Source organism: Tachypleus tridentatus, chromosome 8 (genome assembly GCF_004210375.1).
Source record: "Tachypleus tridentatus isolate NWPU-2018 chromosome 8, ASM421037v1, whole genome shotgun sequence".
Classification (NCBI taxonomy): Eukaryota; Metazoa; Arthropoda; class Merostomata; order Xiphosura; family Limulidae; genus Tachypleus; species Tachypleus tridentatus.
In genome coordinates this window covers 138,450,885-138,522,973 of record NC_134832.1, presented here as the reverse complement: position 1 = coordinate 138,522,973, position 72,089 = coordinate 138,450,885, and the positions used below count along the sequence as shown (strand labels likewise).

The window sequence follows — 72,089 nt, the reverse complement described above, 5'->3', positions numbered from 1 at the left end:
CTACATACATGAATAAATGTGTGTTACAATAAAAACGTGTGTGTAATATTTGTTCATGTCTTTCGGCTCTCAAACATCTGCAATTTATCGTATGTGGTTCTTACGTTAAGCAAGTTTGGCCACTCCTGTTATATATGTATCATTTGTCATCTGCATTTCTTTTCAGTCAGAGAATTTTACCACTCTGAGCTGTGATAGTGTGAAATATTGTTGAACTAAAGCGATTTATGATATAAATACTTGATGAAGGAAGTTTGGTGTTTTAAGATCTTTTTCTCTGCATAATGATTCTGGATTTAAGTAAATATTTCAAGGTCATACAACATTGATTTTGTTAATTTATTTAATGATTGGTTTCTTGTATATTTAATACGTTAAGTGTTTGAGTTTTTGTTGTCTTGGTTTCCACCAGGTTATTCTTGGGCTTCCTTATGGAACTGCTATTGACATGTGGAGCCTGGGTTCTATTCTGGCAGAACTTTACACCGGATTTCCATTATTCCCAGGTGAAAATGAAGCAGATCAGTTGGCCTGTATCATGGAGATAATTGGACCACCTCCAACTGAATTGCTTGAAATGGCATCTCGTCGGAGGCTATTTTTTGGTAAGGATAAAAAACAAAACAGATAAAACCTTTAAGATATTTATCGTTAAAATATGCCAGAAAATATTATGTTTTACGTATTTTAGACTCTGTGACATGTTAGAATTTATTGGTAATTGTTCTTTCACACGCGTTGTTATATTTACGAACTGAATATACTTCCTGGTAGCTCACTGGAAACTCGAGAGCTTGTGATACTAAAACTTAGAATTCGATTCCTCTGATGGACACATCACAGATAGCCTGTTGCACAGATTTTAGATCACTAACAAATGTTTGTTTGATTTGAAGCTACTCGAGAGCTATCCATGCTAGCCGTCCCTAATTTAGTAGTGTAAGAATAGAGGGAAGGCAGCTAGTCATCACCACCCACCGCCAACTGTTAGGCTACTCTTTAACGAACGAATAGTGGGATTCACCGTCTCATTATAACACCCCCACGATTGAGAGAGCGATTGTGTTTGGTGTGATGGGGATCAGTTAGTAGCAAACCAACCGTAAAATAGTATTTGAATATAATGAACATTATGTGTGCATCAGGCATTCATGCACTCTAAAAAAAAATAAATCTTTATATTGTCTTTGTATCAGTAACTCAAAATAGTTTTAATGATTTCTTCAATATCTTAAAGAATACAAGCTGTTGATTTATTCAGTGTTTAACTTTCCTGCTTTCAGACTCCAAAGGTCATCCCAGGAATCTTGTGAATAGTAAAGGCTTGAAAAGAAAACCATCTTCAAAAACCTTGGAGTCTGTTTTAATATGTGCCCAAGATCCATTTGTGGATTTTCTTAGCAAATGTCTTGAGTACGATGTTCTATTTTTGATTTTTTAAAAATACTGTGCTTATATACCTAATGTTTAGCAAATATCGTAAATACGACTTGCTATTATTGAATTTTTTTAAAGTTTGTACTAATATACCTAAGGCTTAGCAAATGTGTTGTATACAATCTGCTATGTTTAAAGATTGTGCTTATATACCCAGTGTTCAACAAATGTGTTATGTGATCTGCTTTTTTTTTTTTTAAACCGAACTTACACAACTAACGTGCAGCAAGTAATGTCGTATAATTTCTTCCTTTTGTTGTTAATGAGTCAAATACAAAGTTTTAAGATCATTTATTATTATTCTAGTGTAAAATTGTCTGACGACAAAACTCTTATCACACGAAATGCTAATTACTTGTTATGTAACTATTGTGAAGACTTTTGATGTTTGTTGACTGTAGATGGGATCCTGACCTTCGAATGACTCCAGATGAAGCCCTTAGACACCCTTGGTTATCAGGAACTAAAGATGGCCGATGTGTTACTTCTAAAGCAGTTCATTCACTGGCAGTTAGTGAAACAGAAACAGGTACGTTTTTGTTATTTCAGTTCATACTCTGATACTCTCCAAACTAAATACCAGTCATGTTCAAACTCGCCTCAGTCCTCAGTTAATAAGTACAGAAATGTTGTGTATTTTATGTTCCAACTTACAATAAAGTGAAATAATGATCGCTACCTTAACGTCTTTTGGTGCTTCGCCACAAAATGTTAGATCTTCTGTCATAGTAGAGTATAAAAATAGATATTTTAGTATATCTATTTGCGATGTCTTCATTCATCAAACTTTCTAAAACTAGCAACAAGAATGAGATTAACATTGAGATTTGATCCCTCTAAAGATTTTAACTCCTATGTCACTGAATATGTCGAAGAGATTGTCTTTATCTGATACTCAAACCTTTTCCGCTTCGGATTTAAGTAGAAATAAATTATTCACAAACTTTTTCGACCTGCTACAACAACATTTCTCTCCAATGTTATTCAGAGATTGCTTAGAGATTTCATCTTTACAGAAGGAGCCAGTATATAGTAAGAAAGACGAACTCCATCACCGCAATTTCGGAGGCATTTTTCAACTGGCCTTATATTAAATTTGTTGAATAAAACGTCTGTTGCCTGAAGCTGCTTTAAATAAAAACAGGAATAATGAAAACAGTAGCTGAGAACACCACCTGGACGTTAGTTCTTCTGTGGTCATTATATGTTCTAAAATGTTGTCAATAAATGTTGTACCGTCTGGTACCTTAATACTATCTGTTCATACTAACGTTTCAACTGTGCCAGTGATGATGAATCTGGAAAAATAAAAGGTCAAACCAAACTTATGCGGAGAATGTACTGATACTTTCTTCCAAACGAAACGTACTATTCAACTAACAGGAAGACTGTGTAAGATAAACAGTGGTCCATCAAATCCATGTGCTGTACTTTGCTGAGGCTGTTGGTCCAGTGCAGCACATGTGCAGTTTCAATAGTCTAACATGAACGTAAAATATGTGCAAATGAACTATATACTGGATTTGTGGCTTCAATGAGTCCCCTTGTGGGACAGTGGTAAGTCTTTAGATTTACAGCGCTAAAAATAGAGGTTCGATTCTCCTCTGTAGATACAGCAGATAGCCCGATATGGACTTTCTCTAAGAAAATACCCAAGGCTTTAATAAGAGGTACTCTTGAAGCTTTGCAATGATAAATTCGATCATCTGAAAATGGGATTATTGAGTTTTCTAAGAAGAAATAATTAACCAGACATGTTTATGAGCCGAGTGACCAGGTTGGAAGTTCTAACTCTGTTAAAACAGTCTGATTGAAGAAATTCCAAACCAACTGAATCTCCATGGTGAACATCTCCTGAGATAGCATAACTTTCCAAAATTCTGGGAATTGTTTAAACCTGACTTGGGCACTTTAAACGAAGTAGAAGAGAAATTATTTACCCAGAATAACACTCTATTAGTACGTAGCAAACTTGGTCTGTTTCTTTTGCAATCCATCCAGAGATGAAACTGGAGTTAAATAGATTCGTGTTTTCTAGGGTGAATAAATACAAAACTTAACTGTCACACAGCAATATATACCAGCAAAGAAAGTCAAAATATATAATACTTACAACAGTCAGCAAGTTGATTCTAAGTTGTCGCCTTTGAACTCTAAGTCACAAAAAACACGGACTGTATTGTGCCAAAAGACAGGAAACATTATATGAAGTCTGTATCATTCTGCATACCTTGTGAGATTTGTTATTACTTCATTACTTTACCACTCAGTTCCACAGGGATTACATGAAGCACATGATGCATGGTTACATAATACGCTTTCAGACTTACAGCTGTGACATGAAGTGGACAGGGGGTAAGAGTAAATTGTTATGGTCCGTGCAAGTAAAGTAATTTTTGACCTTAGACTAATACTTCAATAATAATGGACAAGAAACATATTGTTTAAATCCAGCTTGAACCAGGAATAAGTAATTTTCAAACTTATCCCTTCTGTTAATTTGTGAAATTAAAAACAACTATTAATTAAATTTAGTCCAGATTATCAGAAAATAATATAGGTTTCGTTCTGCCGTTCTATGAAAAAAAGAGAGCGTTTATACTGAACTATTAGCCACCTGATCCTTATAACCTGTAAAATGGAAACAAATATTAACCTGTTGACTGCCAAGTATTTCAGCTGCTACGGCAACTCCAAACCAAGTTCAAAATACAACTCTAATGCTTCTTCATTTTGTAATCTTTTTCGTCACGCCATTTTAGATCGAAAGTGAAACAATGTGAAAGTAGGTCAAATGCTTGTATGGTGCTGACATCTAGCGTTAAAGTTAGTTATTATTGAGAACGAATTAACTAGTCCGTGGCACTGTGTTACCGATCGGCTTGGACGAGTTATCCCGTCTACGGCACTGAACAGGTTAAAGAGAAACCAGCTGATATCAAACAGTTTTATACCAAAGTAAATAATCAGTCAAACCATTGTGTGTGCATAAAGGATGCAATATCTTGTATTTCACTGGACTGTGTCACTGGTGTTAACTTATTTGTTTGTTGCCTAACACACAGCTACACAATGGGCCATGTGTGCTCTGCTTTTTGTAGGATCCGAAACCTCATTTTTTTTGGCGTTACAAGCCCTTAGACTTTCCACTAATGCCATTTTTCAGATAAAAAAGTGTTTATCAAACATCTCTCTTCTTCAGCTCCGTCTGGGTGCTAATATTTCATGAGCAAACTAAAGTTATGTTAGTTATCGGTTATTAAGTGCAAAGCTGCACAGTGGGTATGAAAACTCGCTTTTAGGTTAATAAACCCCCAGACTTACTACTGAGTTCATTTGTTCCTGTGACTTCGTGCGGACGGAAATTTTGGGGATCCAGAAGATCTTTTGGAAGGTTTTGGAATGTTTTGCCACCCATGTTATAAAAGAAACCCTGAAAATTGACATAATTCTGTAAAAATATTACAAATTGTATAGCTAAGTTTAGTTAGGTGTATTTGAGGTTTATGGCTTGATTTGAATTTTGCTATCTGCGTTAGCTATCCCTAATTTGGCAGTGAAAGACAATATGAAAACAGCTGGTCCTCACCATTCACTGCCAACTCTTGATACCATTTTGCTAACAAATAGTGAAATTGACTATAACATTACAACGTCCCCACGGATGAAATGCGAACATGTTTGGTGGGAAGGGAATTCGAACCCTCGGCTCTCAGATTGTGAGTCAAACGCTCTGGGTTTGTTTGAATCTTTAAGTATTCAAAATAACAATAACAAACAAACAAATTCCATAGACTTTCGTATTAATAACAATTTATCTTGCTTACGTAAACCCTTTTCAATGAATAAGGATGATGAATGTTTCACAAAATCATTTTAATTGTTTAAATATGCTATGCCTCTTAGAGAGAACATTTTCGTCGTTGCTTTAGAACATCTGCCATCGATCCACAATGTCTACAAGGGAGTCAAAGGTCATCATAAGAGGAAGGATTCTCGTTCCTTCAGCAAAGCTGTCTCAGAAGAATCGTGTAAGTTAAATAAGATTTTACCCTTACATACAGTGTAACTTACATTGCGTTTCGTAAACATACACATTGTTCGTTTTGTTGTTGTTGTTTTTCTACCCATATCCAACGAGTAGGTTAAACGGAATTTTTCTGTGACGCATTATTAATTTAATTATAATTCTATAGTTTCCTGTGGTATAATTTCGTAAGATTCTACGGTTGTACTATAGAAAATGTACCTAATACTGTGAAATCATACACAAGGATATAAAGTGTTATGCTCAACATGGCGCTGCCAGTATTTTACAAGTTCACGTAGTCTTGCTTACACAGTATATTATTATTACACATAAAGTTAATAACACATGATTTCACAGTTTTCGGAGCATAAAAATTTACATGGACACATGCTGTTAATCACGTAGTATTTACAGTCCACACAGTAATTAATAAAATCTATAGATTTGAATGGTGGAAACATTTTTAATGAAGCCTGATATATTTGTAACAGTGCTGTTAACCGTAGTTGTTTTTCACATGTCTCTATGTCTATAGCAAGGTTAACTTTGACCTGAAAGTGTTTTTAAACATTTTAATGAAGCCTGATATATTTGTAACAGTGCTGTTAACCGTAGTTGTTTTCACGTGTCTCTATGTCTATAGCAAGGTTAACTTTGACCTGAAAGTGTTTATAACATTTTTAATGAAGCCTGATATATTTGTAACAGTGCTGTTAACCGTAGTTGTTTTTCACATGTCTCTATGTCTATAGCAAGGTTAACTTTGACCTGAAAGTGTTTTTAAACATTTTTAATGAAGCCTGATATATTTGTAACAGTGCTGTTAACCGTAGTTGTTTTTCACATGTCTCTATGTCTATAGCAAGGTTAACTTTGACCTGAAAGTGTTTTTAAACATTTTTAATGAAGCCTGATATATTTGTAACAGTGCTGTTAACCGTAATTGTTTTTCACATGTCTCTATGTCTATAGCAAGGTTAACTTTGACCTGAAAGTGTTTTTAAACATTTTTAATGAAGCCTGATATATTTTTAACAGTGCTGTTAACCGTAGTTGTTTTTCACATGTCTCTATGTCTATAGCAAGGTTAACTTTGACCTGAAAGTGTTTTAAACATTTTAATGAAGCCTGATATATTTGTAACAGTGCTGTTAACTGTAGTTGTTTTTCACATGTCTCTATGTCTATAGCAAGGTTAACTTTGACCTGAAAGTGTTTTTAAACATTTTTAATGAAGCCTGATATATTTGTAACAGTGCTGTTAACCGTAGTTGTTTTTCACATGTCTCTATGTCTATAGCAAGGTTAACTTTGACCTGAAAGTGTTTTTAAACATTTTTAATGAAGCCTGATATATTTGTAACAGTGCTGTTAACCGTAGTTGTTTTTCACATGTCTCTATGTCTATAGCAAGGTTAACTTTGACCTGAAAGTGTTTTTAAACATTTTTAATGAAGCCTGATATATTTGTAACAGTGCTGTTAACCGTAGTTGTTTTTCACATGTCTCTATGTCTATAGCAAGGTTAACTTTGACCTGAAAGTGTTTTTAAACATTTTTAATGAAGCCTGATATATTTGTAACAGTGCTGTTAACCGTAGTTGTTTTTCACATGTCTCTATGTCTATAGCAAGGTTAACTTTGACCTGAAAGTGTTTTAGGCATGTGATTGTGTCAATGTAATTATGGTTAATTTCGGGTTTGAAGCATGTATATATTAAATATGTTCTGTGTTTCCACGAGTGTATTTTACACGTCACTTATTAACCGCAGTTGCTTATGATTCCGTATTACGAACATTAAAATCACAATGAGTTCTTCAGGAGGTTATTGTATCATGATTGTTTTATCTGACACAATCGCTTTTCTATAAAACTAGAGCTATCCAGTTCACACGACTCAGTGTCGATAAACTAATTCATATTGAAAACACTGTAATATTCGTCCATTTATATATCGATAGTAATACGTTTGACTATAGCTGTATTGTAAACTTTTTAATTTTGTTTTATTAAGTAATGGTTTCATTTCCTTTTGTTCCAGTGATCCTTGGTTCATTTGACAGTGCAGACACAGCTTTTGGGGATTTAGAAGGTCCCCTGGAAGATTCTGGAATGTTTTTGCCGCCAATATTGTGAAAGAGACCCTGAAATGTGTCACATTCCTTTAAACGTGTTGCCAAATAATTTTAAAACAATATATCAACATATCGTGGAGCAGCTGATACATTTGTGTTTGGTGTATTTGACTGCGTCATCCTTCATAGTATAGCTTGTATGTAGAAATTAAAAGCGAGCTAGCTGCAGTGAAAAGTTATGTCACTATTGGTTAGATTCGTTCCTCACATGTGGCTTGCTGTAACATCACCAATGAGCCATGTTCTCGTGTGAGGCTTGTTGTGGCATTACCAATGAAACATGTTCTCACATGAATGGCTTGTTATAACATCACCAAGTGATTACCTGTTGTAATATGTCCAATGAACCATTTTCTCATGTGGATGGCTTGATATAATATCATCAATGAGCGATGTTCTCAGGTGTGGCTTGTTTTAATGTCATTAGTAAGTCATATTTTCACGTGGATGGCTTGTTGTAACATCACCAATGTACTATTTTCTCATATTTGGCTTCTTGTAACATCACCAGTGAGCCATGTTCTCAGGTGTGGCTTGCCTTAATATAATCAGTAAGGCATGTCTTCGCGTGGATAGCTTGTAGTTGCATCACATGTGAGCTATGTTCTCAAGCGTGATTTGTAACATTAAATGAGATATGCTTTCTTATTTGTCAGTTGTTCTAATATCAAATGGGAAATATCTTTCTAAAGGATCATACTCACAAATATAAACGTTAATTTTCATTACCATGTTTTTCTGTGCTGTCAGAAGGTAATCACGTCTTATCGTGTGACTTGTTCTAATGTTACATGTAAAACATGCTTTCGTTTGTAACTTGTTGTAACGCTCTCATATATATCTTATGATTTCAGTAATTGATTTCATCCTAATGTGCGGCTTATAGCACTATCAAGAACAAGAAATTGTCACTCACACAATGACGCTGTTGTGTAAGCTGCTGTTAGAATTACTAATCAGTTTATTGTGCTGAATCCCAGAAATTGTTTTAAGCCATATGGTGTACGAATGAAATTGACTTAGCTACAAAGAATAAATCGAAAACTTTTGATGGCAGTGGAAAGATAAACGAACTTGTTTGGAGGTAACTCTTAAAATGTTGGTGTAGATTAATATAGCTTGACAAAGATTGACAGAATTTCAGCAGTACTTTCAATATCACGTGTTATTATCTTATCAGGCTGTTGCATATGAAACGGTGGATTTTTAAAGGAAAATGTGAAACCAGTATATCTTTTTCTTGTTTAATTTATTAAACCAAAATAAGCTCCTTTAAATTCAATACACTTTTGTCCACAAGTTGTAAGTTTATAAGTGCCATCTTTAAAGCATTAGACATTCTTTGATGGAATGAAGTCTTCGAAGGAACTTTTAATTGACCTTTTGTTTGCAAAAGTATTTTTTCCCTTTAAATAATGTAAAAATATTTGAAATAGTGCCAATCTGTAGGGGGAAGATCTGATTAATATGGTGGATGAAGTGAAGTTTCATAATGAAATTCTTTTAGTTTTTGGACATTAATGCTTGAGACATGAGGTCGAACATTGTCATGAAGGAGTACGTGTTCATTGTGACAGACTAATGTTGGATGTTTTCGTGACAATTTTAATGCATAATTTCAGGTTCATGACAATATTTCTTTGCTGTGATTGTTTCTCCGGGACTTAAGAATGACGACCATCACACACTGACCATAAGGTTCTTATGGTGAAGATCTGGTTTTGGTACTTCATCATGGTCAAGCCACTATCCGGATCGTCGTGAAGATCTAGTTTTGGTATTTCATCATGGTCAAGCCACTGTTCGGATCGTCGTGAAGATCTGGTTTTGGTACTTCATCATGGTCAAGCCACTGTCCGGATCGTCGTGAAGATCTGGTTTTGGTACTTCACCATGGTCAAGCCACTGTCCGGATAGTCGTCAAATGTCGAAAATAATCCACTTTCCATCACAGGTGACAATTCTATGGAGAAACGTGTCGTTTTTGTTGCAAGTAAGAAGCAAGGAACAAATTTCAACTCATCTTATTTGGTGGTGTTCAGTAAATTCGTGAGGTTCTAATTCGTCGAGCGTTTTCAACTGTTAAATAATGTTGAATAATGAATATTAAATTTGTCATCATGTTCTTCCTCGGTTTTGCGATTGCCTGATTCAACTAAGGTCTTCAATCCTTCTTCATTAATTGTTGTCTGAGGGCGGCCTCAAGGCTCATTTTGAAGGCTTGTGTCACCAGTGCAAATTCTCCTAAACCAACACTGTGTTTTGCACTCATCAGCTGTGCCATTATCGACTGCATGATTGATATCACGAGCTGTTGTCGCCATACTGTGACAAAATTTGAACTCGTGCAATAAAATTGCACAAATATCAAATTTATCCATGGTGACAAAAATCAGTATAAATATGATTTAGTTTTTTGAATAAGAAATATACAGTGAGTTTACAATGAACCAGACAATATACTATATTATTCTGACAACTTTAGGGCAATTCTCCTTTTTCAGCTACTAAAACTTGAATTTCAGATTTGCAAATATCAAAAACCGAAATTTCATATGGAACAGCCTGATATCAGTAGTAACGTGATACTGATACCAGTGATCCGGAGTTAAAAGTGCTATTCTTGATGATGTGTCAGATGTGGATGGATAAAGTTAAAGATAATGTGATGACAATGTTGATATTCTCCAGTTCTCCTAGACATATCAGTGAACAGGTTTTCCTAAAGGGTATAGTGTCAGGGTATAGTTATTGACATATCAGTGAACAGGTTTTCCTAAAGGGTATAGTGTCAGGGTATACTTATTGGCATATCAGTGAACAGGTTTTCCTAAAGGGTATAGTGTCAGGGTATACTTATTGACATATCAGTGAACAGGTTTTCCTAAAGGGTATAGTGTCAGGGTATACTTATTGACATATCAGTGAATAGGTTTTCCTAAAGGGTATAGTGTCAGGGTATACTTATTGACATATCAGTGAACAGGTTTTCCTAAAGGGTACAGTGTCAGGGTATAGTTATTGACATATCAGTGAATAGGTTTTCCTAAAGGGTATAGTGTCAGTGTATAGTTATTGACATATCAGTGAACAGGTTTTCCTAAAGGGTATAGTGTCAGGGTATACTTACTGACATATCATTGAACAGGTTTTCCTAAAGGGTATAGTGTCAGTGTATAGTTATTGACATATCAGTGAACAGGTTTTCCTAAAGGGTATAGTGTCAGGGTATACTTACTGACATATCATTGAACAGGTTTTCCTAAAGGGTATAGTGTCAGGGTATACTTACTGACATATCATTGAACAGGTTTTCCTAAAGGGTGTAGTGTCAGGGTATAGTTATCGATGATTTCGAGAGCACTTTTAATAAATCACATTCTATGGGCACTTGATACAAAATATTTGATCATGTCTGTGGCTAAAGGTTAAGCCTGTGATGTCAGATGTAGACAGTGTATCTCATTTTAAATTTCTTGCACAGAAAGGGATTGCAAGTGTTAATGTGAATCTTTTTTTTAATGATCCAACTCAAGAATAGGGTGCAAAATGACTCTCGTAGTATAGACAAAGTCACAGAATTTAATACACCAAACGAACTCCACTGAATAGGTTAAAGATCATGTCTACACCACTTCATGGTGTTGTGAGTATCTCTTGTTATATATTTGTGGTTCTACTAGGTAAGCTACGAATAAGCCAACGTTGTAAGTGTAAGTATGTTTGTTTCGCTTTTCTTTAAGGTTATGTACATTCAAATGTTTCGTACTTTGGGGCTAATGGTGTTACACTGGTAAAGTATTCAGATTATTTTTGTTTACAGTAGATGGCACCACTTAACTAGCGATTTAGTTTGTACATTGCGCCGCCAGAAGTATAGCAAAATGTGGAAATAAAGGCAAGAATAAGTTCTCGCTTATATTTTTTGTAATTATTATAGCATGTCCATAGCTTAAGTATCTGGTGTTATTAAACGAGATACTAACTTAGATTTATTCCAGCAGGTGTCTAGTGTATTTTGTCATTATTGCTGTTTTTATATCTTGATGACAACTGGAATATTATGATTTAACTTCACACATTAATCCTTCTACGGGTGGCTCCAAGCACTATTACAGATATGGGATTGTTTATATCATATTGATCGCTCCCAGAGGCTGATATTGCTACTTTGGAGCCAAGCACGAGAAATATAATCTTGATAGAGCAACACATTGACCTGCATTAACAACTAACCTATTTTGATTTATAGGCTCGAGCTTTCATAAACACTATTAACTATTTCTCATGTCGACTTTTCCGCTTCTTATACTTCATAATACGTTTGTTTAGACTTCTCACTTGAGCTTTAATACTGTTACGAATAACCCTATATAAATCTATGTATTAATACTAACTTCATTCTCTTGAAGGGTTGTTTTGGGTTTTTTTTAATTTCGCACAAAGCTACTCGAGGGCTATTTGCGCTAGCCGTCCCTAATTTAGTAGTGTAAGATTAGATGAAAGGCAGCTAGTCATCACAATCCCCCACCGACTCTTGGGCTACTGTTTTGTCAACGAATAGTGGAATTGATCTTAACATTATAACGCCCACACGGATGAAAGATCGAGCATGCTTGGTGCGACTGGGATTCGAACCCGCGACCTTCAGATTATCTCTTGAAAGACATGTTGGGTAGGGGATGTCACATATGTTACAAGTTTTTCGATTACGTTTGGCAGATCAGAGTATTATGCTTATGAAGTGAGAGCTACATTATCTAGTGTACATAATAAAATTATAATTAAAAACTATTTTACTTCAGTCGTACTCATAACGTTTCCCCAATCCGTAACGTAATAATATTATAAAGATTCGTTACTAAGTTATGTGACAAAAAGGTAAAGTATTATTTCGAATGTTCTATATAACTAATAAAAACACTACATACAGATAAGGTTTCACATTATATATGTAAAAATGGCTGGTATGGTTTGAGATTTTTTTTTTTTTGTAGAGAGCGAACAACGTTTCGACCTTTTCCGTCATTATCAGGTTCACAAAGAAGGTCGAAACGTTGTTCGCGTCTCTACATAAAAAAAAATTCTCAACCCATACCAGCCGTTTTTACATATATATTTTTCTCCACAAGGGGTTTTCTCGTCATCACGAATGTTTCACATTATAAAGCTAAACGGGACAGTTTCAACATGACAATTACTGTGGTAAAATATGACATTAAAATGGCAAGATATCATTTGTGACAGTTTACCACATTACAACTGTGTGAGAATGTCACAATATGGTGGTTACTACAAAAAGATTCTTAACTGAGTAATGTGAGAAAGAGAGAAATTATTATTTGAAATGTTCTAGTGTAAACTACAAAAATTGCTACATCTCTTAGTAATTCTGTTACTTGAAACTTAAAAAATGTGTCATTTCTACTGTTTATTTCCATTTACTTACATTGTTACTTCTTGTTAAACTGAGCATTACCTGTTATCTTAGTTAAATTTTAATTTATAACAGAATCTTAAAGAAGAAAAAGTTGTGAAATGTAATTGAAGTCGCTCTTTCTCTACGTAGTTAACAACTTGAGTGTTGACTAGAGCCCCGGCATGGCCAGGTGGTTAGGGCGCTCGACTCGTAATCTGAGGGTCTCGAGTTCGAATCCCCGTCGCACTAAACATGCACGCCCTTTCAGCCATGGGAGCATTATAATATGACGGTCAAACGTACTATTCGTTGGTAAAAGAGTAGCTTAAGAGTTGGCGGTGGGTGGTGATGACTAGTTGCCGTCCACTGCCAAACTAAGGACGGCTAGTAGCCCTCGTGTAGCTTTGCGCGAAATTTAGAAACAAATAAATGTTGACTGGACTTAACAACATACGATTCATGTTTTATTGCACAGTGATTCACCACCGAAATCTACATTTGGTAACTTAGATTATTAATGTGTGTGTTTTATAGCAAAGCCACATCGAGCCATCTGCTGAGCCCACCGAGGAGAATCGAACCCCTGATTTTTTGCGTTCTAAATCCGTAGATTTTTCGCTGTACTTGCGGGTAGCTAGATCACTAATGAGTCTTAATAAATAAACGTTATAAGAAATCTGTCATGAGTTCGACAATATTATTCGGGTTATCTTTCTTCAGCACGTAGCTGGTTACTGCAACTCTTGACGGGGCTTCAATATAACGTTTTACAGAACGTACTAAGAGAAACATTGGTGTTACCAAGCGTTTAAACTTTTTTAGATGTGTAGTTATTGACCTCAGTTGTAGACTAGCCTTACCAAACAAAGTTGTTTTTTGTATGTAAGATTAAACTCATAGAGTTGAATTTGTAAAGAATAGCATTGGTCAAATGGTTTTAAGGACATTTAACCGAAACGTTCTAAAGAACAGAGCCTTTAGATTATCTTTTTTTTGTTATTCATTCGTTATTTATGCTGTTACTTGTTATTTTCTTATCCAAAACATTTGTTTTTGGGATCTACGAAGACTAACTTGTAGAAACATAACAATAGTTTAAGTCGCAACACGTGATAATTGGAGACTTTTCAATACCTTATATCTAGTTTATATTTCATTACTTTCAGAGTTGACCTGGTAGGACCAGGTGATTGGGGCGTTCGACATGCAGTCCGAAGGTAGCTGGTTCGAACCTCCATTATACCAAACACACTCCCCTTTCAGCCGTGAGGACGTTGTAATGTTACGGTCAATAACAATATTCGTTGGTTAAAAAAATAGTCCCAGAGTTGGCGTTTATGACGAGCTACCTGCCCTCTTATCATACGCTGCTAAATTAGAGACGCCTAGCGTAGATAGCCCTCGTATAGCGTTGCGCGAAAATCAGATGAAACTTCTGATGCTTAAATTACCGCTGCTTTGATTAAAATTTTTTATCAGTTAATATTTTCCTCGAGCTTCATAACATAGTATATGTTTTCTTATGGGAAAGCCACATCGGTCTACCTGCTGAGTCCATCAATGGGAATCGAACCCTCGCCTTTAGCGTTGTAAATCTGTAGACTTACCGCTGTACCAGCAGCGGGCGTAGTATAGGTACTCTCAAACAATATATACTGATTTAATTACAAAGAATATAATTTATCAGTAAATTAAGTTTGTTCTTTCCCGTAGGTTTGTTGTAAAATTGTTGTTTGTGATTTATTTACAACTAGAAATGGCCAGTGAGTTGAGAGTCAATATTAAGTTTGTCAATTACTCTAAATCCTCAAATGTTAAATCATGTTTGCGTCTACGATAATTCTGAATTGACGTTCTCCCAATCATGTTTGTGTTTACGGTAATTCAAAATTAATGTTCTTCCAATCATGTTGCTCCCAAGTGACACAGCGGCAGGTAAGAACTCACACTGCTAAAAACCAGGTTTTGGTACCCGTTATGGGCAGAGCACAGATAGCCCATTGTGTGGCTTTGTGCTTAATTCCAAACAAACCAAACCAAGCCGACTCATGTTTGTGTGTACGGTAATTCAAAGTTAACATTATCACGTGTTTTGTACACGTTTGTCAGGCCATAAACTAAACAGTAAATACATATGTGTAGCACATCTGAAATACTTACTTGTGGAATCAGTAATATCGTTCTTTGTTTGCTTACTGTGAAGTATAAACGACACAATGCGAATATTAAAACCAAATATGTGACGTCATAACCTCTGACTCCCCTCCGAACTACCGTAGGGAGATGTGGGAGGGTTGTTTTTGTTGTTTGAATTAAGCACAAAGCTACACAATGGGCTATCTGTGCTGTGTCCACCACGGGTATCAAAACCCGGTTTTTAGCGTTGTAAGTCCGCAGACATACTGTTGAGCCACTGGGGAGCATGGGAGAGGGGCAGACTCGTTGTTCCTGTTGTAAGGAGACTGCCTGTCAGAGGTTTGTTTGTCCGAAGTCTAACAGTCAAAACAAAAAATCGCCATCTCATGTGTTATAGCATAAAAGTTCGTCACGGACGTTTCGGTTGTTGTTGCTCAATATGAAATAGTGGCACGCCTCATTCCGCCGTTTCTCATGGACTAGTATATTCCACAACAGCGACATCTGTCTTGCAGTACAATAATCACAAAGTACAGTTATAGTTACTAAATGTATTATTTTCGACAGTTAGGTGTTCTGTTCTGGCGTAGGTCATTCTTTCCAACGCTGACTCTGTTATGCACCGTGTGTTGTGTTTCTGGTCATCTGTGGATACAAGTTCCTATAACATATCAGTGAAAGTCGTTTACGCGCACTGTGCCACGTTATTTTTTTTACGTAATCGAAACTCATTTTACAAACTACAAAATAGTATATTTTTTCTTTGAATGTGTGTGTGTATATCTGATAAAAAGTATGTTTTACTAACACTAAATTGTCAAATGAAAATGTTAAGGTAAGAACCTTTAAGAGGTGAATTTTATTGTAGAAGACAATGTTAATATAGTTAGATGTGCACATATTTGCATATAAGAATGTTAACAATATTTCAGCTAAAAAACAATGCTTTTACCCTGTACAATGAATCTCTATTGCATTTTCGTAATAACTAAATATTTATAACGAGATGAGTTTCTGCCAGTTACTACAAGGTTGAAAGCAAGCCTGTATATAGTAAGAACTAAAGTAAAATGTACCCTCAATAAGTCACAGTTGCTGCTAAAGTTCACAGTTTAAGGATATAATTATTTAAATATAACATCATAGCGTATTCTTATGTGTATATTTGACAGTTGACTGTCAAATAGCAACGTGATATTTGTTGAAATTGAACCTTCTTTTCTATCTATTCTTATAACTTTCCCTGAAAGAGACCGAGATTCCCTTGGATGAGTCTCCTACTTTAACCGCTCGCACCACGGCACAGTAGTTTGTTGTCTGTCAGTAAGTAAGTAGACACTAAAATGACGTCACATGAGGGATGCTTAACATTGTAAATTATACTGTCGTAGTTGAAGATTTACGTACTCTGTGCGTCGCAGCATAGCATGACATATGAATTTCAAAAGAGAGAAATAAAAATATTTTTTACCCTTAATTTGTTTTTATTTACTCTCGAAGCATACGTTTATAGTTTAATGCATAGGTTTGTCTTAAAGAGATCTCGCCTACAAACTAAAATAACTCCAAAGTTCACACTTTTTTGTTCACACGAGAAGCAGTGTTTCTTGGAAATGTTGATGAAAGGTTTAACCTGCTGACTGCCAAGTATTTCAGCTGCTACGGCAACTCCGAACCAAGTTCAAAATATAACTCTAATGCTTCTTTATTTTGTAATCTTTTTCGTGACGCCATTTTGGATCGAAAGTGAAACAATATGTAAGTACGTCAAATTATGTATGGTGCTGACATCTAGCGTTGAAGTTAGGTATTATTGAGAACGAATTAATTCGTTCGTGGCACTGCGTTACCGATCGGCTTGGACGAGTTATCTCGTCTACGTCACTGAACAGGTTAAGATGAAACATTAAAACTATATGTAAAATGAATATTTTGCTATTATGAATTTCATTTGCTATTTTACCCAGTTCTCAACATCATGGTGATGTTGAACCAGTATTAAATAAACTATATTGTAAGTGGTGTCAAAAAAAAAACTTGAATTTTTCATCACGATTTTTGTCTTATTCTTAAATGTTTTTTTGTTTCATTTTTAGTAAAATTATCCCCAGATTCTCTATCTTATTAAGAACTTATTTAATAAAACACACGTTTTAATCGGATAAAAATTACCTACGTTTTATGATGATGTAAATTACACATTGGTTCATCTGACGTCTTGTATATAAAACTTATTTCCACCCCTAATATTTTTATATATTGGGTTGAGGAATAATTCGTGAGCGTTTTTTCAATTAAAAAAAATATATTCATAAATGAAACGCTTTCGCAAAATATTTCATGTCATTTGGTAGATAATTTTTTGCTCTAATAGATGGTGTGTTTGATTTTCATATGTCTTTAATTTTTGCTTTCATTTTCAGCTCATTAAATGGAATGTCAAGTGGACAAAATCGAGCATTTTCGACACCATCTGCTTTTCGCATTTAATTTCTTGCAATTTCGTTTAAAACAATGCATACTATATACCTAGGTATTACATGAAATAAAGTATCATAATAAATGTTTTGGGTGTAATGTGTTCATGCATTGAAGTATTGTATAGTCTTGCATGTAACGCTTGAATGAAATTATTTAAAAACGCTCACGAATTATTCCTCAACCTAATATTTAGACGTTCTGCGAAATATGAAGTCATTTCTTGTTAAGAGTATCTTAACATTTTTTTCTGTAAATTTATCAGCCCAATTGTTTACTTTTAGTTAATCAACATGATTTTAGCGTTTCTGAAGGGATTTACTTTTTGACGTCTTGTCCGTGTTTTACATAACTCTAAATCAATGTATTAATACTTTTTCATCATGTAAATTAAAATACAAAAAATTATTATTGATGTATTTACTGATCATTGTAACTAGATCTATGCTGACATAGTGGTGAGTTCTGTGGTAACTGAGAGTGTGTCGATACGATAATAGGTTTGGAATAACATTTAATAGAGCAGCATTTAGATAAAGATGGTTCAGATGGGGTTAAAACAGTAATGACATTGTGGTGGGTCATGTGATAATTAAGAGTGTCTTGACATGATGATGGGTTTGGGACCACATTTAATAGGGCAGCGTTTAGATATAGAAGGGTTACATTGTGTTAGAACTGTGGTGACATAATCGTGGGTCACACGGTTACTAGTATTGTATTAACGTAGTTTGTGGTCACATGGTTACTAAAGCAGTTTCGGCATAGCGTGGGTCGTATGATGTCTAACACTGTGTCAACGTAGCAGATCGTTACATTGTTAACAGAATTTTGTTAACATGGTGGTGAGTGGCATGTTATATTTTCGTAACGCTTACGTAACGGCTTTTGTAAGAAAAACCTGCTACGTATCATAACCACAGTAGATAGACACACTTTCAGTGAGCTCTTATGACTTTTATATCAGACTTTGTTATTACGTGAGATGAAAATATAAATATTTATGTAAAGAAACATTATTTATTGATACAAAACATGATTGTACTGATAATGTTATTGATAATAAATATATCTCAAAAAACATATTTGAAGTACATGTGATTTCATCATTGTTTATAAATCGTTTCTTTTCTGCACGTTTGAACACAAAACCGTAAAACAAACCATGTTTTGCACGTAGTTCGAAAATAAACCATTAAAATCACTAACTTTTTCGCTGAGCAACTGGGTAACGTTATTGTAAGCCACTGGTTGTTAACTTCAGTTCCTACAGTAACACAGCGGCATGCCTGCGGACTTACAACCCTAGAAACCGAGTTTCGATACTCGAGATGGGCAGAGCACAGATAGCCCATTGTGTAGCCATATTCTAGACTACAAACAACAAAACAAATATTGATTTTAAATTTAAACCTTAGGAATGATTCATGTGGGATTTAATAGCAACTATGAAAAGATTAACTCACTGATAAAACTGAGTTATATTTCTTGGGTAAGGGTGGCATAGATAGTTCAGTTGTCCATGCGATTACCGAAGGATTATAATTACTTCATTACTGATACATCGGATATGTAAATACCATTAAAACAGAACATTATTTAGTGGCTACGGTACAACACGATTACAGTTGGTTCACAAAAGAACACCGAGAAACCCATTGGACAATCAATGCATAATTTATAATATTATTTGTGAATAAGGGCTCCAACACTAAAGAAAACCAAAAAAAAAAGCCTAACAAATTTAAACATCATGAATTCTGCAATAGTGAACTAAGTGGAATGTCCCTTACTGTAGAATATAATACGATAAACTGGAATAATTCTAATATAATGAAAAGTAGGTAAAGAAAGTGTTTTTCATCCAGGAGGTTGATAATAAACTCAGTCAGATTAGGAACGAAGTCAGAGATATCTGAATATTCTTCTTTAAAGCATCCAAATAACGGGGAATATCAAGATTAGTGAGTAGCATCTCAGTTTCTCTATCGAGAATGCTCAGGTTCGAGCTTCACCCACCGCAGAGATAGTCCTTCTTGGGGCTTCGCTGAATGTAGCCGCAAATTAGTATTCAAAAACGTAGGGTTAAAACCAATTAGTATGTAATAATAAAAAATTATTGAAAATGAGACTTCGGCAGTCACTTACGCCACTAATTGAAGGGTTAAAAATGATTAAAATAACATTTAGTTTCTGACCCATTCCTCCAAACGCCATCTTCAATTTTATCATACCATTATTTGTTTTCAAAAACACTATAAAGCAAAACATAACATTTGTGTATTGTTGGGTATATAACGCTCTCAGTAGCACAGCGGTATGCCTATGGACTTACAACGCTAGAATCTGGGTTTCGATACTCGTGGTAGGGAGAGCACAGATAACCCATTGTGTAGCTTTGTGCTTAATTATAAACAAACAAACTGATAACATAACGTCTGTGTATCTTTGCACACAAAACCTGTATAGCTTTGCATACATAACATCTCTGTAGGTATACATATCTTTGCACATAGACTCGGCATGGCAAGGTGGTAAGGACACTCGATTTCTTTATCTGAGGATCGAGAGTTCGAATCCTCGTCACTCCAAACATGCTCGCCCTTTCAGCCATGGAGGCGTTATAATGTGACGGTCAATCTCACTATTCGTTGGTAAAAGAGTAGCCCAAAAGTTCGCGGTGGGTGATGATAACTAGCTTGCCTTCCCTCTAGTCTTACACTGCTAAATTAGGGATGGCTAGCACAGATGACCCTCGTGTAGCTTTGAGCGAAATCCAAAAAAAAGAAACAAACATGCTTTGCACATATAACATCTACGCAGCTTTGCCAAAATAAAATCTGTGTAGCTTTGCGCAAAATTCTCAAACCAGCAGAAAAAGTCACTTTTCACCGGAAACATCACAATGATTCTCTAAGAAGACTCACTTCAAAATTCTACATTAAACCCACTTTACCACAGTTTTAGAATTTTTAATGAAAAATTAATTGCATTGATAACAATAGTAAATGTTCAAAATTAATGTGCATTATTAAAAAAGGAAAGAAGTGATATTTCTACATCATGGATACTATTTAGGAAACAATGCTATAACATTTATTATTATTATTATTAATTATATTACTTTTTTAATTTTTTATTTTTGCGAGGGTCTGTTTTATAACATGTATCATTCGGGTGCTGTTAATGACTTATTTTGTAAAAAGTGGACGAATCCACTAAATAAACTTTTTTGCAAGAGACCCCGTTGCAATGAAACTTTGTTAGGTACTGACCCCTTACAATGTTGAAGAATCGTCTGAAGTTTAATCAAAATGGGGAGCCGGCATTTCCAGGTGGTTAAGACACTCGACTCTTAATTCGAGGGTCGCGAGTTCGAATCCCCGTCACACCAAACAGGCTCGTCCTTTCAGCGATGGGAGCGTTATAATGTGACGGTCAATCCCACTATTCGTTGTTACAAGAGTAGCCCAAGAGTTGGCAGTGGGTGGTGATGACTAACTGCCTTCCCTCTAATCTTACACTGCTAAATTAGAGACGGCTAGCGCAGATAGCCCTCGAGTAGCTTAGAGCAAAATAAAAAATCAAACAAGCAATTAATGAAAATGGGACTTTAACAGTGGGAGAAGTTTTGGGGACAGAAGAAAATTAGCATAATATACATATAAAAAGTAACCCTCTTGAAAATGTTATTATATAACAGAAAAATATGTAAAAGTATACGTTTTCAGAAAGCACTTGTCAAATATCAACTCAAATTTTAATTTTAACACTGGCTTTCATAAATACAGGCCTGGCATGGCCAAGCGCGTAAAGCGTGCGACTCGTAATCTGAGGGTCGCGGGTTCGCATCCCAGTCGCGCCAAATATGCTCGCCCTGTCAGCCGTGCGGGCGTTATAATGTGACGGTCAATCCCACTATTCGTTGGTAAAAAAGTAAAGAGTTGGCGGTGGGTGGTGATGACTAGCTGCCTTCCCTCTAGTCTTACACTGCTAAATTAGGGACGGCTAGCACAGATAGCCCTCGAGTAGCTTTGTGCGAAATTCCAAAACAAACCAAACAATCATAAATAGATAAACTTTTCATCATTTTAGTTATACTTTCTCATAAAAAGTATTGTGTGTTTGCTGTAGTTTCTTAGATCTCTTTATTTTAGTTGGCCTACAAAATGATCAAACAAGTTTCTCTGCAATTTTGGAGTCGCTGAAATATATCTCAGAAATAAGAGAAATGGTCAGTTCAGTCACGTGATATCTATTCAGTTACAAAATTTTTGAGATGAGTTAAACCGATTAAGAACACCTAAGAAATTACAGCAGACACACAACACATTTTATGATAAAATGTAACTGAAATTATGAAAAGTTCTGGCATTTACGAAAGCCAGTGTTAAACTAGGATTTCAGATCATATATTGGCCCCCGCTAGTACAACAGTAAGTCTACGGACTTACAACGCTAAAATCATGGATTCGATTCCCCTCGGTGGACTCAGCAGATAGCCCAATGTGGCTTTGCTATAGGAAACACACACATCATATATGAACAGATCTCGTAAAGTGTGTTCTAAAAACGTACAGCTTTATATATATATTATGTTATCTAATAAAATATATAACGAATTAACAACATTATTAAAAGGAGCCACCTTTTCTCCACCCCTGTATATATTTATATGTGTACATATACAGAGAGAACTGAAGTCGACTAGTTTTGATCGTTGGCTATGAACTCTCACCCCCTAGAATGTTATTAGTCTCTCATTACAATTTCTTTGTACCTTTCTAATATTCGAGACATCAAGTTCTAACCCAGAGATGAGGCTAACAAAAAACACCAGAACATTCCAGTTATTAAGTGAAACAGGAAGATAATATTTTCAACTTAACCCGCTGGGTGTTATCTTTATGTTGGACAGTTTTTAACACACTTTACTCTTATGTCCTGCTCCTCACCTTTATTGTCCCACTGAGGACCGGAAGTAGGTTCACTTACAACACTAAAACCCAAGGATTGATTCTCCGCTGTCACTGGTGCACAAGTATTTCACTATGTGGCTATGCGCTGAAAGAATAACAACTTATCTGTTTTAACTTATTTTAACAATATCATAAGTACATACACAATAGTTATACGTAATAACTAAATAATATAGCACTCAGTTGATACTGTTGTATGAATATTAAGTCGGTTTTGTGATATTTCGTTGTTGTATTTCAAGTTCATTGTGTTAAAAGCGTATTACGAAATTGCTTGTTAATGAAGTATAATTCACAATGAACGCTATGATTTAAAAATCAACTATGCTTAATCTGTTGCAATACTCACCGTTCATCATTTTAAAAATTATCCTAATCAAGAAATCTACTTAAATAAAATTAAAATAAAATAATTCTGTTCATTTAATATGAACTGAAAATTTGACGTTTCAAATATTATTGTTGTTAAAATAACAATTCTCAGTTAGAGGTTTTAATTTTGGACGGAACGCGTGTTAACAATGTAAAATGCTTGAAAATAGATATTTCGTTAAACTTGTTCAAATGATAACTGTGGGAGCTCAAACAGCAGTATGTTTATTGGATTATGGAAAAATATTTTTTTAAATCATTAATCTCTGTTCAAGCAGGCGCTTCTTCTCGAGTTAAAACTTTCTTGAGAGCCAAATTGCAGTTAATATCTCCTAGTGTTGTGGCACAGACAAACTAGCTCCCAGCACATAGGTATGGTCGTATAGGCCTTCTACTAATGTTTGTGTTACACAAAGTCCAGAAAAGAGACTGCAGGAATATTTCCATGCAAATTTCTTATATCTTGCTGTTCAGCAAAATGAATAGATCCCTTCATAACAACTTCGCGAAAAGTAGGCATAGGAGCACCAGCCATGAAAAACTAATAGTTATTGAGTCGAATATGTTTACAAACTCGATAGAACACAGGACATAATTTGTGGTGAAAGGTGTGGTTCTCAGACTAGATCTTTCATGGTTAGATAGTATTTCGCACATGCCACCAAAGATACACAGTAAAGCAAAGGAATTGCTGGCTGACACAGGTGCATGAAGGACCCTGGTGATAATATCATGTACCAAACCTTTTGTGTTCTAGCAAATGATAGGATGCTAAATACGAATGGAGATGTTCGTCTATGACTAAATATCTAAGTCATGTGAACAATAAAATAAAAATCATAATTGCAGACCTTAATTCTGGTATTGTAATTCTCAGAGTGGACAAATTCTGAAGCTCTTTGGCAACTTAACTTCTGCAACAAAGGAATTGGATTTCAGTGGTCGTTTATCGAGTACCTGTTAGAGTCAATCTCAGGAACAGTATACCACTCATTTATACACTGTGGAGAGAACAACAGTACCTTAATGTATGCAAATGATATATTCTGACTTACTGTGGACACAGTTACGTAATGTTACCATTGAGCTATTCCATAACATAATGCTTTCTCTTCAGGAAGCATGAAAAGTAGTACAGACAGTGATTTGTCTGTTAAGGGACTGTTAAGTACCACTACCCCTCTGCAACTGTCCTTCCACTGGTACAGCGGTAAGTATACGGATTTACAACGTTATAATCATGGGTTCGATTCCCCTCGGTGAGCTCAACAGATGACCCGATGTGGCTTTGCAATATGAAAACACACAAACGCATGCTCTGCAACTATGGATTATCAGTAATTTAGCTTACTGCTAGAAAGATCATCAGAGTACCAAGTGAAATGTAAGTGACTAATACTAGCTATAACAATGGTATTCCTTGCATTGCATTTTGCATGAAAGCAAATACTTAGTTACCACTGGAGGATTGAAAAAACTAAACTCAATGCAGAAAGTAGTTTAAACTATCTGCTGGCAAATTATAATAATGTATTTGTGGGACCAGATTGCCATTTAAGTAAAACTGCAATCATACACTACTACATGGAAACAGACAATCCAATTCTGACTAAACAATTAATATGCAGGTTTCCTATAGATATAGACACTTCGTGGATACAATGGGTATGAAATGGTAAAGTTATATAGCCTATAGAAAGTAAATAGTAATCTCTGATGATGGTTGTCAAGAAAAAGAATCTAGTGAGCAAATAATTCTACGTTGATTTCCTCAGAATGAACGCTGTGGGGCACATTAGTGCTTTTATATAACCACAACCATGCAAATGTCTGGATTCACTGGAAGGTGCCCAACGGTTCAGCATATTGAAAAATCAAGAGATGATCTGTTTCAGTTTCGAGTCATAGCATTTGACCTGTATAATAGTCCAGCCACTTTCAATAATATTGTGGAGCTTATGCCTTAATGAGAAAACTGCTAGAACATGTGGATGATATCTTGATAGTTGGTCAAACATCCAAGTCTACTTTTACAAACTTGTTCATGGTTTTGTATCAGATAAAAATGTCTGTAAGTGGATAAAAATTTGAGAAGTATGTAATGACGTAAGTAGAATCTACAGATCATATTATGGATAGAGAAGGCATCTCGATTCGAAAACTGCAACACTTCGAGATTGGCTCAACCTATAATGAATTGTTATGAGTTTCCTTTGATTCACGTCATATTATTGACATTTCAATGTATTTTTTTTTTCCACGATCACCGTACTAATGGCCATTCTTACTGAAGCTGATGCACATTTCACATGTATCGAGGAATGCAACTACACATTATTGTCCTTGAAATATACTTCAGTGAAATGTCCTATGTTGGTGTATCCATAACAAGACTGTGAATTCCTGTTTGGTACAAATACCAATAATAATGATGTTAGGTAAGTGTGGTCGCAGTTGCAGGACAGGGTCGTACAAGTTACAGTGTATACAAGTCCTACGTCCACAGCTTCGGAAACGGACAGAATTCCCCACAGCTGTAACCTTCATTTTGTAAGGAGTGATTACATATGGGACCAAAATGTTACAGAAGTATGACATTGTTATAGTGCATTTTCTTGGAGTGCAAGATCAAAATGCCTTCTGATAAAAGCATGTCCATTTATTGAATGTTCTTATCCACGAAACACGGTTGAGGTTAAAACTTTTCAGCTTTAACTTTCATGATCCATACAGTGAGCATTTCCACTGGATACTGGATTCACAATCTCGGATGCACAAACAGTTTGTGGAAATCCTACGAGCAGACATAGGTGTGCAAAAGTAACTTGTACTGATTTTATCTATCACCTAGGCTTGGGTCACGTCACGAGCCCTAAGATAGCAAATTATAAAGATTTTACATCATACAAGAACTACATACTGTTGAGATATTACTTTAACTAACGCTAAATCAAAAAGGGGTTCTATCAGCTAGGTTTAAATCATGATGGTCAGCACTGGTGCAGAGAATTACACCATATGTTCAATTCAGAGAAAAATGACGCAAACAGAGTAAAGTCTAGGAAATAAATGCTGATTATCGTCTTAAAAGAACAACTCCTGGATATCACTGATCTCCTACAGAATAATCAATATGTGCTAGCTGTTAACAGTTATTTCACTAATTGGGACAAAGCATACACGTTCGTCGAAATTTTACCCAAGTCCACTGTAATGTGCTACAAGAACGATAGATGTCACCCCTGAAGATAATTGCATGGATGAAAGAAATCGGTTCAATAGCCAGTTATTCTCTGTGTTGTGCATAGTATGTAGGTGGTGAAGATGTGCACTTCATCTTTTCACTCTCATTTAGATAATTTGGCATTGGGTGATAGATATTGTCAAGTCCATGCCTTCTAAGTTTGTTAATCCAAGTTAAGCATAATGGCACAAACATTAGCTGTGCATCATGATTTCGTACCATGAAACAGAAGAAAAGAAAATGACTGGATATTTATCCAATAGTTTATATATAGACAGGATATAACATTACCCGTGAAAATTATATATGGCCCACTTCCTAGCTGCATAATGCTACAAATTCTGCAAGTTTGTTTGGAGTGGCTGAGAACAGTACTGGCGGGTGTACATGAGGTCGCATATTAGAAATTAGAAAAACTGCCATACAGCAGAATACATGGTATGCTAAAACAGTCAAGAAAGGGAGTTTCAAGTATGGAGTCTGAGTCTGGCTGTGTTATTGGTCTGCAGCAGAAAACATCATGAAAGTAGCTTAATTACGTGTATACTGATTTATGTCTAGTGGTCAGGCAAAGTTGATCCGTTGGTACACAAAACCTGGAACATGGAAAAGCTGCTTCCTCATAGTACACATGAAATATCTTCTAGAAAATGAACTCGAGTTCAGAAGCGAATAGTATCGGGAAGATGCAGCTTCTTACAGAACATTTCAGCTTAAATGATGAAAATGAAAGTAGTCCAAAGTACTTATCCGTCCGTGTTTACGAGCCAGATGATGAAACACTTGAAGGAGTATTTGTCTGGACATCAACCTTCTGATATTTATGTTGGAATAAAGTGCCTATTCAGCATTTAGCACAGTCAATTATTTGCGCAACTGCTGACTGAAAGAAGTTAATTATCCTTGTTTTTGAAGCTATCAAATGACGTCGTCTTGTAATATATGAAACATATTTTGTGATATACTGTTCTTCCCATGTTTTATATACCACAGCACGTGGTGCCAGTGCCTCTGCTCGGATGTTATCCTGGAAAGGAGGAGTAAAATATATGTTTAGCCGATTTAGCAACTGTATTTTTGAACGATCCGCTCCTATCTTGCTTAGCACCAAAGTAGACAAGGCTATCTTTTTAGACCAAGGGTGCAACAGTTTCAGGAGAATCAACAGCAGACAATGAATACTATGACCTTTTTTTTTTCCTGGGAAACTAAAAGATTCCGTGTTAGATCTAGCCAATGAAATAGGAGAGTGCAACGAAAATGTTTCACTAAAAGTCATAGTTGTCATTTAACGTTTTTATGCCTGAATGGGTCTTGCTGTGTACATGTTGGAGATAAGGAAAAGACATAGAGTTCTTGATTGATAAATGATTGGTCAGAATACTTGGCCAATCTCATGGTTTATCAAATGAACTGGGTAAAACCATCACTTGGGCTTCTTGATATGAACGTTGTTCTGGCAAGTCAAGATAAACAAGATGTAAATAAAGAAGTCGTTATCCAGATATTTCTAGACGATTCCATTCATGGAATGAAAGTAGCTGTTGCTTGTATCGGATTTTTGTATTCTTTGAATGAATATATATATTGTAGAACATAACTGCCAGTTCATTTGTGCAGCTGGTAAACTGATGTTCTATAGTATAGGTAGTCAATGTTGGCCAGATGAACCAAAGAAACACTGGACTGTATGAGTAAATGTGGGAAAGGAAGCTATAATACTCCCATATGGTGGTTTACTACATACAATATATAATACAAATGGTCTGAAGAAACAGTGGACTGTGTGAGTAAATGTGGGAAAGGAAGCTATAATACTCCCATATGATGGTTTACTACATACAATATATAATAAAGATGGTCTGAAGAAACAGTGAACTGTATGAGTAAATGTGGGAAAGGAAGCTATAATACTCCCATACGATGGTTTACTACATACAATATATAATACAAATGGTCTGAAGAAACACTGGACTGTATGAGTAAATGTGGGAAAGGAAGCTATAATACTCCCATATGATGGTTTACTACATACAATAAATAATAAAGATGGTCTGAAGAAACAGTGGACTGTATGAGCAAATGTGGGAAAGGAAGTCAAAATATCTTGCAGTATGTAACACACTAGTGTTGTGTAATTCACTTTTTGAGTCCACGGGTGAAATATGTTTGTTTTTTTTTCATATTCAGAAAACAAGCAGTATTTGGTTGGGCAATTATCCACCTGAAGGAACTGAGCTCTCAGAGTTGTTCTGCAATTACGGATGATTGGCTATCAAGCTACAACTTGAAGTGGTAATCAGTACGATGACAAAAGTAAAAGTAACTCATTCTAGAATACAGCATTCAGAAAGTACGTGATCGTCGGCCCGGCATGGCCAAGCGTGTTAAGGCGTTCGACTTGTAATCCGAGGGTCGCGGGTTCGAATCCCTCATACCAAACATGCTCGCCCTTTCAGCCGTGGGGGTGTTATAATGTACGGTCAATCCCACTATTCGTTGGTAAAAGAGTAGCCCAAGAGTTAGCGGTGAGTGGTGATGACTAGCTGCTTTCCCTCTAGTCTTACACTGTAAATTAGGGACGGCTAGCGCAGATAGCTCTCGAGTAGCTTTGCGCGAAATACAAAAAACAAACAAACGTGATCGTCTCCAACACTGAATACCGGAAAAAGAAGAACGTATTCCAGTGTTCTATATTGATGTTAGATGGATTAATGTGGTAATATATGTCCATAACATTAAAAATATTAATGTCTGGATGCATTGGATCCTTTAGAAATAATAACCAGTTTTTATACGTGTAAGTATTGTGTTATATTATGAATGTACAATTGTAACTTTTATTGTTAAAGATCATATATATATATATACACGAATACGTGTATTTGAATCATTACTAAATGATATCTATTTATGTGTTTTGGTTTGGTTATTTTAGAGAAAAGCACATTGAACTATTGACTGTATTCACCCAGGAAACCGAATCTCGGAATTTACCGTTGTAAGTATCTCGGTTTACCGGCGTTACTGCTGTCCTATCGATAGGACATATGTGCTTTTGATATATTTCTGTGTTAAAGAGGTTATTTTCCATAGTACTGTATTTTCTTAAACTACAGATAGGTTTAATATACTAACGTTCATTGCATAAGGGTATATTTATTGTTCAAAATGTTTTAGGTCTGTGTACGGTTAAAAGTTAGGATAAGCAGTCGTCTGTCAATTAAAATTAATTAAAGACAAAAAGTGTGGTGCATTAATATGACAATTAAAATTAATTGTCAACATAAGGAAAGACAAAAAGTGTGGTGCATTAATATGACAATTAAAATTAATTGTCAACATAAGGAAAGATAAAAAGTGCGGTGCATTAATATGACACTTGTATATATTTTCCTGCAGTGTCACAAAGTTTATTTTGAATTTATTCCAAGTTCTGAGTATGTGCAGTTTTACATAACTAGTGGTAGATAAAACCGTGAGCCTTTTTGATCCGGTCAATGTGCGCACATCGTGACTCTTTGCAGAGTTTCTCATTCAAAATTTAAGGTATTTTATTATTATTGTGTGTGATAAAGTTGGCATCAAAATTTATGAAATGTATATATATATTGTTAATGTTATATATATATAATATATATATTGTGACATTTAGTTGATCCAACTTGTCCATTTTGTACTTTTCCACCACCCCTCTCAGATGTCCTAAATCTAGCGTTAATCACCTCTTTGTTTTTGGATCAGCCCCCGCTAGTTCAGCGGTATGTCTCCGCATTTACAACGCTAAAATCAGGGGTTCGATTCCCCTCGGTGGTCTCAGCAGATAGCCCGATGTGGCTTTGCTATAAGAAAACACACACACACGGAGATAGCCCTCGTGTGGCTTTGCGTGAAATTCAAAAACAAACAATAACAAATGAAATATTGTGACAATAAAAAAGTCTGATATTCATTTGGAAGGTATTAGAGATGATTCAAATGAAGTATCAAAGCTGTAAGATGAAAAAGTATTTTTATTTTAATGTGAAATTCACACTGTACTCTGACCAGTCAGACTACGAGTCATATTTGGATTTCATATATCCATACATAAATTTTTATGAAAAATACTTAAAAACTTGATTTTTACTGAATGTTTACTGAAGATACATTTATTACATTGAAACTGATAGTAATCAGTTGGGATCTTTCATAATTACTTGATAGTCACATAGTGGTTGTAAGTTAAGCTGATCTTGTTTCAAATTACTTACTGGCTTTTTTGTGCAAGAAAGGGCCCCCCGCTAGTACAGCGGTATGTCTTCGGATTTACAACGCTAAAATCAGGGGTTCGATTCCCCTTGGTGGGCTGAGCAGATAGCCCAATGTGGCTTTGCTATAAGTAAAACACACACACACACTGTTCAAGAAAGTAGTTAATACTTGCAAAAGTGTCGGAATTAGAAATGCACTTTTACATATCTGACTTGCATAGAAAGTGTAAATTATATTAACCTTCTGAGGAACATTCTCCCAGACTCTTAGATTGAACTGTCCTTGACAGCACGGGAACTTCTTTTATCAGCTCTTTACACATTTAAACTCTCATTGTAAAAATCTGCATATCTGGCCAAACATCCACACTTTGCAATTCCTTTTTTCGCCACTCACTTGGAACCACCCATGGAGTAATGTTGAAGGGCCCAGCATGGCCAAGCGTGTTGAAGCGTTCGACTCGTAATCCGAGGGTCGCGGATTCGAATCCCTCATACCAAACATGCTCGCCCTTTCAGCCGTGGGGGCGTTATAATGTAAGGGTCAATCCCACTATTCGTTGGTACAAGAGTAGCCCAAGAGTTGGCGGTGGAGGGTGATGACTAGCTGCCTTCCCTCTAGTCTTACACTGCTAAATTAGGGACGGATAATCGTCATGTAGCTTTGCGCGAAATTCAAAAAACACACGAAACCTTTGTTAGAATTATTACTAATTATTAATCAGTTTATTTCCTAATGTATTTCTAGTTTTGCAACTTTACAACAGGTAAAGAATTCTCAGGAATAATTGTTAATCAGCATCAGATTAAGTGGTAATATGTTAAATATATAAATTGAGTCAAATAGTAATTCTCTTTTAAGAATACATTTTAAAATAACAAAAAAATAAACACTGCACCTTAAGCATTTTTTTTTACAAAGTTAACTCGTAAATATTAGATTTACGTGTGAATACTACTTTACAGCGAAAACATATTAAATTATTTGAAAATCAAATATCATAATATTGTACTGGTAAAATAACTTGAAAATAATAAAAAAAATCAGCAAAATTGAACTGAATATTACAAAAAATATATATATATGTTTATTTTTGTACACGTTTAATCGGGATTATAGGTTTTGACCTTATCGATTGCACGTGTCCTTGAATGAGAGAGAAGCTGCGATTAAATAATATAATGCCAGCAGTCATGGCGTTGAAATTGAATTTGGTCTTTAAATTTAGCCGCACGCTTTCTGTTGTGAGGTAAAGTTTTATTTTCATGTATTGTTGTTAGGTTGGAAGTTGAATCAGACATTATGAACCACATGTTGTAATATTTCTAATAATTATACACTCAATACCATGAGTTCAAAGTTCATCTCTTAAGTTTTACCTCTTGATCAGTTAATATTTCAACTATATATTTGGATGCTGATGGTAAGTTTCGTACCGTAATCGTTTTGTTGTTATTAAATTGGTTGTACTTATAATCTTGCAGTGGACACAAAGTGATATGAGACGAATTATAACTCATATTATTTATAAACATTTCATTGTTGCATTTGAAGTACAAAGTACGTACGAAGGTCGGGATAACACATTAAACACTAAATTTGTTTATTGGCTTTAACTTTAAAACTTTCTTGTAAAGAGTATTACTGTATTTATTTGGCATATGCACAACCTGACGATCAGACTTTAGGAATAAACAGTTGTAATTTGCATATTAGTTTAATGTAATTAATATAATATTTTGTAATAATTTGCAGACAAGTTTACATGTTTCCTACCAAACTAAAAATACAAATTTAATTTTGGTGTTAACTCTCAGTAAAGTAAGATTAATTGTACCTTTTATTTTATTACTTTAGGCACATGAGTAGTAGCATCAGTGGGGAATGGGGAATTGGTGCTGGAAAGGTGAGAAAAATAAATAAACGTTAAAATCTGTAGCATTAATCTCTTTAAACATACCAGTAAGTAGGAAATAAGTTTTTGGCTTAATGAAGTAGTAAATATATCCAACACGTGCGAAGATTTATGTAAAATGATGGTTGTATTACACAGCAAACGTTCTGCTTGATTGTGAAGCTTCAAGAAGCAGATCGTGTGGAAACAAGTCGAATTTTCGATACTTTTAACTTATAATTTCATACAAGTCAAACACGTTTAAAAACTTTTAATTTTTTTATTCAACACAACTAGATGTTATTTACTTATTTAATGTAGTGTTAGTTGATACATTCAAAATGGAGAAGAAATATCTTGAGATATTATAGAAACTTATATGATACACATAGGGGATGACATTATCTTTGTCATATAGTAATTTGTAAAGAAAACAAATTACTATATAAAAACAATATAATAAACCTGAATATTTCTGGTAGACATACAAACAAGTTTAGGATTTTCTCTAACTCATGAAGGTGTACTTGTTTTATCCACATTTTGATAACCTCAAATTATTTTTGAGTCTTAGTAAGCAAATGGTTCACTCTGTTATGTTTTTCTTTAGCCTTTTCTTAATGTTTGTAGTCTTTTTCTTTCACACATGTGTAATCAAGTTAAAGTTAATGAAAGGTACCATACTACAGGGTGTTCGGAAAGTCACTGTGTGCTTATATATTTATTAACAGACAAAACTGCACAGAGACTTTCCAAACACCCTCTAATACAGAAAGTAAAACTATTTTTGTAATTGTTAAGAAGGTAATATTTTTTATTTTTGACTGTTTTTTAGCTAACCTTATCTAAAACATACCTTGGTCTTTTGAATCTACATTTTTCTGGAAGGACCAACTGTAAGCCACGTCATGTGTATTTACTTCATTATCAATTCATCATGTGGCTATTGGTCATTGTGTGCTCTTGTCAGTTAATTATTTATTAAATACCTTTTTTTATTCTGATGTCCATTATTTTCTTTATTATAATCATCAGATATTCTATTGGTTACCTTTGTTGATTCTATAGGGCTTGAAGTGTTGTCTTAGCCTTTAATCTCTAATAATTGGGAAATTTCTTTGCTTGTTTTTGTTTTAGGGAGGTGGAACTGGTGGAGCAGTCAGGTAAGTTTGTTTTAATACTCTTAAGTATTGATAATAATTTTACTACAGTATTATTTACAGACACACAGTGTTTTTATTTGGATATTTTTTATTAAAAGTTTTATTTTTTAAAATATAGCATCTAGGAATACTAGGACTAAAAAAAATTTAATTTATATGAAATTACAAGACTGTGTCTTTGTTTTATTATAGATCATAAAAACACAACTCCTTTGTGTTATTATCAGATATATATATATATATAAATTAGTCCACTGTGTTTTAGGATGCAAGTTGTACAAGTATTTCAAGACTAAAACCTCTGACTGAAATTAATACCATTTCTGAGAGTTTGCTTATATTAGCCTCCCTCCATAATAATAATTAAAACAAAAAAAAGTGATTTTTTCTAACTTCACATTTTCTTACAAAATAATTTCCTGGGGAGACAACACCAAAATCATCATTGAACTGGTTGTGTAAAAAGTTCTAATTTGCCTGATTACTGGAGGAAAGTCCAGTAAACTTGTAGAATAATCTAATAATATAAAGGTATCTTACTGATTCTTTGACAATGGGTCTTCCAGATCGATTTCGCAGTACATCTTAGCAACAAGTGGAACCATTATTTTGATATCTTGTCATACTGTATTTTAAAAATATTGAGACACCTGGCAGGTTCTACAGAGTGGCTATAGTTAGTTTGTCAGTATGGATATTTGGAACAATGTGTTGGATGAACTGTATAATATATGGATAAAATGTACATGCAGAAAGAATGGTGGAAAGTGTATTACTTTGTTTCTGGAAGTAGCATTGTGTTATTATTTGAAGATTAGGTTGGTGTATAATCACTGGATGGAAAACACAACTGTTATTTTGTTGCAAGTAGTGGATAGTGTTAAACAATGTTAAGTTATAAACAACAGGTTATACTGATGTAACTGTATCATCCAAATCACTACAATACTGTGGTAGTACTTTGGGTTCTTTTTTGTTGCAGGAGCAACACAAGATTGAGCCACTGCTCGTACACTCTCAGTGAGGTTCAGGTTTCAGTTGCTACTTTCATCTTGCCTGGGCCCCTGCATGTTTCTGACCACATCCAGCTAAGTGCAAGTTATGATGCTTTGTGTAGCTGCAGTTTTTTGGCCATAACCCAACAAATGTTTCTCAATATAAGTATGGTACTACAACAGAGGTTTAGGTGATTCATTGGGGAGAGGCTTCATGTGCAATGCGTGCTCCTTGTAACCCCCTTTCAGTTGTATGGAAAATACTTTGCACCTGTCTTAATGGTTCACTCTGTAAACTGTACATATGACTTTATAATCACCTTATATGTAATTATTCATACATCACCTCAAGGTCAGTGGATAAACTTGTGTATATTATAGACCTTTTGGTATTCTTAAAGTTCAACCAGACATCTGTCATAAGAAAATAAGTTCATGTGATGAAAAGCTAATACACAAACCTATGATGTGATTTTAAAGGCTTTATATAAAATAAAATTAATATGGAATATCATTTCTGTGTAAAATGTGTGCTACAGTTCACAACTGACTAACACTTCTTTTTACACTCTAACTTATTTGATCATAGTTTTTATAAGATGAAATAATCTATAAACTGTATTTTCATAACTCACCATTGTACTGCTCACAACGTGAATAGTAACATATGCCATTTAATATATGATGTTCTCTTACATGTAGTGTGTACTTAGTGAGTATCAACATCACATTTGAATTTCATTTAGTAAGCCCCTTTGTGGCACAGTTGTATGTCTGTGGACTTATAGTGCTAGAAACTGGGTTTTTTGATATTCATGGTGGACAGATCACAGATAGTTCATTGTATAACTTTGTATTTAAACTAAAAATAAATATTTCATGTCGTAAACAAAACCATGAGATAAGCATCTATAATTAAAAGTTAACTAAAATTTGAATACTGTTTTGTATCTCCTGTAGACATTTGATGAATATGGAAAATGTGTGCTCCATTTCAGTAGATGTCATTTGTCACTCATGTTTTATAGAACAGCTGATGCTAATGTTTATACATACACAAGCAGCCTTCCAGTAAGTAAATATACACTTTAAAAATACAAACTGACCATCTCCATGTTATATGACAATAATCCAAAGAAAAGTGTAGTTGTGAAAAAGAACACAGATTAAAAATGTATATGCCATAAATGAAAGGATTCTGGAAATCAGCCATGTTGTCGTGAGGACACGTTTGGACAATATGAAGATGATCTATGTCAGCAAAAGCCACTAGGACACCTACGATACTGTTGTCTACAGTGAAGATCATAGAATTTCACTCTAGTTAAGAAAACAAGTAGGGCATCCAAAATCCAACAGAAAAGATTCTTCTGGCTGTGAAGGAATGACTTAATGTCACTGTTAAGTGTACCACCCTGTTCGAAATTATCTTTTAAAGCCAGTGACAGTTTAGTGAGATGGAATCTGCTCCCCACTCAAGGCAATATCATATGCTGATAGTAGTGGGTATTGTGCTTCTTTTGTATCTTAAGGTAGTGTAAAGTTTCCAAATCCAAATTTGCACAATTGTTGGATAGTAGATACATCTGGGCTTGATATACCATCCACCTAGAAATATTGATTGAACCAACTGCAAGACATGACTAAACTGATATTTTTATGGCATTCCATATGGGTAGCTGGACAGTTAATACTGATGGTATGTGAGAGGATATTCACTGCCTTCTACCTGTCTATCCAGTGACAAGATTACTAGACAAGGTATTGTTTTCATACAACATACAGTTGACCATTTAGATCTGGATCACAAAATGATGGCTTGAAGGTAAGGAAGTTAACACTATCATTTGGCCATGCTAGTTGATAGATATAACTTTTACTTTGTACAAGGGACATCTTCAGCAGGAGTAGGGTGCAATCCCACATTTCAAGTTTTGTAAATATTATATTTACATATGCTTTAAATATTGCAAAAGAGACCTGCTGAATTCTAATAGTCATCTTTAATTCTTCATTTCATGTTTTTTTATTTAATGAAATGGCATTCTCTATGGAGTTGGCAGTATAGATGTGAATCCTCTTTTTAATAAATTGGAACAATTTTATGTGGTACAGCTTTTCTCAAGGTAGGGTCTTCAGAAGTGAGGTTTTAAAGTATCTTTTCAAACTGGTTATTAGTGTCCAAACATACTGCAGCAATTTGAATAGTCTGTGTCAAATCTCAAACACATGAAAAACATTAAAATCAAGGACAAAAGATATTGCATATTAGATACAAACACTGAAATACGAACATGCAAAAATCCACCACTATCAACAAACAGACTGCTGTACAGATACAGTATGTTTAATAGATAAAGAAGTGGAAATCAAGAATACTATTTAGTTTCATTTAATAAAGCAGTAAACATTAAAAGATTACTGTGATTTCAACTGAGTATTTTTGGGGTTAAGAGTGAAACTCCAGTATATAGAAACCTGCACATTAATTCTACATAATGTGCTAAAACCACATTAAGGTCATATAGCAGGCAATACATAATTTTAGCTAGGCCCAATTTTAGTCTGATAGTAGCTGGGTTAAGTTCCAGCTGGCATTAAGGTAAGCAAGATCCTAGACAATTATTTATCAACTTGAACGTCTAAAATACACAAAAGACTTACTTTTAGGACAATAACTTTTTACTCTAAGTGTCTGCAATTTGAGCTTTAATTAACAATAAACTTGTTTATATAGGGAAGCCGGAGGAAGTTTTGGAAAGATGGAGGCAGCTCGTGAAGAGCAGTACTTCAGAAAACTAGTATGGGAATTTTTATTTATAGATTTCACTTGTTTTAGTAGTTTTTAATTTTGTGCATGAAGTAAATAATATACTACAGGAACTATTATGGACAGAACAGTTTTGTGACCTTTTCTAGTATTTTTGTGGTTTTGCAAAATGTTTGACATTTTATGCACATGTAGGAAGATTCCTTCTGTAGAAGGGACCATTACAATTGACTTCCAACAATATACATAGGGAAAAAGTTGTTTCTAAAAAAAATATATAATAAATACATTTTAAAATGAAACTCTGGTTTACTGCACAGAAATTGCTGAATAAAATATATTTAAAGGAGAGCAATTATGTGCAAAGTATAATACCATGAAGTTCAGTAATTTTGTGACGACTTGACAAAGAGAAAGCAATTTTAGTGAATAACAAAGCGGTAGCTAATCTTATCCTTCAAACATTACTTTGAATCTGTTTAGTCAAAATGTGTATTTTTTTAACACATAAGTAGCTAAATTAAACATGGAATAGTGTAACTATATTTATAATAGATTCCCCAGTCTTAATGTAACAATCTAAATATATATTTTAAATCAAACTTATTACATAAAACCTAGGTATCGATCAAGGCGATTTTGATTTGGTTTCCTAGATTTATTGTGTCAGTTTGTGAATTATTGTAAGGACCTTTACTTCTTAGAAATTCTTTTCACATTAAACGTTTTTCTTTTTCCTGTGGGAAAACAGCAACAGAAACAGCTTAATGAGCTCAAGATACATTTAGACGAGGAAATAGAACATCACAAGAAAATCATCCAACAGCATCAGCAAGAAATAGAACGACACAAGAAACGGATTGAGGAACTTGACAAACATGGAAGACAAGAAGATTGAGTATAACAGTGTACTGTTTAACAGATATTAGATTCTTGGCAAAAAAGATAATTCACAAACTATGTTTGGTAATTAAGCAAATACTAATTTATGTAGAACAGTAAGAAAAAACATTGTTTACAAGAACATTTTAATGAAACTGTTAGTAAAATGCTTGACAATGTTTGTTATCCATGCTTTAATGATGTTCCTCCATCTGCAACCAATGAATTGTTTGTGAAAATCTATTTTTGATAGTAGAATAAAATAGTTTTATAGATTTTACAAAGGTGGTTTTATTTCCATGGGCAAACATATACTTATAAATACAGTAGTTGAAAAACTGTTCACTGTGTAGTTTTTGTTTTTAATTCAGTCTTTCACAGTTTGCCACTATCGCTCGTTTCCATCTCAGGTTTACTACACTTTGAGTTCTGCAGCTCTCGCCTGATTTCTGGAGTTATCTTAGGATGAGAGTGTACACGTAGCAAGTCGTGAAGTGCATCACGCTGTTCACTAGATATATCTTCTTTATATCTTTGAACGAAGGTTAGCAAGCACTGATGCCATAACACTGGGAGCTCTCTTTTGTCTGTGGAGAACCTATTATTACACACAAAAATATACTTACAACAGAAAACATTAAATGTTCTTAAATTTATGTTTTAAACTGCAATAATTACTTCAACAGAAAATCAAAAACTGATGTAAAATTATAACCTATAAGAAACATCTTAAACCTGAAACTGTTGAGTTACTTTACACAAGACTTCATTGTCTAATGTAGTGTTTAATGATAGGCCTAAGATGCTTTGGTCATAGAGGGAGACTTGACATGTGTGTTGGTAATAAGTTGAACACAACTTTAATGTAACATTTCTATTAATAACTTGTTAAATTAACACAGCAAACTTTACAAAAATGTAGATAATACTTGCAGGAGATCTTTATTTAAAAAAGAAACAAACATACATTATTAAATGAGTTGGTAGGCCTAAGACTATTTAGGTTTTCATACTTGTTAGAATTTTACAGGAAACTTGTTTAAAGGGGTATTACTTCAGGGTATACGATTGTTGGACTAAATTACACTGTGATATCAGTAATTAAAACTGCATGTAGGTTAAAAACAAGGAATAAAAATTTACTTTTGCATATCTTATAATTAAAAAAAACTGACCCAGACTTGTGATATAACTCACCAATGCCATATAAGAAGTTAATGTACACTGAATACAACTCGGGACATAATACAGTTTTACACTAATAAAGATTATTATTATTAAGCTATTGTATAACAAATTAAACTCAATATGTGAACTTTTATTTTATTACAACACTTAATGATTAACTCCATCTGTTTCTTAAAAGGGGTTTTTGTGACTGTGCACATATCTACAGGTTTTAGAATTGAAATACTTCTTACCACTCCTAAAGAATAAAACTCCAGTGATGGCTTGTTTCATGCTAATAAACATCAAGTCATTCAAATACTTCCATTGATTATATTACTTTCCTTTTAATGATATTCATCAAACTAAATACCCAAACATCTCACTGTTAGAAGTTTATTTAAATATTCACTGCATTTCATTTCTTTCCAAAGTTCTTTCTCAACATAGATTTAACAACAATAAACACAAATCTGACTCCTTACTTCAATCCCTAACTTATCTACCAATATTAACAAACCACCTATAATTACAAAATTTTTCTTTTTTAATTTTGTACACACATGCTGTCAGAGAGGTAGATTCTAAAAGTGTCAATGTTTTATACAATGGAATATGTTTCTGATGTTAGAATGATTCCATGTTTTTGAACGTTTCCAGCTTGAAGGGCCAAGTGGAAACATTTTCACTACTTTTGAACTGAAGTCTGATACACAATGGGGAAAGATTCATGTCTCACAATGAGCAGCATCTGTGTTGTGATTAACTTTAAGCCACATCAGTTCATTCAACCATTTCTGTTGAAACTTCCATTTCTTCAACATCTTTATTTCACTGATGGCCTTAAAGACACTGTATTTTTCTTTGGCAATGAAACAACAAAGAAATATGTTGGTTGAGACTGCTTTGCATCTTCTAACTTTCTGGCCATTGCTGAATGTTTCTTGATTAAGGGGTACATTATAACAATGGATATTAACTGACAAAAAACTATATTAAGCAGGATTATGTAAGTTAGCCACTGCCTGTGGAAGGTAGATTTCAAAAAGACAGTTATTCAGTAAGCTAAATAAACTAAGGTGAATTCTTACAATGAATAAAAATAAAATAATGCCTGTGATTATTATGCCAAACAAGTTGTTTAAGAATAGCTCTCGACTGCTTACCACTACAACACTGTACAGTGATAATAAGCAAAACCTTTTGGTGTGCCAAACCTAACTTCACTACCATTTATGCTGAAAAATGGGAGGGGGGTGTATTTATTTACTTTCACAGCAATGAGTGCATTATATCAATAACCACTTAATATTATTGCCTGTCTTCAGTTCCATATAATCACATGCTTAATTAACTGAATTAAGAGAGAGAATAAAAACAAAACCTTTTTGGTGTGCCAAACCTAACTTCACTACCATTTATGCTGAAAAATGGGAGGGGGGTGTATTTATTTACTTTCACAGCAATGAGTGCATTATATCAATAACCACTTAATATTATTGCCTGTCTTCAGTTCCATATAATCACATGCTTAATTAACTGAATTAAGAGAGAGAATAAAAACAAAATGTCACAAAAGTAGCGAGTTATGAAATCGCAGCACTTTGTTCCCAAAAGAAATGAAGTGCTGTATCTGTCATTAAAATCGTAGAAACAAAGTTTGATTTTGAACTCTGAGAATGTGAAAATAGTTCCAGACTTTCAAATAGTCCAGAGACATTTTAAACAATCGAGTTCTATTTAGCACACACGAATAAAAATGGAAAAAAATACTTGGTGCCAAGATGAAATTTTTAGCTGTCATGGCAAACTGGTGCTCCAGATGTGTCAAGACCTGGTTGATTTTGCATGTGCTTTGAAACTATGTCTAAAGTTTATCTATGTAAAAAAGTATTGAAGTCTTTGAATTAATTTGACCATATATTTATGGATAAAATTATTTTTAAGTTTATGCAAGTTCTGTTTTTTGACAAAGTTGTGAGATTATTTGTATGTACAGGGCACTAGTTCTGGACCTGTATTTAAAACATTTACAATGTTTATTGGTTGCATTATTCTTACACCATCACAGCGCACTGTTGTCCTTGTAGAGGCTACATTAAATGGCACAGACATGAATATTACTGTATAGAATCATGTTCATCACTGGTAGTGATATTTCATAATATTACACCACTCAAGCATCAAGTTTTTTCATTTTGTTCTTTTGATGTCACTTATTATATTAAATAAAAAAAACTTCAAGTAAAATTTACTAAAAGCACTCACATTATTTTAATTCATCCTTAACAATAACACACTGCCACTACACAATTTTAAGATTTAAAGAGCATACCATGGGCTGAGATCCAACTAAAACAAAACTATACATCCAGTTATGTCAAGCTATATACGCTAATCTTTTCCTTCAGTGTTTATTCTTTCCTGTCACTGACATTTGTTTGTTGTTTGAAAAATGGCAAATTTTTCTAATATTTATTACCCAAGTATCTGATCCATTAAATTATACATTGGTTAAGACGGTATGTATTCACTTATTCAGTGAAGCAAGTTAAACTGCCTCTACAAAGAAACATGGATAACAATGAATTATTCTGAGAAACTTACATATCTTATTATTAGTTAAATGGAGACCAGCAAAATATTTGCAGTCTAATTAGGACCTTTACTGCAACATTACTTCTTTAAAACATACAAAATTTATTAATTATAACTGTACAAACTACAATCTACAAGTCATCTTATCTTAGGCCTAACATCAGTTAAGTTTTATGACTTATATCCAATAAAGAGATAAGTTAATACTATAACCTGTGTACATTTTTCTACTTTAGTTTAGTTAGGACTAAACTCTATTGTACTTAATACCATGGACAAATAAACTTGTAATTTTAGTCTAGGATCTAACATCAGACCTTTCTGAAAACTTACATTGTTGTACAAAATGGTTAGTAAAATATATTTAGATCCACCTTTTGCTGTTATTCTTTCAGTCACATAGCAGTTGTAACTTGTTTAATCAGCTCTGCAGCTGTCTACCACAGATAGCCTGACTGTAGTAAAATGGGAATCTCTACCATAAGTAGACAAATTGTTGTCAAATGTGTAATGTATCTGGACAATTCAACTTGGGTACAATTCTTACAAGGCATACTTGAAATGCATTATATATTTCACTGCTTTTGATTAGTTTTCTTCAAAAACATTTGAGTTCTCCAAGTTACTGATATTATATGTTGCCATCCATATTTTGCTTATACTGGCTTTCTTTAAATATATTGCTGGTGAAATTCCACCTGTCTTTTGGAGATATTACCTGTCAATGACCCCTATTTCCAGTGTTCTACATATCATGATGCTATGTAATATATGCAATGCTTTGTATTGTATGTATTGAATTTATAGGAATAGAAATAAAATTAATGATAAATTATTATTCTATATAATAACCATAATTATTTTTGATAAAAAATTGCACAGATATGTTCTTTCATTAAATGGTGAGGCTTTAAAACAATTAAACTTTTCATTCCCATTGTGACATCTAACTAAATTTTCTTATACAAATGTATCAGTGATGTAATACATCCTAGTAATTACATTTCCTTTTGTGAATAATGACATGGACTTTCTCTCATTAAGAACAATAAAACTGGTAAAATGAAAATAACTAATTTAACAAAAACAGCCTAACTCTAAATATTAACTTTATTATTAGTCTGTAGTAAAAAATAGTTTATGAAGATGAAATAATGCTTCATCCAGAGCCCCTATTTATACTTTGTAACAATTAAAAATAATGTACATAATAAAACCTGTCATGCATGATGTATAAATATTGATGTGCCATAGTTGTTGATCTATATACTGTTTTTGATGCTAAAGTTTTACACCATATGTGTCATAGAAGCATCACTAACTATTCCGTTTTGTCAGACTAGGAACGCAAAATGTGAAGTCCATCGACCCTTCCTGACCTGAATGAACCATCTTAATTAAAAATGTTCAAAGAAACATATTACTTGCTTTAGTACACTATTACCTGAGGAAGTGATACACAACAGCATCTGTTACTCGTACACTATTACCTGAGGAAGTGATACACAACAGCATCTGTTACTCGTACACTATTACCTGAGGAAGTGATACACAACAGCATCTGTTACCGTACACTATTACCTGAGGAAGTGATACACAACAGCATCTGTTACCGCATTACACTATTACCTGAGGAAGTGATACACAACAGCATCTGTTACTCGTACACTATTACCTGAGGAAGTGATACACAACAGCATCTGTTACTCGTACACTATTACCTGAGGAAGTGATACACAACAGCATCTGTTACTCGTACACTATTACCTGAGGAAGTGATACACAACAGCATCTGTTACTCGTACACTATTACCTGAGGAAGTGATACACAACAGCATCTGTTACTCGTACACTATTACCTGAGGAAGTGATACACAACAGCATCTGTTACCGTACACTATTACCTGAGGAAGTGATACACAACAGCATCTGTTACCGTTACACACTATTACCTGAGGAAGTGATACACAACAGCATCTGTTACTCGTACACTATTACCTGAGGAAGTGATACACAACAGCATCTGTTACTCGTACACTATTACCTGAGGAAGTGATACACAACAGCATCTGTTACTCGTACACTATTACCTGAGGAAGTGATACACAACAGCATCTGTTACTCTGTAAGGAAGGGCGTACTTCTTATCAAACAATGTTCTGAGAAAAATGCTACTAGCCCCAGTGTAGTCCATTTCTGCAATCTTGAGAATGGCAGCAGCCGAGTGCAGCATCGGTATAGAATTCTTGGCAATGACACTACTGATGATTACTGCTTCTCTCAACGTACAGGCTCCAGACTGTAAAATAAATTCACTTTCCAGTAAATAAAACTGGAATTGCTCACTGTACACAAAACAATATCAGTGTAAAGCAGCCCATCAAGGATATTTCAATACTTCAACATAACTAGAAAAAGTACTTTTAATAAAACAACTGCATGACTCCTTTACTTTACTAGAAACAGATGGTGATATGATTTACTACAACTAAGATTTGTATCCCAAAAAAAATCATTAAATCAAACACTGAAACTGATGACACATGATACTCATTGTTAAGTTAAAGCCTTACTTTATAAGATCATAGTCAGATTATTTCCAGTATTCATATGTACAGAAAATTACAAGTTCTATCATACTACACAAGAAAATAGCTCATGTTATACACATACTTAAAGTAATGAGAGTTTTGACAATTGGTATGTTAGGTTCTAATAACCACTGAAAAACTATACAATGAATATTTTAAAGAATCAAAATAAATAAAAAAATTGCAGTCTGTTTATGCACCATGTTACCAAAAGTATTTATGGCAGCATATCTCCAGCTGGGAGCTTATTTAACTCCAAATAAACTGTTGGTAGATTTGTATCTTGTACCCATGAAAATGGTTTGTAGCAACCATAAATAGTCAGCTGAAGTTAGTATGTCACAAAGAAAAATCAAGAACCTTCACAGAGGCTTAGTTATTGGATCCAGCACCAATAGGTAGTGTGCCTAAAACATAACCTTCACAGAGACATAGTTATTTGATCCAGCACCAATAGGTAGTGTGCCTAAAACATAACCTTCACAGAGACATAGTTATTTGATCCAGCACCAATAGGTAGTGTGCCTGAAACATATTTACTCATTTCCATAGCCACTGAAATAAATATAAAAATGGAAGTCCACCAGACATGCACAACATCCAATTCCCAGGTACAAATATTGAAATCAATGACACTAAAAGTATCAAGTATAAGGGGAGAGGAGTCATGTTTGTATGACGACAAGCTATACAAAAATACATCAGAAGCCTGTGATGTATTTGATGAATTCTGTAACAAAGTCAGTTTTTTTTCCATACATTTACCTTTTTATTGTTCCAACAACCAAAAGATGTTAAATGTATGGTTTTCTTACTTTACTTTACAAATGTATAGCACAAAAATGACTTTAGAAATGGTCATTATTTCATGACATTATTGTTACTTATCAGAATTTGAGCTTAGATTTACCTGTGTTTAATAATTACATGAAGTCTTCTTGCCAAGTATTCATGCTAATATCCAACATTTTCCAAGCACCAACAACATCAAAGTATGATATACTTCTCAGGAATGCCGTAAAACATTTATTTTATTTTACTTGGTTATGACGACTTGACCTTCATTATCCTAACTGAATCTCTCTTCTTTGCTATGTTTTCACCAAAATTATTTTTGTGTTTTTATAAACCTGAATACCTCCTTATACATAAGACAATAATGGTAACAACCTACAGCTACAGTTTTCAAAGTTTTATATGATATAACACTTTATACAAGAAGCTATTTCATAACAGATTTTAAGAAAATAAGATATATTGCCAAGTTATTTTTCAAACACATTAATTATTATAGAAACATGTTTTTATATCATTATTTAAACAATTTCAGAGTTTTTCAAAAGAAAATTTTAACTAAGAAATGGGTGTGTACATTTGGAATGGTTCTGCTTAAATCAGAATAATTAGCAGATACACATGACAATTAACTAAAATTAATTACTCAATTTCAAATTTTATTATGAAGCCAAACCACATATTTAATATTAAATCCAGATCACTTATCCATTTTATGCAAAGAATTCACTGTTACTGGATTTAATTAAAAAGAGGTAACTCATAAGCTATTCATCCAACATGTGACTGAGAGACACTGGCTCTCATTGTATCCTGAGTGGAAAACTTGGACAACAAACAATGGAAAGCTATTATGCAGAGTAAAAACTTCCTTACTTTGGTTTTGCTTTGATAGACAAACTTCCTTACTTTGGTTTTGCGATACTGTACAACACACATGGTTTGAAGAGAACAGACGACACTGATAGACAACAACACTGTGTTGACACTGTACAACACATACGGTGTTGAAGAGAACAGACGACACTGTACAACACATACGGTGTTGAAGAGAACAGACGACACTGTACAACACATACGGTGTTGAAGAGAACAGACGACACTGTACCACGCATACGGTGTTGAAGAGAACACACATACATAGTGTTGAATAGAACAGACAACATGGTACCATACATAGTGTTGAATACAACAAAACACTGTACCATACTAGCTACAAAAGAAGGCAAGGTAATTTGCCAGGGGTTCACCTCTTTTACTGGTTGTACTGTTAATACTTACAAATTAAATGTTCTATAATATCATGACATTATGAATAAATCTTGCATTGATGAAATTGTATGGATAAGTGCTGTACTTCTTCCAGCATAACAGTGCACAATGACATTATTAAACAGCTTACTAAACTTTTGGAGAGTTATTTTCAAAATTATTAAATAACAATTTTACAACTTATGTCAATGAGATTGGCATCAAAACATAGTTCATGATTCAAATTTTAAAATTATATATGTTTTAATTTCTTAAAAGGAAATGTAAAGAAAAAAATGTAAGTATTGATTTTTATGTGTAACATAACACGTCCAGTTGTCTTATAGCTCAGTTTCTATTTTATTACACTCACCATACAACATGGACAAGTATCAAAAACAAATTAAACTCTTGAATTTGATATATAGACAAGCTAAATATAAAATAAGAATCTCCCACCTCTATGATATCAATACATTTAGCAAATATACTAAAGTGGCTCTGCCCTTCAAATCAATCATTTGAAAGTTCTTAACTAGTACCACCTACTACTAAGCAGCTCAAGTTTATAACCAATAGAAAACGAATTTTCCCCTTTATGTAATTTTGGTATTTGTTTAAGTGACTTGAAGGCAAAAGAAAGAATTTTGCCAAAACTGCAGACGTATGATCAATAAGTTGTTGCTCTGATTAGGAATAGGATATTTTTAACCCACATATACTTAGAGACCCGAGAAAATTACAGGGATTTTGAAAATATTAATACCGTGAGTTGAGGTTTTTAATTTTTCAAAAGTTAGTGTTTGAAGCCTCAAAAAATTGTTTTCACACACCCCATCCACAAGTCTAGACAACGCTTAATAATAGTACGTATGCACAAGTGCAGAATTTCGTAACACAGGTACGTACACAAAATCAATGTTCTTCAAAGTATTTCTCATTGACTTTTTACATTTTAATAAATGCAACTAAAATTTAAACATTTATGAGCAAATAATAATATGTATACTTATATATATATGCAATGTACAGTAGCAAAAACAGTATATTTTTTGTAGACTAATACACAGTTCGGCCTATTGCATTTGTGTTATTGTAATTGTCTAAACTGAGGTAAATTTAAAAACACATTCGGAACTTGACAACGTTAAAACAAGAGGGTAGTAAATTTTATAAGTACCCAAATAACACCTTCATACACATATGCAGCGAAATTCGACAGACATCAAATAGATGAGCCGTAGTAGTGAAACACCTGTGATATAAATGAATTGGCGAGACTGAGAATTACAATATTTATTGGACCAGTGCAACTTTAAACCATGTAAATGTTTTCACACATTCTAATCGCAATTTTATTACCCTTGGAAATTTTTTTGAAAGTGTTGTAGAAAAGCTGCTTAGTCCAATGTTGTGTTATCTGAGCAAGGATATGTATGAATGAAAGGTAAGAGGGTATCAGTGTTTTTTTTTCCTCAATTGCTGGCTAGAGAGAAAGTAATTGGTTATAGTAACTCCTACTAACTTTTATTTTCTCAACTGCCAGTTAGAGGGAAAGTAACTTGTTTTCTTTGTAGACATACAGTGGAATAAGGAATGATGTGTATATTAATCAACTAATTAGCAACTACCATTAATTATCCACCTCTAGCAAATACTTTCATCAAAACTTCAAACAAGTATTACAAATTCTTAAATTAACACTTACCTCACATATAGGCAAAATAATTCCCTTAAAAAAAGCACCAGGTTTGAACAAAGACTTTCTCAATGCCTGTTTACAAAATATGTACATAAAGAAAATGAGAATATTTTATCATTACCAATTTGAATTAATATAAGACACAGTAATATTTTAATAGTAATGTACAAATTAATAAGCTGTTTTAGTAAAAAAGTAAAAATCACTATTTTTAGAAAATAATTGGAGTGATTACATTCAGTGATGATTTTTTAAATACTATTCTTATGTATATATGACACAGTTATTTATATGGCAAATCTGAGGTGAAGTTATATACATAAAAAAAATAGATTTAAACATATTTTACACAAAACCCATTCAAAGAGATGTCAAAAATAGTTTAGAAAAATTTGGTACCGTACAGGTATATTTCATTTAAGTGTTTAGTTATCTTTGTAGCAATATTGGTTCAAAACCCTTTTTCTTATTTTTTTAGATACCAATGAAGAACACATTTGTCATAATTTTAAACAGACCTGTTAGGATTCATTTCCTGGTTCAGAAACAGAAGTTTAGAAAACTTGTTTATGAAATAATAATTATAAAATTGAATTTATATAGGAAAATTATTGATAGTTATCTCTTTAAAAGCAATATTACACTAATATTGGACAGGTTACACAAAGCCATCAACATACCTGATAAAGATGGAAGTTTAGTTTCTTATACTCTGCAATGTCATCTCGAATTCGGGGCAATAAAACTAGATTGTAAAACCTGATAAACAAACAATATTAAAATTGTTAAAATGTTTTTGTAATAACTGGTAAACATTTAAATGTAATTATATTATTAAAATAATTCAAATAATTTTTTGAACAATTATAAATACAGTTAAAATTTTTTTTAACAATACATAAATAAAATGACATTAATGGGATGTCGACCACATAAAAATAAGTTCACGTTGAACTAAAATGATGCTACTAAATAACAGACAAACCTACAGAATGAAACATTGTTTTCATTTGTTTTTTCAATGATTTTAGAAAAGACTGAAGAAAAACAACTCGCACAAAGAAAACTGAATTCAAGTTTGCATTAAAATTCACAACCTTTGTGCCATTTTTTCTTTCAAGTTTGAAGCAAATATCCGAGTTGCCTGATACATGGCTGCAGCTGTCCAAGTGTCTGGCTCTGTTAGATACAGCACTTGTTCCCAGTTAGTAAGAGCTGGGATGATCTTGAAAGCTTTGGGAAGTTTTCCACTGCGATAATGAGAAAGAACGTGATTCACTCCTTTGTACATTTCTACCACCCTGTCGTCTAGTTTGGCAAGTTTAACACTCCCAGCATCTGCAAAAGTAAAGTAAAAATGCTGTAGATATTCAAGAAAATAAATTCATTCTCAGTTCATATAAGGAAGTACGGAGTATCTAAATATTCTTTAAATGAAAGACATGCTCAAAAGTTTGTCATTTTTATGATACATTCTTCGGATCATGAAATACCCCTCAGCAAGCCCAAACGTCTTACCAGAATTTGTTTGTTTTTGAATTTTGCACAAAGCTACACGAGGGCTATCTGTGCTAGCCGTCCCTAATTTAGTAGTGTAAGACTAGAGGGAAGGCAGCTAGTCATCACCACCCACCACCAACTCTTGGGCTACTCTTTTACCAACAAATGGTGGGATTGACTGTTACATTATAATGCCTCCATGGCTAAAAGGGTGTGCATGTTTGTTGTGATGGGGATTTCAGCCCGCAACCCTCAGATTACGAGTCAAGTGCCTTAACCACCTGGCCATGGCAGGCCCTTACCAGATTTAAAATCATGTATCAAAACTAGACAAAATGACACACATGTTTACAAACTGACCACAAATAAGTAATGAGAAAGTTCTTGTAATAGTGGGCAAAACTTGATGGGAAAATATATGGTGAGGGGACACTTTGAATGATCCAAGGAAAATGATCTAGGGGTAGGAAATAAAAGTACAATTGAACTATCAGAGAGAGACGAAGAATTGTGGTGAAAAGTACAGCAGAAAGTATAAAGGGTTGAAAGAGTTAGAGTCCTTCTGTCCTTCTGTAAATAATAACAGCAACCAAGTACAAAGCATGTTTTTACAACTTAAAAGACTATTGTTGTTTCAAGACACTGCTAATATCTTAGTGCTGTCACAGTTTAATAACAGTTTTACCTTCAACTAAAGAACTTTCACTGTTGAAATATATGGTGAGAAATCGTTTAGAAGGGTGGTACAGTTTTAAAACTGACAATTATTAAAAGAGGCTTTAAAAGCACAAATGCTCAACTTACCAGAAAACTGTGTTTCAATTTCAGTTTCTTTTTCAGTAAGTTTTTCCTTGATGATATCAGCTAGAGTTCTTCTTGATGAAGTGTCTTTACTCATAAACAGCTGCAGAGATTTTTCTTCTTCTTCATCAATAGTCTATACATAATGTAAGAAAGTAAAGTAAGATTAATCACATTTTAAAAACACACCTGAAACATTACAAGTTCTTTTTTACATTATTTGAGATTATGTATCTTGAAAACATTTCTTATATGTCTGGTGATTAATTATTCTAAACATTTAGTTGAGTCTTATCTATTTAGTTGAAAGTGTTTGTTATTACACAAATAGTTGTTTTAGAAAGCTCACAAATTACACGAAAGTTATGGGGGAAGAAACCAGATATGATGTTTTGCATCTATTTCCAAATTCACCAATACTGATGAGTATTGGAACTTCATATCAAATTTGGTTCAATTTGCACTGCAAATCTAGAATACCTTCCTGAATTTGTGTGCATTTTCAGAATGAACATAACACAAAAATGTTTTCAGAAATATTAGAAGCCAAAAAATGTTTTTTTATGGTAATTTTCATTTAAAAGAAAAAATTATTTTATTCCACATTTATAATAAACTGCATGTCCCCTATCACAAATGTCACTTCCTTCACAGAAGCTTCCACAAAGTATTTTTTTAATCTTAATGTTTTTACTTAGAACTGGGCATTTCAATATAAAATATCAATTTTTAATTTTGTAATATGCCTTGTGCTTTTCTCATGGGAAATGCTGACATGAAAATCCTTCCTATGCATCCATTACATCTGCTTCAAAATGCACTAAACTTTAAACATATAAACATTTATATATTCAGAATAAAACAATATGCAACAAAACTTGTAACATTCTACTTACAAAGTCTTCATAATAAGTATTTTCTTCTATTTCAGATTCATCAGACTCAGAATCTGTGTGGGTTGTCGAAGGCCCAAGTAAAGTCGTCGATGTTGAAAAAGGTTTGTCTTTCTTTCTGACAGTTTCAATAATATAAACATTATCTCATACAAATAAACATAAAAGTAAAGCATAAGAAACCATTATAAAAACTAGATAAAAATATGCATATCATGACCACTTGAAGGCTGCAATTTTACCTTTTTCAGATCTTACTACATCACGAAAATCAAAAACAATATTACCACTGGAATGACATTAGTTATTTGATGCACATTTTTAGCAAGTCTTTACTTATTAAGGGCTATTAAAATAGCATTATATTTGTACAGAATAATCAGAATTCTGTAGATTACTGACCAAGCCTGGAATAACACAAACCTTTCTCTTCAGTTGTATTCAACCAAATGGAATGGAGCAAGAGAGTTCAATTATGTAAAGGTAATAATATACACATACCATACACTGAGTTAAGATATTTTTTTATGTAGAGGAGCGAACAACGTTTCAAATTTCTTCGGTCATCGTCAGGTTCATGATGACCGAAGAAATTTGAAACTCTGTTCGCTCCTCTACATAAACAATTTTCTCAACCCAAACCAGCCGTTATTACATACATATTTTTCTCTACAAGTGGATTTTCTCATCATTACTGAGTTAAGATTTATTGAAACAATGACCCTAATCCAGTAAAATATACTGTACAAATAATGTAGTATTTCATATGTCAAACATCTGTTTCAAAAAAACCAAAAAAGTTTATAATTTTAAGATTTCACAAGTTTAAAAAGAATGTTATGAGTGAAAGCTAAAAGTAATTCTCACTTGTGCCATTTCTCTTACAACTGAATGAATTATAAGAGAATGTCTTGATTTTTAAAATTTACTGACTAGTTGAATAAGACTTAAGATGTATGGTGTACCACAACACTTCCAATTTCAATCTCACTTGGTTGTGTTAATGTAATACCCAGTTACTTTTAGGCCTAATGTAAAAACAAAAAACGTTACGTTGCAAATATTTTGTTATTTAAGTTATTTTATTGATAAATGTTAAACTTTATCCCAATTTTATACTCAAAATTTAAACATTATGGAAATTAAGAAGAAAAAAGATTTTTACAGATTAACTCACTTTTTTTTTTCTTCTGGATAATATAAAATTGTTTCAAGCTCTTATATATAACTTTAAACAGAAGTATTTCTTTGGTGTGAAATGTATGTTTATATAAATAATGTAGAATTTAAAAATTTTGTATCTTTAAAAATACAACTAAATTTGTGCAGTTAAAAAAGGCTAACTAATAATTTCATTATATGTTTAGAATTTAAGCCAAACATTTCATGTTTTACCTACTTTTTACTGGATGTTCCATATTCTTCTTCCAAGTCTTCCTGTTGTAGCCGAGCCTGCTCCAAGATCTTCTCAGAAAGTTTGCCATCTACGAACTAATGTTACATCACAAAGAATTAAACCAACCTATTACCAAAAGAACAATACAAGACATATTCTGTGGCTTCTATAAAAAAAAAAAAAGAGTACTTCAATAAGATTTATAACAAATTATTAAAACGTACCTCATCAAAGAGTAAATTAATTTTTTCACAAATTGTGTACAAGTCCATGACATAAAAATTTTACAAGAAATAGAAATATTTATTTTGTTTAAAATATCTGTATATTGTTTTAACCCCTTCCATATCAACAGTTTTTCAAAAATGAGCTAAAAAAGGCATTTTTGTTTTGTTTTTATAAACAAATTGAGTAAATTAAAAATAGGATAAATTGTTTGCTAATATTAACTAGGGCAAACATGAAGGGCACCCAAATTAGCTCTAGCAAATCAAAGACATTAAATAATAAGGAATAGTTTCAAGTAATACTATAAGGAAATTACCAAAAAAAAACAAAACAAACGTACATGGGGTATGGTTAAGGTCAGAGTGGAAATACGAGCTGTAAATGAGACAAGATACTGAAAGTTGTGAGATTAAACTTTAGTTTCCGAGTCAGGGTTAGTCTAGGTCTATATAATCATTCTAAAATCTAACTAACGAGGGCCTATACTGTTATATATTACAAAAATGAGTTTAAAACATTAACATGGATTTTTTTTTTTAATTTTAACAGCTATTCTATTATTTAACGTCTTGATATTCACGATGAACACCACAAAAATAAAACAGGGAAATTACCAAGTTATGTATTAAATGCTATGCACTCATAGTTAAAACTAGTACGCAATATTATCTACTGCTACTACTAGAGATATCAATGAAGTTATATTCTGAGGTACATACTTGCAGAAACCAGTAATAATAGTTAACATCAATAGAACTATTAGTAAGAGTGTAACTAGTCTTAAGCCTACCTGTTCATCTTCCTCTTTTCTTTTCCTTGACTTAATACGTGTTGTTGGTTTAGATATTCTGTCTTTTTCAATCTGTATATCAAGTGGTATATTTCTTCCCACCTTTTTCGTTCTTATCTTGCTGGCTTTACCCATATTTTCATTCAAAAATTTAGTAATTACTTATGTTTGACTTCCATGTGCCAAAGGCATCATTAAATGTGATAACTCTCAATAGATAACGCATCAAAATACTTTAAGGGACCGTTGTTTTATTAAACATTTATATAAAAATTTAGAAATATAACTAAAAAAGATTGTATTTACGTGTGGTAGTCTTCAAATAAAAACTAAACGCGTCTTTGAACTACTATATCAAATTATAATAAGCGTAGTGATTGTAACAGGATAGATTTTTACGTTATTTAAGAAATGCAAGAACAATATTCTAATAAGTAAGCACCAAATGCAAGGTTTCATTTATAATACCAATGTATTTCTTTTCTTATATAAGCTGGGAATTTCTATAATTGCAAATAAGTAAATTCGCAATTACAGAACAGTTACCTCTACTTTACATCTTCTCAATAACAAATGAATCACTGTAAAAAATCATATTATCTAGCTGCAACATACTTTTGCAAAAGTATATATTTATTATTTTTTGACGTGAAGAATTTGATAATATTGCGATTTTTTTTTAGATTGCTTACTTTATGAGAAATTTCCTTGTCAGTAGTCAAGCGCAAAACTATAAAATGTACAGTTTTGGGTAAAATTGTGTCTTGCTTCAATGAGCAAAATGAGAAAACTAATAGATGACGTTTAACGTAATCTAATTTATTCAGATAGTGTTAACATTTTTAGATTTAAATTGTAGATTCTTATGTGTTGTTTTCGTATATTTGGTACAGGTTATTAAAAAATAATCTAGAGAAAAAGACTCCTTTCAATCGTGAATGGATACTGCAATATGGGCTGTTTACTATGACGGTTAGTGAATATATATATAGTAAGAGCAATAATTATGAAAACTCAAAGATATTGTACAAACAACGAAAAATTGCTACTAAATGGTAGTTTTACCATTCGAACCATATATATTTAGTTATTCTTGGGAATATTTCATTTGCTTCTTTACTGTAAAAATATCATTTCATCACATTTGCTGTATCCTTGAGCCATTGTTATGTTAAAAGATGAATCACCTAATAAAGATTGTTTGTTTGTTTGTTTCTGAATTTCCCGCAAAGCTACATGAAGGCTATCTGCGCTAGCCGTCCCTAATTTAGCAGTGTAGAACTAGAGAGAAGGCAGCTAGTCATCACCACCTACCGCCAACTCTTAGGCTACTCTTTTATTAACGATTGACCATCACATTATAACGCTCCCATGGTTCAAAAGACGAGCATGTTTGGTGCAACGGGGATTCGAACTCGCAACCCTCAGACCGAAAGAAGAGTTACATTTCAAAGAGAATGATGGTGCAATAGATCAAAATAATCTTGTACATGTCAGCATTCAAAGTGCCATCAATTTTGTATAGATCATTGAAACCGTTTTCTAAAGTACAACTCTAAACTTGTATTGTTCCCTTATTATAACTCACAGTAAATGTTTTATATTGGCAATGTTACGTATTGTTTTTCTCTCTCAGGTCAAACAAACTGTCGTGAATTGATGCTAAAGAATGATAATTTAGTTTCAGGTACAAAGAACACATATTTACAGCTTAACTTATTTCATGTTTGTGTTCCAACGTCCATTTCAACCTGTAGGTATAATTACCTTTTGTCAGCAGTGGTTTTTCTACGAGCTAGTTCATATATTTTTTTCATGTTAATGTGTATCTTATTGTTATCTAATCTAGTGAAAATTGTTGACAAGACCTGTGTTGACTATCATCCATCTCGTGAAAAAAAAAACATTTTTTATACGTAACGTCAGTTTTGGAAAGTTTCTGTTTTCTTGCTAAAACCATTTCCATTACTAATAACTAGCTGGAGTAATATCCCCTGAACGAAAGCTATGTAAATTCATGATTAATGAAAGCTTATCTTAAACATGAAAAGTTGCTTCCCTTATACGTAATTTAAAAAAAAGTAAAAACACCCATACAAATTGCAAAACACCAAAATTGAAAATTTGTAGTATCTCCACAGAAATCCAATAAACTGTCGTGCTAAATTTGGTGAAGATCCACCTTCAGGGGTTGAAGTGGTGATAAAAAACGTTAAAACGCTCATAAGAACCGCGAAACTACAAAAAATTGTATGTTTCCATATGAACTCAGTGAACCTCCATGTTAATTTTGGTGAAGATACATCACACTTTGTGAAGTAGTTACGTGGACAGACAACAGACAGTGCTGCTATATTTATATACATAATAGTTTCACGAATTCTCTCTCAAGGTTACATAAAGTTCCTATTGATAAAACAGAGTTTTGCCCCAGTTTCTCGTGTGATATCTTTATCCAGCCCAAAATTTATTTTTACACTTATTTCATGCTTTATTTCACTCCTTGGACGACAACTGTTTTCACATTTACTTCTGGTAATAGAATGATTTCTTGTATTTTTATAAGGTTTATACCAGTGTGGAACCTTCTGAATGACTACTTTTATTTTTATAAGGTTTATACCAGTGTGGAACCTTCTGAATGACTGCTTTTATTTTTATAAGGTTTATACCAGTGTGGAACCTTCTGAATGACTACTTGTATTTTTATAAGGTTTATACCAGTGTGGAACCTTCTGAATGACTACTTGTATTTTTATAAGGTTTATAAGAGTGTGGAACCTTCTGAATGACTACTTGTATTTTTATAAGGTTTATACCAGTGTGGAACCTTCTGAATGACTACTTTTATTTTTATAAGGTTTATACCAGTGTGGAACCTTCTGAATGACTACTTTTATTTTTATAAGGTTTATACCAGTGTGGAACCTTCTGAATGACTGCTTTTATTTTTATAAGGTTTATACCAGTGTGGAACCTTCTGAATGACTGCTTTTATTTTTATAAGGTTTATACCAGTGTGGAACCTTCTGAATGACTGCTTTTATTTTTATAAGGTTTATAAGAGTGTGGAACCTTCTGAATGACTACTTGTATTTTTATAAGGTTTATACCAGTGTGGAACCTTCTGAATGACTACTTTTATTTTTATAAGGTTTATACCAGTGTGGAACCTTCTGAATGACTACTTTTATTTTTATAAGGTTTATACCAGTGTGGAACCTTCTGAATGACTGCTTTTATTTTTATAAGGTTTATAAGAGTGTGGAACCTTCTGAATGACTACTTATATTTTTATAAGGTTTATACCAGTGTGGAACCTTCTGAATGACTGCTTGTATTTTTATAAGGTTTATAAGAGTGTGGAACCTTCTGAATGACTACTTTTATTTTTATAAGGTTTATAAGAGTGTGGAACCTTCTGAATGACTACTTGTATTTTTATAAGGTTTATACCAGTGTGGAACCTTCTGAATGACTGCTTTTATTTTTATAAGGTTTATACCAGTGTGGAACCTTCTGAATGACTACTTGTATTTTTATAAGGTTTATACCAGTGTGGAACCTTCTGAATGACTACTTTTATTTTTATAAGGTTTATAAGAGTGTGGAACCTTCTGAATGACTACTTTTATTTTTATAAGGTTTATACCAGTGTGGAACCTTCTGAATGACTACTTTTATTTTTATAAGGTTTATACCAGTGTGGAACCTTCTGAATGACTACTTGTATTTTTATAAGGTTTATACCAGTGTGGAACCTTCTGAATGACTGCTTTTATTTTTATAAGGTTTATACCAGTGTGGAACCTTCTGAATGACTACTTGTATTTTTATAAGGTTTATACCAGTGTGGAACCTTCTGAATGACTGCTTGTATTTTTATAAGGTTTATACCAGTGTGGAACCTTCTGAATGACTACTTATATTTTTATAAGGTTTATACCAGTGTGGAACCTTCTGAATGACTGCTTTTATTTTTATAAGGTTTATAAGAGTGTGGAACCTTCTGAATGACTACTTGTATTTTTATAAGGTTTATACCAGTGTGGAACCTTCTGAATGACTACTTGTATTTTTATAAGGTTTATACCAGTGTGAAACCTGCTGAATGACTACTTGTATTTTTATAAAGTTTATACCAGTGTGGGACTTTCTTATTAGTTCGACGACGACCAACAACAGTATAAACAATCAACAAGTGTAATCTGTTGGGATTAATATTTCTGTAATAGAAGGGTGGCTTTCCAGTGGTATTTTCCTTTTGACTGTTATATATTTTTTCCTCACGGTTTCCACTGCTGCTCCTATTACTATCTTTCTCGAAACACAACTTTACACACAAAATAAAGAGATATACTTCACATTTTGAAACTTTAAGAAATTAAATACTACTAGACAATGAATTAGTGTGTTTTCTTATAGCAAAGTCATATCGGGCTATCTGCTGAGTCCACCGTGGTGAGTCGTACCTCATTTTAGCGTTGTAAATCCGTCGACTTACCGCTGTTTCAGAGGGATACGCCGTGAATTTAATGAGACAATAATGAAAATAACGAACATAACAGGTAAACCTGTTATTGACTAATAGATTTACATTACGATACAATACACATAAATTAACAAAATATACGTTTACGCCATCTTATATACCGTATTTTTCAATGTATAAAACGCACCTCTATTTTCCAGGCTATCTTCTGGGGCAAAATATTTTTCACAGTTATCATTTGTTTATTTATTCAACATCAGCATAATCTTTCATTATTGCTTAGAATACTTCAACAGTAGTGTCTTTAATAAAAATATGGTTGTTTCCTATATTTACATCAAAACATTGTTCATTCATCATGAAAACTTTCAAAATCTTATGCATCACTGAATTAACCGAAAACATGTTCTGAAAGTTCACTCTTACTTGTCCTCAAACAATTTTTGACGTCCCATGTACAGGGGATTTGGGACCCATTTTTTTGGAAAAAACAAATGCGTCTTATACACCGACAAATAAGGTATATACCGAACAGTGGTGTCTGTCCGAGCGTTCGTCTGCCTCCCGTTTGAAAAGCTGTGCACGCAGACAAAACTCAACATTCACTTGTGAAATGACAGGAGAACAGACATGAATAACGTTGATGACAAATGTTATTTCACAAACAGGATATTCTACACTAAACTGTTAGGAACTGATCACATTATCGTTCAAGTTCCAAACTGTGACGTAACTTAAAGAAAGCTAAATGAAGATTAACCATATGTTACTGTTGAACGAGTCTTAGCAGGACTACAATATTCAATATTGACTTTTCATGGTAGACGATATAAGTATCTTAGAGCTTAGGATCTGAGTGAAGCCAAGAGTGCAACACAATTAACCTTTTTAAAGTCGATGGAATGATTTAAATTTATAGATTAGCTTGAAATCTACCTTAACTGGGGACGGGCACTTTTACATGTTAACTTATAAACTCATTAGAAGAGCTTTTTTATTAGGATAACTTCAAAAATATTTCGCCTTCTGTTAAATTGTACAATATGTTATAGATTAGAAACATAATTTTAAAACATTAACGCTAATTATTCATCCTTTTTAACAACTATTATTTTCAGGAATGTTAGCCATAATAAATCCTATGAAAATTATCAAGATATTTGTTAATACATATCAGTGCAAAAGTGAAAGTTTATAAATGATATTAATCAAAACATTTAGAACTGGTTTATCTTGTTGAAATACGCAATTCGTAAAAATATGTTTAAGCTTCTGGCTATACTGACGAGTTGATTAATATTAAATTAAATAGAAGAAATGAACCTGTGGTTTATCAAGTCATTTAATATTTTGAATGTATTCTGCAGTTCTAAACAGTTTTCTATAACTGTTTGTTTGTTTTCTGAATTTCGCGCAAAACTACACGAGGGCTATCTGCGTTAGCCGTCCCTAATTTAGAAGTGTAATACTAAAAGAAAGGCAGCTAGTCATCACCACCCACGGCCAACTCTTGAGCTACTCTTTTACTAACGAACAGAAGGATTGACCGTCACGTTATCACGCCCCCACGGCAAGCATTTTTGGTGCGACGGCGCTTTTAACCCCCAACCTTTAGATTACGAGTCGAGCGCCTTAACCACCTGGCCGTGCCGGGCTTTTCTACAACTAAAGGAACTAAAGGATTCATCCCGGACAAGCCTCTAATTCATCATGTCACTTATTAAAGTCTCAAATATCCTCAAAATGAGTTAAATTACAATTTACGTTTATAAGTTAATTAAATATTAATATGTATCACACTTATGATATCTTCCAACATGGTTGATACGCATAGTTTTCTTTCTTAATACAAATACATTTTAATGTAGACACAATAATACCATACGTAATAACGGCTATTAAAAATAGTTATTACAAATAATGACTTATATACAAAAGTTTTACACACTTACCAACAATATTTAGTCTTAAGTCTGGAACTTCCTTGATATCTTATCAATGGCTCACGATAAGGAAATTAATTTCGAGTAGATATAGGTACAATTCATTTAACAGGGAGCTGGCTAGCTCTGCGTTACTTTTTTCCCCACCTGTCCCACAACGAGGTTTTTCTACCGACGAACCTATGCAATGTTTTCGTAAAAATACTAATGGCCAATGTTTATCCACTTCAGTTAAATGGTTTGTAATGTTCGAAATCTATAAAAGTTCATGGTCAAATATCTGAAGTTCCCAATCAATAAGCGTTAATCACAGTTATACCTTCCAAGGTTCATAGTGTACGAATTGTAGCAAACAAAAAATATATATTGCTTATTGGCGCGTGGCATTGGTTACATTTATAGGCGTGAGAACAGTTTCAAGAAATTTCAGTCTGCACAACAATACTGACGATACACTAGTGTTTACGTACGCATATAGTGTTGATTCTTACACTCCAATGTTAACAACCCCAGATATACTAACAACTCATGTTAATATTTCTTGTATTAAAGGGAGGAAAGTGTAGACAGACACATTAATTCTAAGAATCAAGTTAAAACTTCACCAAAGTTGCTTCGGATGTTTTATGTCCATCAATAACAATTTCTTGTATGATAGACAGAAATATACATTTTTTTTCAGGCAATAATTCCACTTTTTAAAGTCTGATGTATCTGGTGTTAATAGTGTGGTATTCACCTACACTGATGTCCAACAGATAAGCCTAAAGTGTCCTAATTAATACAAATTCTGAAAATGTACCGCAGATAATAATTTCGAAGACGAACAGCAAAGAAACACACAATGGAAAAAGTAACATTTTTGTTCACGAAAGAATTACTTGTAGGGTATTTTACCTATCGACTGTTTTTAAACGTTTGTTTTGACTTCTAGTATCTGCCAGGTTGAAGGAAGAGCTTTTTAAAGACATACACAAATAATAATTATATTATACCTCTCTATCAAATTAGACTCTGGGTCAAATTGGTGCTTTTTATAAGTTCAAACTGTATCGGTTACCAAAATACAAGGGAGAAAAAAACCCTAACGCATACCAATGTCTACAAGTATCTGTTCCATCCATTGAGATGGGCTCGCCCCTCGCCTTCCTTACTTAGCCTTAGCTTTTATTATTACGTCGGTTGTTTCATCTGATGGCCCTGCATGGACAGGTGGTTAAAGCACTCGACTCGTAATCTCACCAGACATGCTCGCCCTATCACTCATAGGGCAGTATAATGTGACGGTCAATTCCGCTATTCGTTGGTAAAAGAGTAGCTGAAGAGTTGACGATGAGTGGTGATGACTAGCTGCCTTCCCTTTAGTCTTACACTGCTAAATTAGTGACGGATATCGCAGATAGCCCTCATGTAGCTTTGCGCGAAATTGAAAACAAATTAACCCACATACTTTATTTGTAGAATGAGAGAGAAAACGTACCATCCCTTAATTCATGTGTAGGAAAAAGTGTCGCAACATATTCAATAGGCCCGGCATGGCCAAGCGTATTAAGGCGTGCGACTCGTAATGTGAGGGTCGCGGGTTCGCATCCCCGTCGCGCTAAACATGCTCGCCCTTTCAGCCGTGGGAGTGTTATAATGTGACGGTCAATCACACTATTCGTTGGTAAAAGAGTAGCCCAAGAGTTGGCGGTGGGTGGTGATGACTAGCTGCCTTCCCTCTAGTCTTACACTGCTAAATTAGGGACGGCTAGCGCAGATAGCCCTCGAGTATCTTTGTGCGAAATTCAAAAACAAAACAAACAAATAAAACATTTAATAAGTAGGTGGGAACTTCCACTTTAGTCATGTATAGGGGAAGCACTGACCGCTCACTTCATGTGCAAGAGATTGCATGTCTATACTTCAACTGCAGACTGTTTATAACATTATAATATAGATCGATAGAAACTCACGAAACGGAACGCTTTGTATGAACTGAAATTTTCTTTATTAGCTGAAAGCTCTCTGACCTTGTATATATTCCTTCTTTACAGTAATAACCCTTAAACAGTGAGTTTATGAATTTCTAATTAATTGGTAAACACTCTATCCATATTAAACAACCAGTAATAATAAGCTGTAATATTGAGGGTAATCGTGACGAACCCATCACGATTTATCACGACATAATTGCTGTTATAGAACCTAAAATTTAATATTATTCAACTGCTTGAAGTGTTTTTAATCGAATAGTTTCGGAACGTTTTATATTTAACAAGATATGACAACTGTCGTAAATAAAAATAAATTTATCATTTACAATTAAAGTACCTCATCATGATGCATTTTAACCAAAGAAAGTGGAAATAAATATTTTGCACCAACTTCAGCCACAGTATGCCAGTAGATTCATTCTTAGGCAATTAGGAAAACTACTGATATATTATAATTTTTTTGCTTACAATTTTTGTCGAATTTTGAAACGAGTCCTAAAGATCTCTACTGGTGGTCGTACTAGTACGTCAGACTCAAGTTCAACTTTTGGGTCAGTATGTATATAAAGAATAATAAAAATAAATATTAAAGAAACCATAGTACCAGTTACCCTCTGAGATAGCGGCAAGTCTCTGGAATTACAACCCTAAAATAAGGGGTTCGATTCCCGTCGGTGGACACAGCAGATAGGCCAAAGTGGCTTTGCTATAAGAAAAACACACACCGTAGGACTAATACTTTGGACTAAAAAAGCAGCGACACATTATACTCTGGTGCCTTCTTCCCTTGACAGTGGTACATCTGCGTATTTACAAAGCTAGAAACTGGGTTTCGATACCCGTGGTGGGCAGAGCACAGATAACCAATTGTGTAGTTCTGTGGTTAATTTTGAAAACAAACAAACAAATCCTTTGGCTTAGAATGCTGATTAATATGTTTGCCTTTCTAAGTTCTTTTAATACAAATTAAAAATACTATATAAGTACATATTTTGTAATTCATTCTTCCGAGCATCATGTAAATAATCAAGATTTACAAAAGTTTCAGTGCCTTCGCCTCCATATTAAAGATATTTTAAAATTAATTCACAGTTTTCCTAGATTGTGACATTGATATCTGAAGTGACAGCAGACGATTTTATTAGCTGTTCGACATTACAAAAATCATTATAAAATCCTTTACATAAAATACATTAATTTATGGTTTTTGGAATACACGTTACGTTACCTTTCCCATATTTGCATTTATACTGCATTACATTAGTTCTTGTGTTTGAACGGTAGAGGGCAATTTTTGCAACGACGCAGTATGTATACATACAATCGTCTTTTCACCAAACTGCAATATTATAGCTAAATCAGTTACATTGAAAATGGATTTTCCATCATTACACAGTGTTCTGACTGTTTTATTAAGCACGATACAACGAGAACATAAGGTTTTACCAAATAATAAAAACATAAGTAACGCGTTTTATGAACATCAACACAGATTTCCTTCGAGTTATGTATAAATAACATTGGTGATAACTAGTAAAATGAATTATGCCAGGCAACCTGAGCTTCCTTCTTCGACAGAAGAAAAGAGCTATTTTTGATCATGTATATTAATGAAGTACTTATCTTTAATCATGACCAATGAATTCTGTCTAAAATCGTGATTAATGCTGTAGAAAGCTCTCGAAGCTCACATAAAAGAAGTGTTACAAATAGGAACATATTGCTTCAAAAGTGCACCAGGAACTGGGATGCAATAGACGAACAACTAGTTACAATCCACTAAAAACGTGACTGGTCTATTTCAATAAAAGCTAGTAACGATTTGACGAGCAGCTATTTTTTCTTTAAGTCTGCATTAGAGAGCCACACCAAATATGGTATTATATTAATAATGGTTTCAACATAATAGTCGTATTATTTTTGTAAACCACACGAGAAGGTTATCTAACAATAAAAGAAACGAACAATTAAAATATGCAACTCATGTAGGATCAGTTACAGAACATGTGTGTTCAGTTGAGTCAGCACTGTCAGAGTTAACTCAAAAGAAGTATAAAACAACTCCAAGTAGGATCAGTTAGAGAACGTGCGTGTTCAGCTGAGTCAGTACTGCGAGAGTCAACTCAGAAGAGCTACACAAAACTCCAAGTAGGTTCAGTTACAGAACATGTGTGTTCAGTTGCGTCAACGCTGTCAGAGTTAACTCAGAAAGGCTATACATAACTCCAAGTAGGTTCAGTTACAGAACATGTGTGTTCAGTTGAGTCAACACTGTCAGAGTTAACTCAAAAGAGGTATAACACAACTCCAAGTAGGATCAGTTACAAAATGTGCGTGTTCAGCCGAGCCAAAACTGTCAGAGTTAACTTAGAAAAAGTTATAGCACATTCAGAATAAAGCATTTTCTTACCAGTTGTGTACTCCTCACCTAGTCCTAACTTTACAGTAACTTAATCCTAACTTTACAGTAACTTAATCCTAACTTTACAGTAACTTAATCCTAACTTCACAGTAACTTAGTCCTAACTTCACAGTAACTTAGTCCTAACTTCACAGTAACTTAGTCCTAACTTCACAGTAACTTAATCCTAACTTTACAGTAACTTCGTATACAAGATATTTATTTCCGTAGATATTAAATCAATGATACGATATTATTCTTTCTTCAAATGAGTTATACGAATACACAATCCGGTAATGTTGGCGTCATCTTATAACTTTTTACATACTGTTTTGTATGTTTCAGTTCAGTTGCCCTACAGTGGCTTGGTAGTAAATTGAGGGTCTTATACTTAAAACCATCAAGAAACTTAGTTTTCATGTGTATGAATATGAGAATAAACCAAGACAAAATACGAACGATGGAAGAAATCAAATGAACTGGACTCGCCAACAGTTCTATGTGACTCTAGCGACACCTAACAATAGGCTTTATGTCTTTCTGAAACTTTTTTTCATTTGTTTTGTTCATTTAACATTTGTTGTTTTGTTTTTCGTCTCAATGTACTACATGAACGTTTAGGCCGTGGTGGAAAATTAATGCAGTTTTGGGATTACGACTTACCATCCTTTTTCTCAAGACACAGGAAGTCTGTACACTGTGTATCTGTGAATTATAGACTGAAAGCCGCAAATAACGAATTAATACAGAGATCTGTAGAGGTAAGAATGTGATTAACTTGATATCCGTCTAAATTAGCGTCTCTTTGGCGTTAGCGCATGTTTGGCGATGTTCACGTGTCTCATTTTCTCGATACAATACGAAGAAGGATTAGTTTAAATAAATAATGTGTCAACTTCTGTGCAAGAACTACAGAGTCTATTGATCTGTTACAGTACATGGGGACAAGCTCACGTGCTGTTGAGCTTCCATTTTAGAAATATATGTACATATAATTAAACGCGTGCTATCGAACATTCACAAAGAATTTATTAAGTGCTACATAGTTACTGAAGGCATGTTGGTACTGAAGTGAGACCATCATACGGTTTCAAGGCCTAGTTCTGTTATTCCTTCGAATTACTAGCACGTTTATCTCTCAGTCGATCTTTAATGTCTAAACAATATTAAAAACTGAATACTGTACCACTGTTGAAAAACAAGCAAAAACATATTAAAATACGAGATTAACGAATAAACAGACATTAATAAAAACCTTATAACCCAAAGCGCTTTCGAAAGGTGGACCTTTCGTCTTCATGAGAAAACTGGGAGTTAGAAATACCTTTCGAAGTACTCGGGTTATAGGAGTTTTACTAATTTCTGTCAATACTTCTTGAACCTACGTGTTTTTCTAACATCATGAATAAACAGACATAACAGAATAAACATTTGTCTGTTAACTAATCGGTAAAACGTATTAAATCAATAGATATAAAATCACAGGTCTACCTGTAGGTCTAGACTAAAAAGTACGGGTTTGACATATACTTTTGCATAGAGAGAAACGTTATCACTTAGCATTTTACGACAGCATGTAATAAAGATTGCATGCGCTTTGTCTTCAATTATTCAGTATGAGTTACTTTCTTATGCACGCGCTTTGAAATTATGCACGTATTTTATACCAAATGTTTGAAATGCAAAAAAAATAATTAATGAATTATCGAATTAATTATACTTGCGAGATTCATATTTACGAAACAGTATTTCTATCGGCTTCAGGATAGCCGTTTATGTCAAAATCGTCTGAAAAGATGTGACGTATTATAGTCCATAAAAACATAGTTACCGTTAGGCTTAGTATAACACAGTTTGTCAGAACACTTCAAAATCACGTAAAAACTATTATTTTACAATCTAGGACTAAAATGAAAACATATAATATATGTAAAAAGTAATCCAATATAAGATTATAAATGAATACTAGTCAACAGCCCAACAATATTTTTTTCTTTTCCAATACCTATGAAGTTTAATATATCTCAACAATGATCAAATGACGATGAAATATACCTTATTAGTTACAAATATCTTCGTTGATTAAGGACTATTTTACAATAGCTTAAGAGCACAGAAGAGTTTTACTTATGTAATCTCATTTACTTATGTTGGGCATTCATATGATTAATAAGGGAATCATGCCGTAGTCATATTCTTAAAGAAAACAAGGTAATATAATCAGGTACGTGAAAAGATAGAAACAAGTCGAGATGAGAAAGTTAACATAAAAATAGCTGGAATCCTTGTTAATAGAAAATTACTCTCAGTTTACTTGGATATCAGTGTTAGCCATTAACTTTATACTAACTGTTTAGTATCGAATTAATTAACAAATATACATTTTATAATCATTGTGTCAAATGAAAATTTCAGCCATCACTTATAAAAGCATTAAAAATCAAATTCCATTGTTGATGGCAATAAATGAGATAAAAATACATTGTTCATAATAATACTAGTAGCAAGGTACTTATTTACCATTGGTAATGATAATGCTGTTAACATTACACTCAGACATTATTGTTCATAATAATATTACATTGTATCCACCACAGGTAATAATACTATAAATATCGTACTCAGACATCACTGGTAATTATCTGGTTAATATTGTACTCAGACATTACTGGTAATAATACTATTAACAACGTACTCATCTACCAATGGTAATGCGACAATTAACAACGTGCCCATCCATCAATGCTAATAATACTATTAATAATGTACTTATACACCACTGGTAATAATACTATTATCATCGTACTCCGACATTACTGGTAATAATACTATTAACAACGTACTCATCTACCAATGGTAATGCGACAATTAACAACGTGCCCATCCATCAATGCTAATAATACTATTAATAATGTACTTATACACCACTGGTAATAATACTATTATCATCGTACTCCGACATTACTGGTAATAATACTATTATCATCGTACTCCGACATTACTGATAATAATACTATTAACATCGTACTCCGACATTACTGGTAATAATACTATTAACATCGTACTCCGACATTACTGGTAATAATACTATTAACATCGTACTCCGACATTACTGGTAATGATACTATTATCATCGTACTCCGACATTACTGGTAATAATACTATTAACATCGTACTCCGACATTACTGGTAATAATACTATTATCATCGTACTCGGACATTACTGGTAATAATACTATTATCATCGTACTCCGACATTACTTGTAATAATACTATTATCATCGTACTCCGACATTACTGGTAATAATACTATTAACATCGTACTCGGACATTACTGGTAATAATACTATTAACATCGTACTCCGACATTACTGGTAATAATACTATTAACATCGTACTCCGACATTACTGGTAATAATACTATTATCATCGTACTCCGACATTACTGGTAATAATACTATTAACATCGTACTCCGACATTACTGGTAATAATACTATTAACATCGTACTCCGACATTACTGGTAATGATACTATTAACATCGTACTCTGACATTACTGGTAATAATACTATTATCATCGTACTCGGACATTACTGGTAATAATACTGTTATCATCGTACTCTGACATTACTGGTAATAATACTATTATCATCGTACTCCGACATTACTGGTAATAATACTATTATCATCGTACTCCGACATTACTGATAATAATACTATTAACATCGTACTCCGACATTACTGGTAATAATACTAGTATCATCGTACTCCAACATTACTGGTAATAATACTATTAACATCGTACTCCGACATTACTGGTAATAATACTATTATCATCGTACTCCGAAATTACTGGTAATAATACTATTAACATCGTACTCCGACATTACTGGTAATAATACTATTAACATCGTACTCCGACATTACTGGTAATGATACTATTATCATCGTACTCGGACATTACTGGTAATAATACTATTAACATCGTACTCCGACATTACTGGTAATAATACTATTATCATCGTACTCGGACATTACTGGTAATAATACTATTATCATCGTACTCCGACATTACTTGTAATAATACTATTATCATCGTACTCCGACATTACTGGTAATAATACTATTAACATCGTACTCGGACATTACTGGTAATAATACTATTAACATCGTACTCCGACATTACTGGTAATGATACTATTAACATCGTACTCCGACATTACTGGTAATAATACTATTAACATCGTACTCTGACATTACTGGTAATAATACTATTATCATCGTACTCCGACATTACTGGTAATAATACTATTATCATCGTACTCCGACATTACTGGTAATAATACTATTAACATCGTACTCCGACATTACTGGTAATAATACTATTAGCATCGTACTCCGACATTACTGGTAATAATACTATTAACATCGTACTCCGACATTACTGGTAATAATACTATTAACATCGTACTCCGACATTACTGCTAATAATACTATTATCATCGTACTCCGACATTACGGGTAATAATACTATTATCATCGTACTCCGACATTACTGATAATAATACTAGTATCATCGTACTCCGACATTACTGCTAATAATACTATTATCATCGTACTCCGACATTACTGCTAATAATACTATTATCATCGTACTCCGACATTACTGGTAATAATACTATTAACATCGTACTCCGACATTACTGGTAATAATACTAGTATCATCGTACTCCGACATTACTGGTAATAATACTAGAATCATCGTACTCCGACATTACTGGTAATAATACTATTATCATCGTACTCCGACATTACTGATAATAATACTATTAACATCGTACTCCGACATTACTGATAATAATACTATTAACATCGTACTCCGACATTACTGGTAATAATACTATTATCATCGTACTCCGACATTACTGGTAATAATACTATTAACATCGTACTCCGACATTACTGGTAATAATACTATTATCATCGTACTCCGACATTACTGGTAATAATACTATTATCATCGTATTCGGACATTACTGGTAATAATACTATTAACATCGTACTCCGACATTACTGGTAATAATACTATTATCATCGTACTCGGACATTACTGGTAATAATACTATTAACATCGTACTCCGACATTACTGGTAATGATACTATTATCATCGTACTCCGACATTACTGGTAATAATACTATTATCATCGTACTCGGACATTACTGGTAATAATACTATTAACATCGTACTCGGACATTACTGGTAATAATACTATTATCATCGTACTCGGACATTACTGGTAATAATACTATTATCATCGTACTCCGACATTACTGGTAATAATACTATTATCATCGTACCCTGACATTACTGGTAATAATACTATTATCATCGTACTCCGACATTACTGGTAATAATACTATTATCATCGTACTCCGACATTACTGGTAATAATACTATTAACATCGTACTCCGACATTACTGGTAATAATACTATTAACATCGTACTCCGACATTACTGGTAATAATACTATTAACATCGTACTCCGACATTACTGGTAATAATACTATAAATATCGTACTCCGACATTACTGGTAATAATACTGTTATCATCGTACTCCGATATTACTGGTAATAATACTATTATCATCGTACTCCGACATTACTGGTAATAATACTATTAACATCGTACTCCGACATTACTGGTAATAATACTATTAACATCGTACTCTGACATTACTGGTAATAATACTATTATCATCGTACTCCGACATTACTGGTAATAATACTATTAACATCGTACTCTGACATTACTGGTAATAATACTATTATCATCGTACTCTGATATTACTGGTAATAATGCTATTAACATCGTACTCCGACATTACTGGTAATAATACTATAAATATCGTACTCCGACATTACTGGTAATAATACTGTTATCATCGTACTCCGATATTACTGGTAATAATACTATTATCAACGTACTCTGACATTACTGGTAATAATACTATTATCATCGTACTCTGACATTACTGGTAATAATACTATTATCATTGTACTCTGATATTACTGGTAATAATACTATTAATATCATACTCCGACATTACTGGTATTAATACCATTAATAATGTGCTTGTCACCACTGGTAATAATACTATTAATATCATACTCCGACATTACTGGTATTAATACCATTAATAATGTACTTGTCATCACTGGTAATAATACAATTAATATCATACTCCGACATTACTGGTATTAATACCATTAATAATGTACTTGTCACCACTGGTAATAATACAATTAATATCATACTCCGACATTACTGGTATTAATACCATTAATAATGTACTTGTAATCACTGGTAATAATACAATTAATATCATACTCCGACATTACTGGTATTAATACCATTAATAATGTACTTGTCATCACTGGTAATAATACAATTAATATCATACTCCGACATTACTGGTATTAATACCATTAATAATGCACTTGTCATCACTGGTAATAATACAATTAATATCATACTCCGACATTACTGGTATTAATACCATTAATAATGTACTTGTCATCACTGGTAATAATACAATTAATATCATACTCCGACATTACTGGTATTAATACCATTAATAATGTACTTGTCACCACTGGTAATAATACTATTAATATCATACTCCGACATTACTGGTATTAATACCATTAATAATGTACTTGTCACCACTGGTAATAATACTATTAATATCATACTCCGACATTACTGGTATTAATACCATTAATAATGTACTTGTCACCACTGGTAATAATACTATTAATATCATACTCCGACATTACTGGTATTAATACCATTAATAATGTACTTGTCACCAATGGTAATAATACAATTAATATCATACTCCGACATTACTGGTATTAATACCATTAATAATGTACTTGTCACCACTGGTAATAATACTATTAATATCATACTCCGACATTACTGGGAATAATACTATTAACATCGTACTCCGACATTACTGGTAATAATACTATTAATATCATACTCCGACATTACTGGTAATAATTTTTAAGACATTAATACCCTTAATAACGTTCTCATGCATCACTGTGAATGACTTTGGATACAATGCACTCTGCTGTCGCTGGTATATTACAGTTAGACACACAATCTCTCATTACTGAGAAAAGTAACAAAAACTGGTAGTAATGTAATATCTTTGATACTTACATGCTTAGTAAAGTTAACAGTGTTAGCCTTCTTAAACATGCAGAGAATAAAAACGCATTCACTCAAGTAACGTCTGATGTCGAGTCTCAAGTAGGGATATTGCGTGCAATAAAGTCACATTTCTAATGTTTCTTCCTTTGT

At 33.5% G+C, this 72,089-nt stretch overlaps 2 protein-coding genes and 1 pseudogene across 5 annotated transcripts in view; 2 read left to right on the top strand and 1 right to left on the bottom strand.

The window, feature by feature from the left end:
* Positions 1-12,563, top strand: part of LOC143223602 (dual specificity tyrosine-phosphorylation-regulated kinase 4-like) — a 64,763-nt pseudogene extending 52,200 nt beyond the window's left edge. The window contains exons 8-12 of the transcript XR_013012974.1: positions 413-605; positions 1,284-1,413; positions 1,839-1,966; positions 5,370-5,468; positions 7,511-12,563. The product of XR_013012974.1 is annotated as a dual specificity tyrosine-phosphorylation-regulated kinase 4-like (transcript). The remainder of the gene's footprint in view (positions 1-412; positions 606-1,283; positions 1,414-1,838; positions 1,967-5,369; positions 5,469-7,510) is intronic.
* A 19,018-nt stretch (positions 12,564-31,581) lies between these two features.
* On the top strand, positions 31,582-38,474 carry LOC143223600 (ATPase inhibitor mai-2, mitochondrial-like). Of its 2 annotated transcripts, none has more exons than XM_076451755.1 (5): positions 31,582-31,735; positions 32,344-32,392; positions 33,518-33,543; positions 37,276-37,339; positions 38,060-38,474. In XM_076451755.1, exons 1-5 carry the CDS (start codon positions 31,638-31,640, stop codon positions 38,204-38,206), a joined length of 384 nt encoding a protein of 127 aa, XP_076307870.1. In that variant the 5' UTR covers positions 31,582-31,637; the 3' UTR covers positions 38,207-38,474. The 2 variants fall into 2 exon arrangements, with proteins under 2 accessions (XP_076307870.1, XP_076307871.1); XM_076451756.1 differs by having other exon boundaries at positions 31,659-31,909.
* On the bottom strand, positions 38,457-54,125 carry bys (Bystin). 2 transcript variants are annotated; one of them, XM_076451753.1, is made up of 9 exons: positions 53,903-54,125; positions 52,888-52,979; positions 51,492-51,606; positions 50,599-50,731; positions 49,392-49,632; positions 48,975-49,053; positions 48,301-48,366; positions 44,046-44,254; positions 38,457-38,788 (listed from the first exon to the last, which is right to left on the bottom strand). In XM_076451753.1, the coding sequence occupies exons 1-9, from the start codon at positions 54,035-54,037 to the stop codon at positions 38,566-38,568; spliced, it is 1,293 nt and encodes a 430-aa protein (XP_076307868.1). In that variant the 5' UTR covers positions 54,038-54,125; the 3' UTR covers positions 38,457-38,565. The 2 variants fall into 2 exon arrangements, with proteins under 2 accessions (XP_076307868.1, XP_076307869.1); XM_076451754.1 differs by lacking the exon at positions 44,046-44,254 and having other exon boundaries at positions 53,903-54,124.
* Positions 54,126-72,089: the final 17,964 nt, after the last annotated feature.

Coding starts and splice junctions, on each gene's coding strand:
- bys (XM_076451753.1), bottom strand. CDS start 54,037: ATGGGTAAAGCCAGCAAGATAAGAACGAAAAAGGTGGGAAGAAATATA. Junction 49,054..49,391: donor AAAGAAAAAATGGCACAAAG/GTTGTGAATTTT, acceptor TTTGTTTATCAG/GTTTTACAATCTAGTTTTAT. Junction 44,255..48,300: donor TTATTTTGCCTATATGTGAG/GTAAGTGTTAAT, acceptor TTTATTTTACAG/TCTGGAGCCTGTACGTTGAG.
- LOC143223600 (XM_076451755.1), top strand. CDS start 31,638: ATGAGAGAGAAGCTGCGATTAAATAATATAATGCCAGCAGTCATGGCG. Junction 32,393..33,517: donor GGGGAATTGGTGCTGGAAAG/GTGAGAAAAATA, acceptor TTTTTGTTTTAG/GGAGGTGGAACTGGTGGAGC. Junction 37,340..38,059: donor AGCAGTACTTCAGAAAACTA/GTATGGGAATTT, acceptor GTGGGAAAACAG/CAACAGAAACAGCTTAATGA.